Here is a 61369-nt window from a genome sequence, read left to right on the forward strand (position 1 = left end):
CTCACTCACTGGCTCATGTGTTTTGTTTTGGTCGATAAACACAAACAAATCCATCGCAGTAGCGTTACAGTTTAAAAGACCAATAGCATTTACTTGAGGTAAGAAGGTTGTTCTACATTCCACCCTGCCCCGCTCCCCTGTAACTTCAAAAGCTATGGACCCAGGCAACAAGCAACCCCCAAAAGCTTAATGGCTCCAGAAAAATTTGCAACCCACAAGCAAATAGAGGTAACATAGCTCCTACAGTTACTCCTTCTGCTAAAGAAAATAGCTTTAACAATTATGTGCAATCTTTCAGCCCCTACATTTAAACTGCCATTTATTTATTTAAACACGGTTCAGCGTTTTTCTTTATCTAATGGAGTAGAACTTCTAAAAGGATAATTGTTTTTAGCTAAGCATTTCTCTCTCTCTCTCTTTTTCAGCCTTTCCTCAGTGCCTTTTCTAAATAAATAGCCCGCCAGAGTTTTCATTGGCACAATGCAGCCAAATGTATTCAATTTCCTTTAACAATATAAAACAGTCACAGGAGTTCTGGGGTTTCTGAGTTAAAGAGAGAGTGAGAGAGAGAACTATACAAAGGCTTTATTTTTATTTTATTTTTAAAAAATGAAATAAATCTCAGCATGATTAGCTGAAAATCTGCCTTCAATATCCTAGTACATACTAATATAATAAAGCGTTTGCAATATCATTCATACAAAAGAAACTATATACCTTTAAATAAATTAAAGCTACTATGTACATAATACTGTACATGAATGAAAAATGAAATAAACTGGAGTAAGTTGTTTAAGGTCCTCATTTCCTTAAAAAAGGCATTCTATCACCTTTAATATAATTAAGGAAAAAAGATATTGAGGAGAATCTTTTTTATAAACCGATTCTAGTGGCAACCACATGATCGCACCACCATGTTTCTGTACTTTTTCAAAATAACATTTGAACTGTCATCAAAATAGAGCACAGAGATTGCATTCAGTTTCGTTGGGGCACAGCAAGGCTTAGGGACATGATCAGGGAACATCAAATGGACCTGGAAAAGGAAGAGAGACAGGTAGGACTCAGCTACATTCATAAAGATAAAACGCATTATATGGGTTATAACACTGTGACACCAGATGGCGCTGTGGAGTCCCATTTTTCGCCTATGGGATTTCCCTGTATGACATGTACAATGCATTTAACTGAAACGGGTTTTTTGATGCGTCTAGATCCAGCCGTAGTTAACCTAAGGCTTTACTTGTACAGTCATACCTTGAAAGTCGAATGGAATCAATTCTGGAAATCCGCCTGACTTCCAAAACGTTCAGAAACCAAAGGACGGCTTGATTGGCTGCAGGAAGCCAATTGGAAGCCTCGTCTTGGACGTTTTGGTTCCAAAAAAACGATCAAAAACCAGAACAATCACTTCCAGGTTTCGATTGTTTTGGAGCAGATTTATTCGGGAGCCAAGGCATTTGAGATCCAAGGTACGACTGTAGAGTTATATCAACACTTGCGTTGACATACAGTAGGTACATTGGATTGTATCCCATATAGGTTTTCCAGTTGGTCACGGATTTGCACTACAGAATATCCCCTCCCTCTCTTCTCCCCATGAGTCCCCCATGCACCCTCAAATCTGCTCTGGGGCTAGGTGTGGAGAAAAAAGGGATTGGAAGTCCGACTGTGCAAGTGGAGCTCCTTGTGCTAATGGGACAACTTCATTGGATTTGGGTTAGAGCTAGTCTAAGTTAGCTGGACTTAGATTCCGTTGCAATTAATGCAACAAGTCTGCAATGGTTGTACTTAAATTCCACTGATTTCTCCTTCAGCCACAGCGGGCACCAGTGAAGGGAGCTCAACTCAAACGTTCTGCCAGCCAGCAGGAGCAAACTCAGGATTCCAGCCAATGTAAGTATGTTACGGTGCTCCAGTAGCGCTGGCAAGGGTAGGGGGAAACCACAGCGTATGTGATTGCTTTTTGGAAGGAGCAGGGAAGAGACTAGAGGAGGCCATTCCATGAAATGGGCTTGGATAACCGTATGGAAGGCAATGCTGAACAGCTTCCTGAAATGAATGGGAAAGGTAGTGGAAACATTGGAGACTGAGGGGAAATACAGGGTCTTTTGTACTTGAAAGCAAGTTAGGAATAATAATCTGCACATGTTGGGTGAGTTGGGAAGCAAGGAGGCTGTAGAGAAGGGCGTTGTAATAGGAAGGACAAAAAGAGTATTAAAGCCAGGATAAAAACTTCAGCAGTAATAAGTTTCATTTGTTTGGTAAGACTGTTAAAATCTGTTATAGCCATCTGCCCAGCAGTGATATAAGTCCTTAGTCTTTGCCAGAGAACACAGAACAGGCAATCGGGAAACAGCTTTTATATAACTGTTACCATGAAGAGATCGTTTACCAGGGAGAGATCTTTTCGAACAATCATAAATCCTTTAAACACACACACACACACACACAGTGTTTAGTAGAAGTAAAATGCACATGCATTTCCTAAGGTTGTTAAATAAATAAAATGGAAACTATTGGGAATGTGTGTGTCCAGTTTTATTTTGTATGGACTGTGGAACTATCATGGGCTTCCCACTTTTGGAGGCAAGGGGAAGCACAATTTTCATTTTATCATTTCTTGCCTCTTTCTCATTTGAAGATGGAACAGATTAATAAGAATAGTGGTCAGCAGTAATACTGCCAAAGTTAATGAATGCACTTAGGAATGTGAATTCTCCCAGCTTGTAATGCCTGATTGTAACCCCCTTGCCTTGAAATTATTCCTCTGTTTCTAACCTAAATAAATAATATTTCTAGAGTTTGCACATTCTGCAATCATCATACTAGGTGCTCATATTTAATAGCCACTGCTGGCTTAAGGTTAGAAAGAAATTACTTTAATGCCTCACATTTGACATAACGGTGTGTGTGTATATACAGTAATTGACTCAGGAATTTCCAAGTTCAGATAAGCCAAATACATCCCAAAGGCATACATTAACCACGTGCAGCCTGATTCAGCTGTGGTGTGTGAGAAAGTTAAGCTGCTGGTTGTTGTTTTTTTCAAAGTGTGGTTAATTAAACTCTTTCTTGGAAAGCTACAAACCTCATTGGAAACAGCCTGGTTGAAACCTTAACTTAGGTGAAGGCTAGGGAAATGAACAGTAAAGTGTCTTAAAATATTTTTTAAATTGGAAATGCTTATTATCACAAGGCCCTTTTTTGATTGTTTCACAGCAAGTGTCCAGAGGAAAGATACTTATTGGCATTGTCAGCATAGAGGTGTCTGTTTGCTACAATCTTGGAGCCCAACTCCCATGCAGTAAGTATGCTAGAAAACACTTGCTACAATAAGCCAGTCTGCCATATAGGAATCCCAAGGACTAATTGCTGAAAACAAAAGGCTGACCCTTATCGGAGTAATGTGATCACACTGGAAAGGACTTTATTACAAGATGTATGCATGAGCAATTAGTTCCCCAAACTGCACCCTACACTGAATAATTCTAACATTCACAATTTGAAGTAGAACATGCCAGACTTTTGCTGCAATTAATGAAATGTACATATAAATTGGAAGATGACAGCTGGAGGGACAAACAACAGGTGAGACAAGATATTCATGATCAGATCTCAGGACACTTTTTTTCTTGCAAGTTTAAAAGCAAGCTGGGTGACGGGGTTGTGCTGGAACAAGATGCTGTGGAAGAGGGTAATCCTTTCCCTTTGATCCCTCTTTTCTAGTTCTAAATAGATCCACCCACTAAAAGTGTTACCAGCTCTGCAGTTGGGGTGGGAACTGCAGCTACATGTAGTTTGGACCTGAAAATGAATGACTGAGTCAAAATTTTAAAATATCATGGGAATGTTACTGTATAACAGTGCTTCAGGGGTTTCTTACAGAAATATGATTGTGTGTTTTGTTTTAAATATTAATCTGCTTGGAATGAAATGTTAGCACAGTAGAGAGGTTTCTGGATACTGTATTTTCTTGCCTTTGCATTGAAAACTGCTGAAGCAGGATAGACATAAAGAAATAAGGACAAGCCCAGAAAGCCTGTGTGTGTGTGTGTGTGTGTGTGTGTGTGTGTGCGTGTGCGTGTGCGTGTGTGCGTGCGTGTGCGATGCTGTCTCCCAAATAATGAGTACACTTAAGCAAAGCCCCACTGGTATCCAAAGCAATACTCCTTTGGACAGTGTCGGCAGGGGCGGAGGAAGCCGCTTCGCCACCCGGAGCGGCAAACCCGGGGGCAGAGTTGCTACGTTCGACACATGTGTAGCGATACTGCGCATACGCACTACCGAGTGGAGGCGAGCCAGGGAGGGGCGTCAGCAGCCCGAGCAGGAAGGAACGAAGCAAAGCGCCGAGCGGCACCCACTGGGTGCTTTTCTTCGTTCCTTCCCACTCGGGCTGCGGGTGGAGGAGAGGGGCAAGGCTTGGCCCGCAGCTCGCCTCCACCCACAGCCCAAGCAGCAAAGCACGTGCTGACTGCTAACCTGCTTGGCACATGCTTTGCTACTTCCAGCTCGGGCGGAGGCAAGGGGCTTGGCTTGTCACCCCCTCCAGCCTGGAACCTGGAGTACCCCGCCCCCTTCGCCCACCCCTTCCTATGCCACTGAGCATCAGTGAGGATGAGAAAGGGGTCTTGCTGTCTGGGCTGCCAAGGCTTGTGTCCACTTCGGTGCTGCAATTGCAGCAAAAACAGTGCAGGAGGCAGCAGTTGCAAGCAATAAGCCCAACTTGATTGGCATCTACAGCCACAGCAGGCAATGCAACATTACGACAGTTTGACTTTACCCCAAAAGGCACACTCTTTCATTGTCTCCCGAGAAAGACTGATGCAAGCAGCTGATATCTATGAGATAATGCATTTACATTCCATTGGTTCAATTTAGACATAATTCCACCTCTTTTCCTGGATGGCACTCATTACATTTAGGGATGCATACGTACCAGAGTCTGCACTATGGCATGATTTGTTGCATTCATGTGTGCATTGAGAGGAAAGGAGCATTCTCCATCACAATAAAAGGCAGCGTAACCCTCTGGAGCTATAATCCAATCCTAGGCAACAAACGACAGAACTTTTAAGTACAAACTCAGTACTTCCAATCTAAAATGATCTGTACTTTAGTTTGCAGGTAAGAGAGATACGTTAAGGAAGTTGAGGTGTCAAATGAGGAGGGGAAATCAAACACATATGAATATTAAATTCCACCCAGCAGAGATGTCCAACTTCAAAGAGACTGCGATATATTCCCACTATAAAAAAATGGCAGTGATCCAACCATTGTATTGACAAAAGTTGTTGAGCTTTTTGGGGAGCGGAAGACCCAAAGTTGTTGCGGGGGGGGGGGGAATCGATCAGGGATGACCCATGATTGACCGGTGGATCGCAATCAACCTGTTGGACACCCCTGGTATACAGTAATGGTCCCAGCTCTTCCAGGTCCTGGGTAGATGTCAGTGGATTAATATTTGTGAACTTTACAAATATTCCACTGTTGTCTGCAAAGCATTGTACTGCCGATCTTCTTCTCTGTTAGCTGCACATTGCTGTCAATTCCTGAAAGGGGGGGGGGGGGCAAGGTAGCAGACAGCTTGGTCTAGCAACACCACACTGGTGTTGGAAAGCTAGCAGAGCAACACAACTCCACCGGCAGCTACCGACCCTTGCTTTGAAACTATTAGAAATAAACAAGGGACACTGCTGACAGAGTGAGGTGCAGCACTACTTTCCGGTCTCTAAATTGTTGGCATATCAATTTTCCATGAAACAATATTTATTAATCTGGGATAACTAGATTACCTGAAAATTGATCAGGCACTTTCCTTTAGCAGCTCACCAAAACCAGCATAATTACTATGGAATGACTTATAGACTGAATTCCAAGATTTGTTGCAAAGATTCATGTTTAACATCCCTCCTCCTGAATCCTAAGCACCAGTTGCCATTATTATTCTTTTTTGCTGTCTAAAATAGGATTGATCATTGCCCCTACCTGCCAGCCTAGGTCTCTGAAGCTCACGTACAGTTCATGTTTTTTACAGGCTTGTTTCTGCTCACTTGTGTTATAATCTACAGAAAGGAAATAAAATGTATAAATACTTCTATGGTTCAAAGCATTCATTATTTCCTCAGATATTACAAACATCTTGATATGAGTAAATAGCAGGAAACCTGCTTTTGATATATGAAGTGTTTCAGGCAATTGCAAGTCATGCTGACTACTGCTATTACTGACTACCGTAATATTAGCAGAGGAGCTTTAAAAGAATTATATTAACAGCAGACTCCTATACATGTCTACTCAGAAGTACATCTCACTGAGTTCAATGGAGCTTCCTCCCAGGTAAGTAGATGTAAGATTACAGCCTCGTTTTCCCTCAAAACCTGGGGGAGGAAAGAGGCTGAGTTGTAAAGGCATCATTGCGTGGGAGTATAATAGCAGATAAATAAACCTGCCACTAAAGTATGTCAGTTATGGGCATTCACCCTTTTCAGGTGGGTGGCGGTTGCGGCCCCTCACTCTCTGCTGCCATCCCAGCAATTAGCTCGCGGGTGTTTGCCAGCCATTTGGGAATTCCCCCGGTTGGCACTATCTCGGGCAGGGCTTCCCTCCAGAATGCCAGCTTCAAATGGGCCAATCAGAGGCCCCACCTGATGGGCAGTGCCTTATTGGCTTGCTGGTGCCATAACCAGCTATGATATGATAACAATGTAATTGTAATTGTAATTGCATGCCTGTTTTATGTTTATTTTTTAAAAAGTAGCCAATTATCTCCCCTTGCCAAAAAGCAAGCAGCATGATGGATTTTCATCAACCTGCAAAAAGTATCATTGTGATCAAGGCACACAGACATAGGGTAGTTTTCATGATGCAAACGGCAATATAATAGAAAGCGCTATAGGCTCTTCATCAACATGTATCTTTGTTGACAAGCCTCCCTGGCTGCTCATATAGTTGAGTCTATTGGCATTTAATACAGTGAAAACATCATCAAACCCTCCTGGCTGTCCCAGTCTGTTCTGTGTGTCCTACACCATAACTGTAGTGCTAATATTGCTGTAATTTCCCCATATTTACAATGATTTAGTAACTTTGACCGTTAAGAGAAATGGGTATAAAATGTTACATACCTTCCACTTCTATTGATTTCAATTTTCCAGAATGTTCATAGTCAAAAGAGTGTTTCAAGTCTCCAGCTTACTTTTTATAATAAGAAGACAGATCAAGGGAAGACTTTTCCCACTGCCTCAGGAACTGATTTTCTAATAATGCCAATGCATATTTTGTGCCCACTCAGTATCCAACCATGTTAACATCTACTTGGTTACCGATTCTGTTTTGGCATCTTAATGTTCATCATTACAGCATTTCTACCATTATAAGAGTAATTCTGTCTACTTTGAGGGGCTTCCCTTCTTTGATTTCTGCTCAAGTTTTTCCAAAATAGTCCTGTCTATTAATCTTGCACAGAAAATAGGGAGAAAAATGTGCTGTATTTTCTGGCTGCTTTTTTTGGGGGGGGGTGTTAGACCAGAAACACAAAAATGTACTGTGTACTCTGCTTTCTCACCAGCTTTTTGGAAGTCCCCATGAGCTCTGTGTGAATTTTTATTCAACAACAACAAAAAACCCAAACCCAAACCCCTCTAATATATGTAAAAGTATCCTTTCACCTTTCTCCACAGTTATGAAAATGCTAAAAACAATTTTAAAACAGATGAGTGCTGCCCAGATGTGAAAAAAGCCTCAGCACACTTGATGTGAAACTAGGCATTCAATATCCAATCATAGGGGGGAGGCGGGGGAGAATTTGATCACACACTTATTTAGAATGAGAAAAAAAAATCCCTAAATTAAATCCATATTCCTTCCTTACATTTCTGCATGTTAGTAGAGACAAATGTGGGATGCAATATTACATTGCATGGTAAGTGGCTAGGGTGACATTACTATACAGAATCTGGTGCCAAAGGTCCAATTTCACTGACTAGGGATTCAAGGTCCATGTGATTATTCTGCTAGGAATCAAAATCATTGGATATTGTGGCTGAATAAACTTTATATCCAAATAATTTAGGAACTGGAATTAGGTTTAGTAGAAAAATACTTTGAAGGGAGAACAAGGAAATCAGATATAAAATCTCCTAAATGTATCCATTGGCGGGCAGCAAATATTTGAGATGGAATTGAGTTTGTCTATATACTAAGGATTATTGCATGTTTAATTAAGTTATTACACATCTGGGCTGCAGTCATGTGCACATTTACCTATGAGTAAGCACCACATGTCTGACTAGACATGTATAGAATTGCACTATTAAGCATGTCCCACATCAATCAACAGAACAAGTTAGTCTTTTGTTTCTCAATGGAAGTCTGTATTTAGAGTGAAATTTACACTATTAAAATACAGCTTTTGAATGCATATTTGACTCAGTGGAAGAGCTACTTCTGTTCATTTAAAAAGCATGGCTGCAATATTGTAACAGAACAACACCATGGAAGTTGGGGAAACTCATTGCATTGTATGAGGGAGAGAAGAGAAACTCTATTGACTTCTGTGATTAAACCCCACTGGCTTCTATGGGAAGCAATGCACCCCTGGTTTAAAGTAATGGGTTTGACTGCACAACCACTTGTGCCTGAGAGGTCTATATGTCTCCTCCTGGCTTGTACTGGGTGGGTAAAGCCACAACCCTGGCTTACTGTTACATGCAAACCTGGGAATGTCAGCTGTTTCACTCCAACAAGTCATGGTCAGTAAACCAATTACCAATCATGCTACATGCGATCTTGTGTTTGGAGCAAAACAAACTACAAACCCAGGTTCAGGATTGTAGTTTTTCCCTCCAAACATGAACCAGGAGGAGGAAAGCAGGAACAATCCGCTAATCGTGGTAAACCATGGTTTATGGCTTACCATGACATGTGAACATAGCCTTTGTGCTTCCCATTCTTTCTGGGGTGTGTCATTTACATGTTCTGTGTGTTCTGTAGATATTATGCATTTTTTGTCTTACCCCCAACACTCTGTATTCTTGAGGAATCTTGTGGAGAGCTGGATTTGTTACGGTTCTGGTTTTTCTTTTTGTTGTTGGCAGCTCGGACAGATCGAAAAAGGACTTCGCTTGCTTTGAAGAAAGCAACCATGAATGGCTGTTTTGACTGAGGACCATGTCGTCCTATAAGGCCAGCAGATTTCACGTTGATACTCCTACCTGCAAAATAAATCAACATAGCTTATTCTGTGTTTTGGTAAGTATGCTTAAGCCAATTGGTGAAGGAGCAGTGTTAGAATAATAACTCTGGAACATTATTATTATTGTGCTGTATTCAAAGTAAGTGGTACTTTGGTTCTCCAACGCCTTGGTACTCAAACACTGCAAACCCAGAAGTAACTGTTCCGGTTTGTGAACTCTTTTTGGAAGCCAAATGTGCTCCATTTTGAGTGCTACGCTGAGGTCTGCCTGTTTTTGCTATTTATTTTGCGTTTTTGTTCTTGCGGCTCTTTTTTGTTTTTGTGACTGTGTGGAACCCAGTTCAGCTACTGATTGAATGATTGTGTGACTGCAGTACATTGTTTATTGCTTTCATTTTATGGATCGATGGCCTTGTTAGATAGTAAAGTCCATGTTAAATTGCTGTTTTAGGGGTTTTTTAAAGTCTGGAATGGATTAATCAATTTTGCATTACTTTCTATGGGAAAGCGCGCCTTGGTTTTGGAATGCTTTGGTTTTGGAACGGACTTCTGGAACGGATTAATTTTGAGAACCAAGGTACCACTGTAGCACTAAGTAACAGCTATCTGAACTGCCTACACACATTGCCTCCATCTTGCCAGCAACCATAGTCAGTTTATTGGCCCTGATCCAGCTCCCCACTGACTCCAGGCACTGGTCCAGGGCTTACACAGATGTTATCCTGATATATGTTAGAATAGAGTTGTGTATCATTAGTGTACTGATGGCACTTCACCACAAATCTCCCAGAAACCACGCTGGGTGGCTTCATGGAGATGTTAAATGGCATTGGTGACAACATGGTATCCGGCAGCACCTCACAGCACCCCACAGAAACACTCCCCTGAGAGAAGACCAGAAACACTGTAAAACAGTAGTCCCAATGCCCATCTCACAGAGCTGGTTCAAGAGGATACCATAATCAATGGTATCAAAAGCTACTGAGAGACCAAGTAAGAATATGGGCTTGCATTCCCTCTGTCCTTCTCCCAATAAAGGTCACCCAAGATGACCAAGACCTATTGATAACCAGGCCTGAACCTCAATTGGAATGGGTCAAGGCAATCAGTTTCATCCCAAAGTATTTGCAACTGTTGAGCCACAACCTTTCCCCCAAAAGGGACCATTCATGACTGGGTGGTCATTGTCACAAACCAATAGGCCCAGGCTTGATTATTTTTTTCCTCAGGTGTGGTAGCATCATCGTTCCCTCCACAAGGATACATTGACCACAGCTTGGATCCACCTGGTTGTACCACCTCAGCAAGCTTTTAATAAGCCAGGAGGGAGAAGGGAACATGTTGTTATTCACATCATTGCAAACACCTTGTCCACTTCATCACGCTCCATCAACTGAAATGTAATGTGAAAGGCAGATATGCTAGACATACATAGAATAGCCTCATCTATTTTGAAAACGGTGTAGTGCTAGAAGAGATATTACAATCCCACATTGTGATGGCAAAGTAGTCAACTTTTTTTTTTTAAAGCCACTATCCTCTTAATTTAAGAAAACAAGAATGGCAGATGGGGAATCCTGTATACCCAACACAAATCAATACGAAAGAGAAAGGCAGGCATTCTACATATTTATGCTTCGAGTCATAAATAATTTCAAAGCATTACTCAAATTTCACCAAAAGCCTTAAGTATAGGTACAGCTGAGGCTTCAGTCTTTCAAGGAATAATATATAATAGAGGTTGAAATATGTACATGATTGACTCTAGTTTTACTCCCGGGGGATGTACATATTTCTCTATAATATTTGTTCAGTCAGGACTGAGCACTACACTAGATTATAGACTCTGACCCTCTGGGGCAACTAGGGGTGGAGGAGTGTTAGAGGAAGGCGTTGAAAACGAAAAAAAGGGGGGGGAGCTAGTCACTAAAGCTGCATCCATATGAATTTCGAACAAATAAGCCCCCAGCTCTTAACAGAATTTATTTTGGCAGCCCAAACACCTTTGTGTCTCCACGTATTATGCAGAACCCTTCGTTCCGCCAGAAACAGAGACAGTGTCATGTGAAGCTATGCAGCTGTACAGGGGAAAAGCGTACAAAATTCCTTAAAATAGTAAAAAATTCTGAATTGCTAGTCTGGTTGGCAGCAACGTCCCTCTGATCTATAGCATAGTAGGAGATGGGAAATGGTTAAAACCCTCTGAGAAAGCAGCATCTGCCTTGCAAATGTATCATGCCATTAAACTCAATCTCGCTTGAGAAAGAACTTACTAATAGTCATAGGAGTAAGCCTTAAACAAATAAGCATATAGGCTTCCCTTTTAAAGGCAAACTTACAGTGGCTCTCTGCCAGGGTCTATATTTCTTAGAAAAACTTCTATCATTGGCGTAAATGAAAGAGGCAGTTTGATTTGTGGTTAAGGCAGTTTCCATTCTACTTCCACTGTAACAAATGTATTAATTCAGCTCAGACTTCCTCCTCCTGGCAGCCCTTTTGCAGTAAAAAAGAGAAATTAGAAGTCGCAGCCAAATACCGTACCTTGAACTGACCCACTTCAATACATAAACACTTTTACAACATGTTTATTCAGGTGTAGCACTTTAAATTGCTTTAAGATGTTTCCAGTGACAGAGAAACCAGCAAAGGTGAAAAAAGGAGAACTGAGAAAGTTAAGCAGTTCGGGAGCAGAATGGAGTGGCCACATATTATGAAAAAATATATATGAAATAATTGCTGCTTCATGGAGGGGGAGAGTCTGGAAAGGAAAATATGTATTTGTTCAATTTCTAATTTCATTTAAATGATTGTGAAATAATATAGTGCAATTCATTGTTGAATGTGAAAGTCTTTAGCAAGTCGGATCTGGAAAACCTTTTACAGATTATTACAACCTGGACCAAACCACAGCGTTCCACATTTACCTTCCTTTTTCTAGGAGTCCTTCTGACGAGGCTTTCTGTTTTGTTGCAAGGACTTTCAATAATTTTATTTTACCTATAAAAGATTAATACCTTACTGGCAGACATTTCAGGAAATCTATTAGATGTACATGTCCTGAATACTATAAAGATATGTGTGAGACATTGTTTTAAAGGGAGTTCACTTTGGTTTTGAAGGCTCACCCCACCCCCACCAGCACCACACACTTTTGCTGCTCACAACCTAAGTTTTCTGAATTCACAAAAGTGTTTTTTGTGTGAGAAGCAAAAGTGTGTGTGGGGGGGTGAACCTTCAAAACCAAAGTGAACTCCCTTTAAAATAATGTTTAATAATATTAAATTTCCTGTCGGTCTCTATTAGATTTTAGCAGTGAGATGACTATTAAGATGCCACAAGTTAAGGTTTACTTAAATCCTCAAGATATACAGAGATACTCTTAAAAATTAGTCTAAGCCCAAATACCCTTTGAACACAGAGGCAATTTATGTGACTCTCTATCTGCTGTTTACTTGATCTTTTGAACAGCCAAGGTAAGCTGTGAGGAACAGTTTTCCCCACCCCTCACCATAGAATTATGGCTCAGCACTTCTATTTTTCTATATAAAAAAACCAATAAATAATCATTTATATTTCAAAAGGTCTGCTCTGCAGTAAACTCCCAATGGCTACCATTCAACATAGTTCCACGTAAGTAAATTTAGCGTTATACAAGTTGATAATGTTGGAGCAAAAAAAAGCATGTTACAATCATCAAAGCACTTAATTCAGAATTGCCCCATTGGTCTCAAAACTACTACAAAATTAGTGGTTTCATAACTGAAGGCTCAGCTTATTTATTATGGCCAGGATCCAAACAACCATGCAACTAGTTCCATGCACCCAATTTTGTTTTGGGCTTGTGTTTTCTGAGCAGCAGATCCTCATGCCATATAGCAAACCTCTTTCGAACCAGAGAGCCTTTCAAAAACAGTTTGTGATCATGAGCCCGCTATTAAAATGGAAAACGTTAAACCAAATGGGCCTTGCCTGAGGCACTAGGGTGGGTCCTAAAGTAGCCATCAGTGTGTATAAATCAGTCAGTGTGCGTAAGCCATCTGATTATGGAATGCTTGCTAATAATTTTAATCAAATTCAGCTTGCTCAGATAAAAAATAATGTGTGAAACATAGATCTGGGAAGGACATACAGCAATCACATGTACTCCCGTTTTGGGATTCTTATTGACACACAAAAAAAACCCTATGTGTTTCGTTTGTAGATTTCCACTAGACAGTGTCCAAAAAAGCAGATGAGTCATTGCTGCAATCCATCCTTTCCCATGTCTGAAGAGTCCTCCCCACACATGTGAAGGCATATTTGAAGTGTGGAAAACAAGGGCCTTGTGTACAGGGGGTGTGGACAAGTGTCTGGCACACAACTCCATGTGCGTTTTGGTAGTGAAATTCCACAGGTAATGAAAATTCTTTCAAAAGCAACCCTGATCAAATTATCTCTTTTAAGAAACTCACCCCCAAACTACTAGCTGTTTGAAAGATGCCAAGATTAATGTGTTTGGTCACAATGGCAGGAGATGACAGGTTATGCCCAAGGAACTTTAGAGCACAAGTCTATGTGTGTCTAGGCAAAAATAAATTCCCACTGAGTTCAATAGGGTTCATTCTCAGGTAAATGAGTACAGGATTGCCTTATTTAACTAGCTTCTGCACTGATGGCTAAATCATGCGTTCATCACACTCTGAAATCAGTAGTCCTAATTACCCGGTTTTACAATGAGTTTCCATGACCACTGTGGAGAGGGATATTGCAATTAGTCACCCACTACAAAATTACATAAGCTTTTCAAAACTTGTGATCGTGCTGCTAAAGTTAATACTGCTTTGGCTCAGCATAAAAAAACAGCAACTTGTAATGATTACCTTAAATGCAAGGCAGGCTCTTAATTTTGTTTGTTTCCAGTCTAGATGTTAATGTGGAGAACTCATTCACACTCATCCACTTGCTCAGAAAAGTTGCCCACCTCCTTACTTCTTTGGCTGCTGCTCTGACAGTGATCTGTTCTCCTCTTTCTCTCTCCCACCCTGATGCCTGGAATGCTGTGGCCAAGACAGTGGCGTAGCATGGGTTGCCAGCAACCGGGGCCGCACGGTGGCGGTGGATGGGTGGGAAACAGATGGAGTACATATCCACATCACCCAGAAGATCACAGCACAGATATAAGAAAATAAGAGTAGTTCCGTTGTCTAGAGAGGTCACTTCCTGGTTCACATGAAGAAGTCGTTCTCAACAGAGCCCAGTGATGGAAGCACACAGCTGTATTGAGGCAGCACAAGTTGCTGAAGTTTCGCAGCCCTAACAATTTTATGCCCAGGGCAACCACTGCAGTGCCCCCCCCATGCTACACCACTGGGCTGAGATGCACTAAATGCTCTATGTGTTCTGGACAGCAACACATATCTGGGGAGAGGGGGAGAGGCAGTGACATCCTCCCCCAGGCAGTGTTCTGACACTATCCCATCCCCTGCACTGCAAGGTCTGGGATAGTGTCATGCAGTTGTACTTATTTACTTATCCCAATAAGGCCATTTATAAACATGGGGTATTAATTAATTAATTTTCTCTTGATAGGTGCACAATTTTTTTCTAACTGCTGGGTGAAGAATGCCCCCTCAGTTTTGCAGCATCACCAATAAGACCACATTTTTGGCAACATTCTCAGAGGGGTCGGAAGAGGGACCAACAACTTCCCCTTCACAAACAAAGCATCTAGAACGGCACCACTTCATGATGATGTGGCATTTCAACCAAGAGAAAGGATAATGGGAAAGGAACATGGTGCTCTGGCTAGCCACTAACTGCAAGTGCTCTCTGGTTTTAAGAAAAAATGCTGTCCACCCTCATATTTACCTCCCCAAATTTTAAAACTTTCACCAGCCCAAAGGTTAATTTTTCTTCCCACTGTTGTCCACTCAAATCCCACTACAATCAAACCTCGGTTCTTGAACAGCTCCTTTTTTAACATTTTGGCTACCAAACGTCCGACAAGGCTTCTGCTTGAGTGCAAGAAGCTCTTGCAACCAATAGGAATCCGCGCCTTGGTTGTCAAACAGTCTTCCAGAACAGATTATGTTCGACTGTACCTCTGAAAGGCTCGACACAGCTCTAATTATTTTTTAAGCTGTTGGCTTGACAGGCAAAATGAACTTTCTTTATCCATTTGATTCTAAAGAAAACCATAAGCTGCTATAGGGGTTTTTGACTTGCAAATTACAAGTGCATTTGCATGGAAGGAAATTCCTTGTCATTTTTCACCAATACTTGCTACAACTTGAAGGTAGCTATAGCTTTCCAAAATATTTGGCTAGCAAAAAAAGAAAGAAAAAAAGGCCAAGCTGACACTACTAATTTAATTCCACTCCAAACCCAATTTCTTTCATTTAGTCTAGTTACACACTATATTTAATTTTGCCCATTGGTGCGTAAAGAAAATACGTTTCAGGAATTTGCAAGGAAAACTCCCCACCTCAATCTGTAAATCTTTCTTCAGGGATTATAAAAGAGCTCAAACTGACATGCTGCTTAGGCCTTTGTAAGTCTGGTGTTGCCCAAAGAAACCATTTTCATTGATGCATTAGCACAAATAATTATCATGCCAGAATAATCTTTTCATATAATCTTTGTTATGGAGTAATAAGAAACAGGAGGAAGGCAAGCAGTCCAGGGGAAGAGGAAAAGGATATGTCGGTGACCCAGGACCCAACCTTGGAGAGGCAGCAATGCAATTTCAAATGTTTCACATACCCCAACTCAAATGCTGGCTGCAGCAGGAGGGAAGGAAGGAGGCAACACATTTGAGATGTGTATCTCCCCCTTCCTCTCTAGGGACATTGGATTACTGGTGGATTCCAATGCAAGCTGGTCTTATCTGCACTGTTAATAATAATAATAATAATAATAATAATAATTAATTTGTACCCCACCCATCTGGCTGGGTCTCCCCAGCCACCTGCATATGGGTTGGAACTTGGTTATTCAGCACCTTTCACACTCATAGAATCATAGATTAGTAGAGTTGGAAGGAACCACAAGGGGCATCTAGTCCAACCCCCTGAATGTTCCAACACAGTTCTCAACTAAAAGAGAGAGAATTTAACAATTAATTTTAAAATTTTGATAGAAAGACGGTTTAGAATTGCACAACTATGGACTCAAATGCACATTTCAATGCAGAAACAGGTTGATTCTTTCTCCTCAGCCTTCCGCAAGCCAGCTCCTCTACTGTGTGGCAGAGTCCACTTGAAATCTGTTGCCCAGTCCCAAACTGCCCCATCTTTTCCTCCACCTGAAATCTGTTTTGGAGGACAAAGAAATTGCATCACCAGCTGCTCCATCTCACCTTTAGCGGGGGGGGGGGGTTGGGGGGGGAGATGTTGAGAACAAAGGGGCTGAGTGGGGAAGCTGGGAATGTGTGAGTGAAGGACCAGGAGGTGAAGGAAGCCTCCTCCCACCAACACTTTCCACCCCATTTGTTAAATATCACAGGCTATTAACTAGTTAGAAATATGTGTGGCTGCCACTGGGACTTCCATTCTCCTAACTGCTAAACCATGCGGAGAGTTGTTAGGAGACCGCTGTTCCCCTGACAGAGCTCATGTTCGCAGAATGGTTTAACAGCCAAACTCCCTTCTCAGGTGGGAACTCTGGGAATTGTAGCTCTGTGAAGGGACTAGGGACCTCCTAAGAACCCACAGCAACAGATGGGCGCCATGGTGGGCCGTATGTATATGTGTAAGCTGTACCATTCAACCTGTCCACGAAAAAGGGTGGGGGTAGATCATGGTGGGGAATTTATATGGGCCTTTATACCTCATCTCATACTATTTCCTACATGGGATCAGGGTTAGGGGTGCATAAATGAAAGGTTCATTTCTCCTTCCCACCGCTTACCGGTATATTGAATGTGAACCCATCTTTAAAATTCATTTGTTTGGCATTAAAAATGAAAGTTCTTAAGACTGAACTGTAGCCAAATGGTTTTTAAAAATAAAAATCCCTCTCATGGCTAAGGTCAGAATTAGTAGAATTAATTTGACAGAGTTGCTTTGGGGCTTATCTGTACATGCTGAAAATGATATCTGAAAAGCACTTTAAGGCAAACCTCTTGAAAGATTTATGAATATTTCAGGGGAATGTTTTACACATTCTTTCAGTGCGGCCTGACAGATTATTTAAAAAAGAGAAAAATGTTGTAATCATTGTAGAAAATGTGCTCATGAAATACTTGACCTACCATTCCAATTTAATACAGTTCCCGCTCTGAATGGTGTGTAGGAGTGTTGCTTTTTATCCCAGTTTGACTCGTTTGTAATGATCACAAAAAGATGATAGCATGGAAAGTAAACAGGGATCCTTAATAAATGACTTCATTAAAGGAACAAAAAGGACAGTGATTTTTCAAACAAATGTACCTCTTTTTATATCTAAACCACAGTTATCTTCTGTATTAAAGTGCTTCTGTATCAAACCAGTCTCCCATTGATCACACTAACACTTTCTGATGTGTATTAAGCCAGGCCAAAAATGTCCTTGATCATTTGTTAAAGGTAAAGGTAAAGGACCCCTGACAGTTAAGTCCGGTCGTGAACAACTCTGGGGTTGTGTGCTCATCTTGCTTTATAGGCTGAGGGAGCCAGCATTTGTCCGTGACCAGCATGACTAAGCCGCTTCTGGCGAACCAGAGCAGCGCACAGAAATGCCGTTTACCTTCCCGCTGGAGCGGTACCTATTTATCTACTTACACTTTGATGTGCTTTCAAACTGCTAGGTTGCATTGTTACACTGCATAATTAGAGTTGTGTTCTGTGCTATACATCAGTGGAGCCCAGCAGCATCTGAATCATGTCCCAAAATGTTTACAATCTCTTTTATACACCGAATAAGACATACCATATATTCAGCAGGGCTGCAGAGAAAATTTGCTATTTATAATAAATAGGAAATACACAATGCAAACTTGATGGGCTACTGTGAATAGACTCCACAGAGGAAAACACACACACACTGGTATTTAAGAAACTATTGCAAACAAGGGATTAATTAATAGCATTCAGGAAGAGGCTTGCATAAATAGAAAACCCAGAAATAAAACAGAACAAGGCCTAGACGCAAGAATGTACAATGTGCTGTAGCATTTCAATTACTTTGCGTGATAAGCATCAAATGAGTGGGGGCAAACAAAACTCAAAACCCACAACAACAGCATTCCCTTGGGACAATTCTTACACTGTGAAACTCCCAAATTAGATGATTGAAATATGTAGTCAGATCTTCTGTTATTTTAAATGTTTGGAGAGAAAGAGAGGGAGAGAGAGAGAGAGCTATGGAACCAATGGGAAGGAAGATCTGTCCCCACCACCACTTTCCTAGTGAAAAATTCTCCTCTTAAAGTAGTTTTTTGCCCCTGCAGGGAACACCTACAGATATTTTCCTAACAGATCAAACAGCACCTTCAGGAAGGAAAAGTGATTTTCATCAGGAAAATGGTGGGTGGAGGAGAAAAACTAGCGACCTGCCCCAGTGGTCCCACAGTGGCTTTTAACAAGAAATTAAAGAGATGGTGATCCAATCACAGATCTCCATTGACTCATCTACTTTGGCCTTTAGCCTCACCCTTTAAAACCAACCCATTAGCTAACACTTTAATGGATTAATCCAATGGTTCCTAAACTTTTCTTTCCCACTTGAAAATTGCTGAGGATCTTGGCAGACAACTCACTGTTTTTTCTGCCTGTTGCAGGAATTGTAACGCACGGTGCTAAATCCTGTATGATTTTTTATTTCCTTTTTGCAGACATGCCATTAATGAAGGAACATAGTTTGGGAACCCCTGGACTGATCCACATCTTCATAAACCTTACAGCTCCAGACTTAAAAACAAACAAACATAATATTTAGATGACTTTCATCCTACATAGGCTATTGAACCGACCAGGACCCTGTGATCATCATCTAAAGCCCTTCTTCGTGTGCCTTCTTCCTCAAAAGGTCTGGATAGTGGCAAAACTAGAGTGGGCCTTTTCTGTGGTGGCTCCCCACTTGTGTAATGCTCTCCCCAGGGAGGCTCACCTGGCACCTTCATTAAATATGTTCAGGCACCAGGCAAAAAATGTTTCTCTGTAACGTAGCCATGGGCTGATTAAAATTCTATGGACTTTAAAATGTGCCTGTGGGAGAGGGGAAATTGGTTTGTTTTTGTTTTTTTATGTCGTGAACCGCCCTGTGATCTTTGGATGAAGGGCACTATACTGATTTTAATAAATAATAATAATAATAATAATAATAATAATGATATTGCTTTTCAGCAGAAGCATGTTGTTTCCTTACAACCTCAAAAAAACGTAAACCACAAAACAGACCTCAGTTTATTTTGTTATATTTTAAGTGTCAAAACATAGGTGCTGATACACAGGATGTCAAAAATCTTAAAGAATGTTCTGTGTATATGAAAAAGGAGTGCAACATATTCCTCCTCCCGACCCCCCCCCAAAATGGTTTCTGAAGCTACATACATTTTACACTGAAATTCAATAACTTGCCTCTCATGTCAGTGTAAGAGTCATAATTTAAGACCATAAATGTTTTCAGTCACCAAAACCCTAGAATGTAAACTTCAAGGTACCCAGTGGATTATTGGAAAGAGATAGGCAGACATTAAAAGGGAGAATTAAAAACAACAACAACACGATCCTTTCTTAATTTACTGCAGCCCTGGGGAAACTAAATTGTATGTTGACAGATTCCATATGTGTTTTGTTGCTCTTTGGACCTACAATTCAATATAAAATGTGGTTTTAGCAGAAAATCAGCTACATTTCGTTCAGAAATGATGCAAAGTATCATTTTTTAAAAATGGATTCCAATGCCATGTGGCCTTTTGTACTTTTTCAGCCTTATCGGAGCAGAAACATGAACTATAACAACCAGACATTTTCCCATAGAAGAGATGTTCTCAATATATGGTTATTTCATACCACATATTTTCCTTTCCTGCTCCTAGTATAACAAAGGATTTACAGTTAAGAGCCACAATCCCAAAGGAAAGCCATAAGGAATTTGTTTTAATTCAACAAGACTTAAGGACCAAAGCTCACAGCAAAAGTGATGGGGCTAAAATCTGGGTTACACAGACAATGTTGCAACAGGGAGAGGCAGTCCCTGGCTTTTGTCAATAGCATGAGACAGCATCAGAGCAGAGTGCATGCCTATTTGCATACTAGATCATGTCAACCCACGTTTCTCTGTTCTCAAAAGACTGCAAAAACTAGCACCAAAAGCCCTCCAGCGCCACATCAGATATATTTCAGTGGAATCTGCTTCTGTTTCCCTTATGCATGAATGGGCACTTCAATTGCTTGAAATTTCATTTAAAGATTAGATGAAACTGATGGAATGTTGTTGTTTTTCCAAAGGCCCTTGCACAGGACCACTGTGCCTATGGTGGCTCACAAAAATGCCTGTCTGGTTCAGCTTCTTCTCAGTTGCCTGAAGTTACTGGCCACAACATTTCCATATGTGAGTTTTAATTACCTTTTCTGATCATGTTATAAAGCACAATTAACCTGCTCAGAAGTTTTTAAGCAAGCAAGCACAGGCCCAATTGCTGTGTGCATTGGACCAAAGTCAACAGTACATTTTTTCTCTTTACCGAGGTTTTCTTCTGCCTATTAATTTAATTTGAACCACAGGGATTTCCAATGGTAGCACCAAAACAAAAAATAGAGTTTTCAGTTTGTGTTCTGGCAATGCAATCATTTGACTCCTTTGGTAGCATCTATACTGACATATTATACTGACCTTATTCCTAGCTAGCCTATTGGAGTTTATTTGGGCTTTGAGCCATTACCTTTCTTTGTAATTGGTTAATTAGGGTTGCCGTATTTCAATAAGTGAATTTTCTTTTTGGCAAAGAGAAGTTTTTGAGATATTTTTAAAGGAAATTCACCAAATTCTGCACTTCTGACATTTCAGTGATTTCCGCCCGGACACTGTTTCTGACAGCCGAATCCTGGCTATGTCCAGGAAACTCCCGTCGTATGGCAAACCTAAATTAATACTTAGATCATATAGGCAAAGGGTCCCTGTTTACATGAATTCAGTTGCACTGCCATAAAAGGTAAAGGGACCCCTGACCATTATGTCCAGTCGTGTCCGACTCTGGGTTGCGGCGCTCACCTTGCGTTACTGGCTGAGGGAGCCGGCATACAGCTTCCGGGTCATGTGGCCAGCATGACTAAGCCGCTTCTGGTGAATCAGAGCAGCCCACGGAAACGCCGTTTACCTTCCCGCCGGAGCGGTACCTATTTATTTACTTGCACTTTGACGTGCTTTCGAACTGCTAGGTGGGCAGGAGCTGGGACCAAGCAACGGGAGCTCACCCCGTCGCGGGGATTCGAACCGCCGACCTTCTGATCAGCAAGCCTTAGGCTCTGTGGTTTAACCCACAGCACCACCCGCGTCCCGTAGGACGCCATAATCCTGCACTAATCAAAGCCACTGCCCAGACATGAGACTTACGCAAGTGCATGTATGAATTGCAGCAAAAGTAGGGCATTCTGCATGTGTTCCCTGCATCAGTGAAAATGCCACAACTTGCCATGTTGTACTCAGTGCTATTTTTCTATTTTTAAAAAAGAGGTGCTAGAGCTCACTATGAACGCCTCCCTTATAATGGCAATGGTGTCCACCTGAGAGGTGGTGGAACTGAGCTCCATCGAGTTCAGGCTTTAAAAAGCCGTGGTTGTACTGGTGAAAGAGTCACTGCATTTTGTTCGCTTTCTGCCTCCAAGGCTACTGTAATCTCTTTTATCCAATATATTATGTGCCAACGAACTGCTGGGTTAGACAACAAAACTACCACCAGGGTGGGCAAATCAGTCATTTTGTTTTCTCTCTATTTCCCATTTTTTCCAGCCTTAAGTTCAGTTCTCCAAGGTTCCACATCAGTTTATGATTTTTAAAAAAAGGTCTTCGCAAAAATTGATGAGCATTTTTTCTGCATTTCTAATATACACATTTTCTATCCAATTTTGTCATACAGTTACAGTATATAGATTGCAACAATCTCTGATACTCTGTCTCCCTAACCCCAATGCCGAGGGTGTTCTCAGGTCATTTCTTCTAATTCATTGCCTCTTTAATTATATGTTTAATTTTTATTCCACCCTTTCGCCCAATGGAGTCCAGGGTGGCAAATTGTAGGCAAATTTTAAACAATGCTTGCAGACCTTGCATAAGTAATGAAATAAATGCAGTATTTCCCCAAGACCGGAAGAATCAGACCAGCTCACTTCAGCTTTTAAGAACTCTGTGTGCATTTCCGATATTCCCAATAAGCCCTCCCTTCTTGCACATTGCAAGTTGCTCATGATCTGGACCAAGAGGAAGAGAGAGAGAGAGAGAGAGAGAGAGAGAGAGAGAGAGAGAGAGAGAGAAAGGTGCTGTTAAGCCCAGTATGGTTCCCATGTCATGTGGCCATTGGACCTTCACATGGAAGATTGTAATAAAATCACAGGGCAGGAGGGTATACAGTCCATATGGACCTTATGCAGCATAGATATCCATTCTGCCCAGGTAAATATACAGTAGTACAGTTCATAAGGGAGTCAGCAACTGGAAGCCCCAGTATAAAACCTGGCCTTTAATAGTTGCAGTCTTCCTCATCCCCTGCCCCAAGAAAGAGAGCAAAGAGATCTGTGGAAGGAGGCCAGATTATAGAAATGAAACTTGCTAGCTGGCTGCTGTGCAGGAGTAGAGGTTCAAAGATAGGTCTTGTCCCTCCATCACCTCAGAGTGGCCACCCAACAAAATCAGTTGCTGGCTTGAGATCTAAATTATGCTACATATAACACCAGCTTCATAACACCACTGTCAGTCATCACCAGAAAAGTGCTGCTTTTGCACATGATGCAAAGGATCTGTATGGTAAGGGGTTACACACATGTCAGTCAGATTCCCACGTGGAGTCACTATGGCATGAACTATGTTTACAGAGTCTTCCACACATTCTAAAATGTAGAGCATCCCACAAGTGTGTAAACGACAGGAAAACCACCAAAAAATGAAAGAAAAATATCTATTTTGGAATGAGGTATGTAAATGTAGCTTACCATCCATCATTTCTGCACAGAGCTGCAATCCTAAATTATTCTGCGGATTAATCACCCAGTGATTGCTGGTCACGGTGATGTCAAACACAAGCCAGCCCACGTCAAATGCTTGAGCCCGTCTTGTATCTAACAGAAACAGGTCTGCATCCCTAGTTTAGAAAATAAAGAGATGACATTTAGAAATTAAAAGTAAATTATGTCTTGGATTTAGATTTTGCTTCTGCCAGTAAAACACTTGTCCTGGCGTTACAACAGCATGGCATCACTGACATTTCTTTTGGAAACAAAAGGCTGTGGTCCACAAACCAGAGAACGTCAATCTTAGTTGTCATCGGTGATTCATAAACACTCTTCCTTTCTCTTAAGGGAAAACATTTCTGTATTGTGTCTGTTAGCTCCATTCCGCTAGTTCCATGTAATATATATGCAACGAAGAATTCCAGTGTGTACATGAAACATATATCTTTAATCGAGCAGAGGCTTCTATCAGTGAAATGGAGGCAATTTTCTCACTCATTTTGCATTTCCATACGTGTCCCCTCCCTCATCAGTTCCATGATTGTTAGGGGACCCATCAGAACCATATGCAGGTGGAGGGATGAATCAATCAGTCAAACTTGCCTCCTTCCCTGTTACACTGCTGGAAACCTCTGCTGGATCAAAGAGTCTTCTGTTGGTGTGCAAAGGATGTCATTGGACACAACCCATAGAAAATAACAGAAAAGCCCTGCACGCATCAGGCTTTTGAACATGCCAATGGTATTTTGAGTGGAGTTTCCCCCTCCCCCCCATGATTATTAGGAGAAAAGTTATATATTTATTTGGTTTACTGTGGGGTCCCATGAAAACCACACTGAAAATCAGGTCGATTAATCTAGATAGGACTTGTAGAGGTTAGAGCCTCAAGAGCAAAACCTTTTCAAAACTCGGTCAGTAGTTTTAGCTCTATAGCTCACAGATATTTCTGGAAACACCAAACCTAAAGATCATCACTTCGCCCACTTCTTACTAATAGAATATTTGCATTAAAAATTACTTATGGTGAGGAGCGTGGATGTGGCAAATCTAATCTTAAAAGTTCATTCATGGCTTAACATGCCCAACAAGCTATTCCACTCACACACACAAAAGTCTTATACAGTGTATAGATTAAGAAAGTAAATGTAGCTCTTGGTTCTGTAAAAATAAATAAGAGTTGAGCCATATAGTATATCCCTTGTTGCAGTTAAATTAAACTTGGCTTGTCGTATCCATATTTCAGGGCAATGTGTGTTTTTCAAAACTAGCCATTTAAATTGTGCATGTAATTCCTACATTTGCTCATCCATAACGGTTAACTTAACTAATCATTTACATGATGAAATTGGAAAATTGGATACCTGTGAATTTTCCTTCTGGCACCCTCCCTGGGTAGCAGTACAACAGATGGGTTGTTCAAGCTTCCAACCACTAGGAGAAAAAGACTCCAGGTAGAAGCTGAAAACAGACATGCTGGTATTAGGAACCACGGCTCTGTTTTGAATCCAGATCTATATAACCTATTTTTCCAAACTTGCCAGGCTGTGTGGGTATGATGTAAAAGGCACTTGCTGGGCTCACATGGACTTTGCCCAGGGCTTAAATGAAACTATTGTACACACTGTGCAGAGGTACAAAAGAATAAGTGTTAAGAGCAGGGTTGAACTTTCCCCTTCATACTTCACAGAAAGCCTAGCATCCCCTTCTAAAGGGCAAATGAAATGCCGTAACACCGGCTTCTATTTATTCCCACGATTACGCACAGAAGCTTTAACTTCTGAGCACACACCCCTGGGAGAAAGATGCAAAGTTGTGTGGTGATTTAGGCCTAATTTTTTTTTAATGAGGTGAGAAACCTGTGCTTGGGCTATACCACCTCAGGCTGCAGGTTGGAAGAGGGGTGTCACATGCTCCTCAAACGCCTAGCTTCTCAAGCTTCTAGCCTAGCCATCCCATAAACATGCTTGTTTTCTAAGTGCAGGGAGCGTTTCTGTGTGAAGCATTAAATAATGTGTGCCCTCCCTCAACTGCTGTTGGAAGCGGTACAGTTCAGTTACCACCTCAGCGAGGGCTCAAGTTCCACATGACGCCACAATCTCCTGACTGATTTTGTTTTATGTATGCACGTATTTTTACTTGATTTCTGGCTGCACGGGGTGAAGAGTGCTTAGTCCTTTCTCATGCATAGTCATTTCTGGAGGTAGTTCTGGTGATCAGACTCACCTTTCTAAAGTTGTATTGCCATCCATACTATGGGGATGGATCATTTGGGGTACGTGCATTCACATGCATGCACACACACATAAACACACACACACACTTGGGAAAGTATAGCTTGATTTATTCTTCACCCAGTGCACTCCTACTCCGAGTTTAGGAACTGGTGTCCACACAAGCTTAGCTATGATCCATATCTATCCTGTAGTGTCCTGTAGAATGACCTAGCTGTGTTTTAAGCCAGTAATGTATACAAATCCCATGTTGGGGGTAATTATGATTTTTTTTAGGGCATATGAGGAAAGAGATCCTCCTTCCTCCAGTGCCACTCCTGGAATAAAATTTGCCACTCCCAACAAGCATGCTGAGTTGCTGACCCCAACATACTACAACAAATATGAAAATGCTGAGGAGAATCATAAAGAGCTGAGGAAAAGATTACTTCATTAACGTCAAAACACTGCCATGATCCAAGAAATGCCAGTGACAGGTTGGATGGAAATCTGTCCAGGTAAGGGATCTTAAAGGAAAATTCACAGGTAATACCTTTTTTAATTTTTTTCCATTCCTAAGTACCTTTACTGTTCCAGATGAACATGAAGAATGGCATGGCCCCATGGCAGACAAGAGTCAGAGTGTGACTTACAGGGCAGAACTGAATATTTATGTTGAGTCACTGATGTTGACAGTTCCAGTTAATATGATAAGGTATGCTCAGATATGTTGCGAATAGGTTGCATAGCCACTGTACCCATAAGCAGGATTCTGTAAACTGAAGTTTCCTGAGATAGTCTGCACCAGCAAGGATCAAAATGTGACAAATGTGTTATCTGATTTGCCTTTGAATCAAATTGCCAGCAGCTATCTCCTAGCAATGAAACGAGCCTTGTCAGTCGTTTATGTTGAAATGATGCCAGGTCATGATCTAGGGTCCTGATGTCTTACAGAGGTCGGTCACATACCACTATGAAATTCTAAAGCAAAACATGCTTCAGGAGGAAAGGGCAACCCGTAATTTCCACCCTGGTTTACTTGCCTCATGCAGCACAATCCTATGCATGTTTAGTTAGAATTAAGTCCCACTGTGTTTGGTGGAATGTAATCCCTAGTTTGTGTGCTTAGGATTTAAGGAATGGAAGTATTCCTCTGCTGGAATGTGTGCAGATAAATAAACGCAACCAAAATTCTGACACTTAGGCTGCAATTCTATCCGCACTTACCTGTGAGTAAGCACCACTAAGCATAGCAGAACTTGCACTGGAGTAAACATAAATATTAGGGATGGGGAATGAATTGGATTCAGTTCGCATTGAAAGGCAAACCTAACTAATTTTCACTTTCTGAACCAATACAGAAACTGAAATACAGTCAATGCTCTAAATTCACACTTCTCTGAATTTTGCAATGCCAAATAATGTGCATTTAATAAAGCATGCATAAGAATGCATATAGTGGTCAAAACAGCATATAAAAAGAATTATGTTAGATAAAATGATAAAAATGTGTATATTATATTAGGCAAAATTACATATAAAATGAGGGGAGAGGTTCACCATGAGCCAGGGTTTAGATGGTATGCTAAACCAAACCTTGGCTTGGATCAGTGCATCGCAGGCACAAAATAGCCACTGGACTCCCTGTACTGCTTATCAGGAAATTTTGTGTTTGAGATAATTAAAAGCAGATCATTAGACAACAAATTTCAAGAACTTAGTAGCCAAATGAGGAATAGTGTCTTTGTAAGTTTGGAGACGGTGTGGTGTGGATAGCCAATGGCGATTATCTCTACCACCTGAACAACCCGAATCAATACAGGGCGTACATCCTAGTGAGATGGAATGTGCTACCCACAGCAACACCACAGGGCAGATTCCAGAAAATACCAATCTTAAAAAGACTATTGCCCCTTTGGACAGAATCATATAGATAGAATCAGTTGTGTGTATTCTTTTGCATTGCCCCTGGTATCAGACAAGTGATTTTATTGTACTGAATGCTTTGGAACTTTGTCTATATGCCAATAAAGATTTAAGATTAAAGGGGGGGAGTCACACTCCTCTTCAGGAGCTCACACATTCATGTGGTCCTCATAAGCCATAGTTTGGCTTTCCATGTCATGTGAAGCAGGTCACTGCCTCACATACATCCCAGGTGTTAGGGAAGAGATTCAGCTCTCTTGTTGCTGCAAATGGAAAAATAAATTGAAAAAGGCGGCACCTGTTTGGATACTCCTTGATTATCTGATAAATGCTAATCTTAATGGTCTCATTTTCATATCGACTGTAACTTCGATCCTTGTAAATCCGGAATTCAGCTGCCGTCACTGCCTCTCCGTGAGGGATCTGAGTCAAGTCAAATCGAAATTCTTTGTAATGCCTTCGTTGGTGGGAAAAGTCCTTGTCCCTTTCAACTGTGAAAATAAAGCAATGAAAGGGTTAAAAAATCATATCCCATAGTTAATTCAGGATTCATTGTCCATTCTTTAAAACATAAACAAGGAGGTCAACGGGGAATTAGACTAACAGCCAAACCACAACTCCTGAGTTATACAAGTCAAGTGTCATTAGGTCAAAGAGGAAAGCCCATGGTGATTGCATTCAACATTTCAGAAGGCAGAAAGCTGAAGGGAGATCGAGAAATATGACAAAAATATATGGCCTAAAAATATGGGGGAAACAAAAAGTTACCGAAGAACTAAGGCATTGGGTTTGGTTTTGCTCTATATACCGGTACATGTAGGAATTATTTGCTGATTATCTTGGTGTGTATTACTGAAGGCTGCATCTGAGAATGAAGAAAAGAAGAAGCAGGCTAAGTCATAATTCGATAACAGGGCAAAAGACTAATTTACACCCAGATGTGCATTTGCATTGGCTGAGTGTGTAGAAGAAATATGCTCTCATGGGGATTTGCTTGGCTGGACCAGGATGCCTGACTCCAGATTAGCAGAGCAATCCAAAGGGTATGAAGCCAGTGGAACTTAATGCTGGTTTTAAATTAAGCTGGTGTAAGTTCCCCCTATTCCAGACACCATTCAGAAGTGTGACTACTGCCACCTGAGCTAACCCAAGCCTGGTAAAGGGGAAACAAACCTTTAAAATAAGAGTTTTATTGTACCCTCTTTTTACCAACATATATTTCGCCAGGTTCCCAGGTCATGTGACTGAGATGAAAGAGGTTTGGAATAGGTGCAAGACTCTTCTTGTCCCATCCCATCCCTGCCATGTCCCTGGAATGCCTTTGGGGGAACTTACACCGGAGTAGGTGCCGCCAGCTGAGCTCCAACTGAGCCAGCATAGCTTCGGCAAAAGCAGGTTGAGTGACTTACATTGGCATAGCCCAGCTGATCCTTGGGAAAGCCAAAGTTCTGCCTATTCCAAACTTGCTCATCCTGGTGGATCTTGGATTTGGGCTGGGCTGTTAAGTTTCATTAAAGACACACTTGGAAGTCAAAAGGAACTAATGCACACAACACTATGTTTAGCAGTAAAATAACACACACCCCAAAGCATAAACACCTTCAAATATCTTCCTAATACTCTAATAATAATAATAATGAACCACTCCTTGATGTTTTAGTTTATTTTGTCATTACTATGCAAGTCAGGCAATAATTTTGGCTTTATGCTGTTCAGAATAGGACCATAATAGGGCACTTGGGTTGAAATATTTTTTTTAAAAGGGTTTGATTTTATTGCTAACAAGAAACTTCAACAGATATGTATAAATAGGTCATCCTGCTGTCATAAGATAGGGAATGTGAGAGAAAAGAAGCAGGAAACACCTGATTTGGGAGCTCTATTTCAGGCTGAAGGGGGGGGATGTACCGAGATTAACTTGCCCTCTTTACAAAGACGCAACCACACTTAAATGCCTCTTAAGAAGCTGCAGAACTGTCTTAGTGAAATTAAAACATTGTTACATTAGCACTGAAATGTTTTTCAATGTGTTCAAGGAAACGGAGCACATCATGTTTTATGAGTATACATATTTTGGGGAATATGTGCTGTTCAAAGGGAAGCCTCCTGGTGTGGCAATCAATCCTTGATTCTTTTCAAGTTTTCAGGGGACGTCAGGGAGAGATAACCATGTTCAGACAAGTGCAACGGAGCCCAAGTCAGATGCTCCCTTCTCTTTAACCCTGTGTAGTGGTTAGTAGCGGTAGTCTCGTAATCTGGGGGACCGGGTTCGTGTCTCTGCTCCTCCACATGCAGCTACTGGGTGACCTTGGGCTAGTCACACTTCTCTGAAGTCTCTCAGCCCCCACTGTTTGTTGTGGGGGAGGAAGGGAAGGGAAAGGAGAATGTTAGCCGCTTTGAGACTCCTTCAGGTAGTGATAAAGCGGGATATCAAACCCAAACTCTTCTTCTTCTTCAGTTATTGGAGCTGAACAGGAACTATTAACATGTGTAGGGGGCACAGAGCTTTGTGCGCCAGCCTCATCCGCAAAATTTTTGTGTGCAAGTCCTGTCCTGTGTCTCCAACTTTCCTATATCTTGAGCCGGGTAGGGCTGAAGAGGACTCCTTGCATGCATTTGCTGGAACACAAGCATGCAGAATCAGAAAATCTGAGAAAGCACGTTTCCCAATCACACAGATTTTCTACTTGCATTCAACTGAAATTTGGTAGGAGCCCCTTTCAGATCTTCCCTTTCAACACAGGAATGTATGGGACTGACCAGGTGTGGGTGTTGGGAGTTGTGTGCAGAGCTACCTGCCTCCCACTCATAACAATGTTTCCTGTCCAAATGTTGCCTTGTGATGGCGGAATGGGGAAGGAGGCAGATGGGAACAATAGGTTCCTGCCTATTTATTTTATTCCAGTCAACAATATTCAAATGCCACTTACTAGAACAAAAGGCCTCTAAGCAGGTTTACCAGAGTCTCGAATATTAATTTAAAATGCCAATAGAACAAACAAACATGAAAAACAAGATACTGGGGGGAAATTAAAGTAGGAAATAAAACCAGGAATTTTAAAACACTTATAAGCTTTAGAAGACATCTGAAGGCAGCCCTGTATAGGGAAGCTTTAAATGTGTCCTATATTATTAATGTTGTTATATATGTGTTTTTTTAAAATCTGAAAATGCAATTGTGAGCAAGACCTGATATTAATTCACATGCATAATAGCTCTAACACTTTACAAATGTCCCCTTGCTTTCTGTTAGGACAGCTTTATATGACTCTTAAGTCTATTAAATATTATGTGATAGCGGATGGCTGAACCTGACTCACTATATTCTCTGCAGAAGCAGAAAAGTAAACCAGTCTGTACCAACCACCTCTGGGTGACGGAGGTTACTGTAAGCTGACACAGAACAAAGTGCACATGTTTACATCTTGAACCCAATGAAATGATAGTTTATCTTCAGTGAATACTTTTGGTTATCTGACAAGCTCAGGTCAAAGGTCTCAAGAGTTTCCTCTTGAAATTACTGAGTGCTCTTTCTGATGAATGATAATTAAAAGCAGAGGCTGGAGATATCAAATGTGGTAAGTGACAGATAAGTCCCAGATAAATGCAAGGACTCTGGTTCCTACACACTCAAAGGGCAGAGGCCCCAGGAATTAGCTATTGTGTTACTGGGAACAGGCAGAAACATCAAACAGCTCTCTGTCCCTTTCTCTATCTCCCACCTTCAACCTGCTCTCACCCACACGTCTTTGGTTCTTCTTCTTCAGGAATCCTAAGTGACGCATGGGAAAGAACAAACTTCCACAAAGTAGAAAAGGGAAATAGATTGGAATGAAGGATTACATGTATTTTTCTTCTTCTTCAGGCACTTTAAATCAAAAATATATGAGCTGTGATTGCTTGAATATATTATGCACCATGCTGCCAATATTTAAACTCATTGAATTACAAAGCTAAGAGCGGAGCAAGAGGCCACCAAATCTAATCCCTTGTCCAAGGTGGAAGTATTCACATATTAGCCCCCTAGGAATAACCCACATAATCCAAGCCATAAACTTGGGGCTGTGTGTGTGCCACAATCCCATAACAGCGTTGCCTCCAGCTGCAGGTGGTTCTAGTGTGGGTCAGCCAGAGTCCATAGGGGTCAGTTTCCTGATCTGCCACAAGAGAGGTTCTGCTTACATGCCCCTCCGCCTGCCAGCAAGACAATTTGGCTGCAACCTGGATCAGTTGAACGTGGATTACTCTGAAAGCAAGGTCACACTAGTTCCAGAAATGCAGCGCCAAGAGCTAAGTCAATGTTGAACAAATCATACCGAATTGTCAGAGCTAGGACAAATGGTAAAAACGTGATCTCCATCTCGTTCTGGTTGGACCACAACTTCTAAAATGCACGTACTGTATGTAGGAATCGGTGTCTGGTGGTCAGCTTGTTTTTGTTCGCATCCCTATGCTCCAAACAGAAATTAGAAACAAACATGGCAATTGAGAACTGGCTTAAAAAGACTTTACATGTTGCACAAGTTATCATCTGTGTGTGCTATGGGGAACTGCAGATCCTGAGGACTATGTGGGTATTTGGTGGACCTTCATAACATATCTTAATAATCACCTTCTTTCAATATACTGCCCACAAAATATGGCTTCATCTGGAAGTAGCTTTAAGTAGTATTTTTCCCTAGTTTTGCACACCTGTTACTTTCCTTGTTTGCCTATTTCAGTGTTTTTCAACCACTGTTCCGCGGCACACTAGTGTGCCGCGAGATGTTGCCTGGTGTGCCGTGGGGAAAATTGAAAAATTACTTTATATATAGTCAATATAGGCACAGAGTTAATTTTTTTTTAACATTTTCTAATGGTGGTGTGCCTCGTGATTTTTTTCATGAAACAAGTGTGCCTTTGCCCAAAAAAGGTTGAAAAACACTGGCCTATTTCCCCCCTGACTCTTTTCCTTACAATTAGATGTTAATCTTTCATTGGGCTTTTAAAAATATAAATGTCTAATATATATATTCAGTATCTGGAAAAGTGTACAGCTAAAGCTTTTACTGTGTTATCTTTTTTAAAAAAGATTACGTAATATTTTAGATTTCTTTTAGAGCCTAAGGCTAAATTGGTTCATAGAGTTTTAAAATATTCAGACACATTATAGATGCATCCGGCTGGTGCTGCTGCTCGAGCGGCAGGTCGTGGGGCTGCCCGACCCGCCATTCGCTTGCTGGCTCACAGCAGCGCCAGCCAGATCCACTACGCATGCCCGGAAATTTCGGGCATGCACAGTGCATCCAACACATCGTAGCATCACAATGCATGCGCCATGATGCCCCGCCCCCAGGGGGGTGCCTCCACGACAATGCCCCAGCCGGCGAAGAGGCTTCCTACGCCACTGCAAGCAGCTGCATGTCACATGGCTGGCAGGCAGCAAAATGAGCAACAGATGATTATCACAATTTCAGTTCCCACCCCAACACACATACATTTTTTTTAAAGAGTTCCTGCCTACCTACTGTTCCATGTGGCTGACAGGCAGCAAAACAGATAGAGCAGGAAATGGGTGGATCCTGCACTTCTTCCTCCACTGTTACACAAATGCACACACTTCCCCCTGAAGAGCTGCTACCTGCTGCTTCTTCCACAAGGCCCGTGGGCAGCAAAGCAAAGTGAAGACTAACAGCCCATGCCACTTATCCCCCCCCCTTTTCACAAAGCTCCTCATGGACAAGAAAGCTTCCCCTCCTCTTCAATAAGCCTTTGGCCCTGCACTGGCAACCCCATCCTAATGGAGCAGCCTCCAGTGACTTTAATCTGGGAATAGGAGAAATGGAGAGGAAACAGTGCAACAAACTAAAAAACTAGAATTCAACCATGGTAAATCATTTGCCAACAAAGGTCCGTATAGTTAAAGCTATGGTTTTCCCAATAGTGATGTATGGAAGTGACAGCAGGACCATAAAGAAGGCTGATCACCGAAGAATTGATGCTTTTGAATTATGGTGCTGGAGGAGACTCTTGAGAGTCCCATGGACTGCAAGAAGATCAAACCTATCCATTCTGAAGGAAATCAGACCTGAGTGCTCACTGGAAGGACAGATCCTGAAGCTGAGGCCACCTCATGAGAAGAGAAGACTCCCTGGAAAAGACCCTGATGTTGGGAAAGATGGAGGGCACAAGGAGAAGGGGACGACAGAGGACAAGATGGTTGGACAGTGTTCTCGAAGCTACCAACATGAGTCTGACCAAATTACGGGAGGCAGCGAAAGACAGGAGTGCCTGGCATGCTCTGGTCCATGGGGTCACAAAGAGTCGGACACAACTAAACGACTAAACAACAACAAAATCATTGTAGCCAAAGGTATCCTCTCAATGAGCAATGTATACTAATAACTGGGGGGGGGGGCTGTCAGATGCAGAGGGCCCTAATTTTGCACATAATGTGCATATCTATATATCTGCCAGTACAGACTCCAACTAGCATATGATTTAGGCCTGTACTTCTGTAAACCCACTAACCCTAAACCTGCCTTTATTAAAGAGTGCTCTCGGTCTCTTTACTTTTCGCAATTTTTAAAGTCCCCATTTAAATCACCCTTGTGAAAACAACAACGTATCTCAATTAAGGAAACCATATCACCCCATAAAGCAATGTTTCGATGAAAAGTTAATTTGTAAACATGTGTTATTCATTCCATTTATAATTTCCTTTCACTTTCCAAGTCATATGTAGCTGTTTTGCAAGTCAAAACAAGCGCTACGTTGCAGCTGCCTCCCTAATTATTAAATTCTGGAAGGCATTACAGTTGTTGATTTTAAGTGGGGGAAATGACACCTTGTCTTTCCTTACACTAGTCTGATCCTTACCAGCATCAGAACGTTTAAAATGAATGAATGAATTGGCTTGATAAGATGTCTGGAAGCCAGAAATCAAGGAAAATATTAGTACTGTAACACAGATAGTACAAAGCTAGATATTTATAGATATTTCTTAGAGCCTGCTGAACTCTGTCCATTCCTTTGTAGACTAATTAATATATTTTAGCTGCTGTATTATGACATTATGTGTCTCAAGATCAAAAAGCGTCCATATCACAGAATCATACAGCATTAGTCAGTGGTTCCTAAATGTTTCTCCCCATGGACCACTTAAGTGCTGTTATCATATTTGCAGACATGCCACAGACGCTTGCAAACCACTTGGTGGTCCATGGATTGCAGTTTGGGGATCTTTGCCCTAGAGTACTAATCTACAAAGACTCTCAAGTGCTCCCAGCATGGAGCCCTCCTGATGTTGTTGGCCTACAGCTTCTATCAGCCCCAGCCACTATGGCCAAAGATAAGCAACAGCAGGAGTTGCAGTCCAGGAATCCACTGGGTCCATCTATTCTAGAATGTAGCTGACCCATAGCAATACAGCAGTGTGCTTTATTTCAGAATATTTCACATTCATAAAATTTGACAGAGCAGGCCCCATCACTTCGGTGGCTGGCTTTGGTTTCATTTCATTTTTTCATATGACTACTTTATTCAGTATGATATAGGCACAAAGATTTTTTTGACCTCCTAGATGAATAATCCTGGACTACCCTAACACCTGCCCACTCTGCATATGCTCCTGTGTATGGTGATCTGCAAAAAAAGGAGGCGTCTTAGTAACCTCCCCCTCATCCAAGTTTCCCTATTTTCCAGGGACAGCCCTGGATTTACAGAAGCCATCCCAGTTTCTGATTTGATCCCAGAACGTCCTGCTTTTCCTTAGGATGCCCCTATTTTCATTGGATAATGCTGGAGGGCGTGGAGTTATGCAACCCCCCCAAGCCAAGGAGATAAGTACTTATACAATATTTAGAAGACATCTAAGGGAAGTTTTTAAATGTTTAATGTTTTATTATGTTTTCATATATGTTAGAAGCTGCCCAGAGTGGCTGGGGCAACCCAGACAGATGGGCGGGGTATTATTATTATTATTATTATTATTATTATTATTATTATTATTATTATATAGGACGTCCGTATTTTAATCGGAGAAATGTTGGAGGCTATGCATCCTCTAGACCAGGAAGTAAAATGATTCACCCTGTTACATGTAACAGGATTAGCAATCACATTGTAGGTTCTTAAAATATTTAAATACCTGGTTGTGGGGTGGAGTGTCCTCAGGAATGAAGCATGAGAGGGGAAAGGTTTAATCCTTCTCAGCAGGACAGAGTGAGATTTTTAAATCAATACCGCAAGGGGGGGGGGGCTTAAACCTTGCTTCCCTGGATGCTGTGCTTCCAAAGACAATCATCTTCATCTGATGCACCTCTTTCCTTCCTGATTGCTACTTACATTAACACCGTGTGTAGTTTCTTCTTATAAATCTTCCCAGTCAGCAAAATTCAGCTTAAATAGGGGCCTTTCGTGAAGCATTGCTGTGCTCTGGGGTGGGAATGCATTTGAGGGTGTAATTCTGGATCACACTCTGTCACAAAAACCCAGATCCGTCAAAACTTCAATTCTCAGAAGATAGCCAGTTTTCAGACTAATCCCACTTGCTCCCGTGCTGAAATCTGAGGGGTCATGTTAGCTTTGTACTGTTCTGTTTCTCCATAAAAAAACAACACCATTGGCAATTATTATAAGCATTTTAGGTGCTGATTTGCCAGATCTTAGCAACATACTTCCAAGACAGCTCCAGCTCATTTGCTAACTTTGCAAGAAGACTTACTTCACAAATTTAAATAGATCTAAAAATACTAGCTTCTAGATAGTTCAGACCAAAAGTCTTGCAAACAGATCTTGCCAGTCCTTAGACCTGAATTGCTGTGGGATCCCAGTCAATTTTACTTTTGGAATTTAATTAAATAAAAGCCTTTAGATCACAAACTAGTTCCCTAGGTCATAAATACACAAAGTATGGTACACTCAGGCTGTAATACCAATTTCCCTCTTTCAAAACAGAGAGCCCTCTAAAGAATGATGCTAACACTACCTTTTCAGTAAGGAAAACTTAGAGAAATTAATATCATTCAGGTATGGATCAGAATACACTAAAGCTCCTGTTTCAAGTTGGGAAGTCACATTTTCCACATTTACTTAATGTCCTGTTAGGGAGCCAGCTTCTGCTATACTGTTCCTGATTAGTAAAAGGGTAAGGTGAGTCTATAATTGCCTATAAGTCAAATAAATTATTCAGCCTGCTAAGGTTGAAAAATAAGAGGAAAATCAAGTTCACGTTATGTTGCTTTGGTTACAGTCTACTGTTTTCTACTTGACTTTACTTTTGTTCAGTAGCAAAAAAGAAAGACCCATTAATAGCAGAGTCTTCAAAAAACCTACAAGTGAGCATGTCAGTTCAAATCAGCCTGGAGATTAGTGAAATACACACACAAAAATATAAATCTGCTTGACACCTCCCACCCAGATACAATGAAGGTTCAGAAATCTTCACTGCTATTGAATGTGTCAGGTTCTTTGCAAAGCACTGATTCCAATAATACTCATAACTCATTTTCCTTGAATTTTTTCATAGCCAGGGTCTGCTCTTACTTACGCACCACCTCACCATAGCATTTGACTTCCATTCAGCTAGAGAAAAAAACAGTCATACAATTTCTGAATCAGGTATGCGTCAATTTGAAAATTTGCGTGGACCAGTTGTGAAAAGAATATAGCTCAGTGGCTGAGCATCTGCACAAGGTCCCATGTTCAATCCCTGGTAGGCCTGTGCAAGGCTGGAAGAGAACTTTTGAAATTCTGGAGAGCCACAGCAAGTCAGTAGAGACAATGCACTGGTTGATCTGCATTGATCTGTAATGATCTGACTCCGTATAAGGTGCCCTCCAGTGACCCAGTGTTCACTGGTTTTGAAGCTAATAGAATATGTCAGGGCATATTCATTTTAAGAAGCACTTCTTGTTCTCAAGGACTTTTGCCTCCTTCAGAAGATCAGCATAAAACAGAGATGGGAAACCTGTGGTCCCTTCAGATACTGGACTAAGACTCCCAGGGCTGGATTAACCATTAAGCAAAATAAGCACATGCTTAGGGCATCAAGGGGGCACCGCCGAAATTTTCCATTGCCAGATTTACCATGGACACACCAAAGTCTTTCAAGTGCTGAGCATACATGCCAACTCTAGGAACCGGGGCACTTTTGCTCCCAATTTATTTTTAAAGGGGGGCATCGTCCCCTCATTTTTCAGAGGGTATTTAGCTCCACCCCCTGGCTTCTCGCAATGTCCTGTCAGGCCCTCTCAATCCTCAGCAGAAGCTGGTGCCTGGAGTGCTTAGGGCGTCTAAAGCTTTCCAGCCCTGACAACTCCACCATCCCTGACCATTTGTTGTGTTGGCTGGTGCTGCTGGGAATTGGATTTACAGCCGCAGGTGCCCCCATATCCCTGATAATAAAGTATCATAAAAGTAGGCATCCCTTTCTGCGCAATACTTCAGTTCTAAGGGAAGTGCCATCATATTTTAAGAATGGCAGCAGTCGTTTGATCATCCCACCATTGTTACAAAACAATAAACCATCTAGAAAACAGTCCCTTGATCATCAGAATTAAGGGAAATTCCCCACCCCCCATACACATTCTTGCAATCTACAGCTAATTAACTATACATTTGAATTAGTGAACACTAATCCTCAGATGACTATAATTGTGTGATGTTGCTCAGGAGTCTTGCCTGCTTCTATAACAAACAGCTTTTTAAAAGTGAAGAATGTGCACAGATTTTGAATGAAAATGTGTGACCCTTTTGTATCACTCTTAAGAGCTCCCCTTCATCCCCATACAAAGTACAAAGTAACATACGTACTAATCCCTTGTTTTAAATGCTATGGATGCTTTAATTTTACAAAAGGACATGGATATCTTTGCGACTGATCTTGAGCATGCTTAAAACTCCTTCCCCCCCCACACACACCTGAAGCCATGTGTTTGCTGCTGCTTCCATGACTACGGCTACATTGGGAAGGCTTGAACATTTCCACCACGTGGTTTCACTTTACACTGTGTTTATATAACATGCAAGAGACACTTGCCCCCTTGAGAGAAGCATCACTTGCATATTATGTAAACAGACTGTAAACCAAAAACACATGGGACTGACATTTTTAGATCTTCCTAGACTAGCATGCACATTGTTTCAGGTATGTGAAATGGATATACAGTATAAGAAATAATTTATATTGAAATGAGCAGAGCTTGTTTTAAAGTAAACGTATTTACCAGCATCCAGGTCTTAGAGGTGCACAACATTACCATTTTTATTCATTTGGTCAAAGCGCTAACGACTTGAAGCCAAAGAGCTTTCAGCATTTGGAATATACACAGAGGCTGGAAAGGCCATTGAGGACTTCCTGGAGGTACTGTATTAAAAGGTAAAGGGACCCCTGACCATTAGGTCCAGTCGCAGACGACTCTGGGGTTGCGGTGCTCATCTCGCTTTACTGGCTGAGGGAGCCGGCGTACAGCTTCCGGGTCATGTGGCCAGCATGACAAATCCGCTTCTGGCAAACCAGAGCAGCGCACGGAAACGCTGGAACGTACCTATTTATCTACTTGCACTTTGACTTGCTTTCGAACTGCTAGGTGGGCAGGAGCAGAGACCAAGCAATGCACACAAAGACACACACATAAGTCCTTATCTCCAGACAGACAATACATCCTGGACTTACTTAGAATCAGAGAGTTGTGCCATTGTTTTGTGGCAGAACACACATGTTGCATGTACTGGAGCCCAGGTTTGGTTCCTGGCATCTCCAGTTACAGTTGTACCTTGGAAGTCAAATTGAATCTGTTCTGGAAGTCCATTCAACTTCCAAAACATTTGGATGTTTGGCTTCCCAAAATAGTTTGCAAACCAGAACAGTCACTTCCAGGTTTGTGGCGTTCGGGAGCCAAAACATTCAAGCAATAAGCTGTGTGAAAACCAAGGTACGACTGTATTTTAAAATTTAAAAGGATCAAAGAGCACATAATAACAACTACAATAATAATAATTTTATTATTTGTACCCCACCCATCTGACATGATGTGAAAAGACCTCAGCCTGAAACCCTAAAGAACTGCTGCCAGTCAGAGTGGACAGCACTGGACTAGGTGATCAGATAGTTTGACCTGATGTAAACAGCTTGCTATGTTCCAGATGGATTCTCCTTGTGACATCTACATGCCTCAGATCAACCCTATCTGCACTCAAGTGCAGTTGCTGATTATTCAAAGGGGCTACATCCCAAATAATGCTCTCGGAGAGCATTCCAACTCCAAAACAAACAAACAAAAAGGAAAGCCTTTTATCACAATAGGAAGACAATCTCCCTCTTCAAAAAGAACTTGATCCAGAGTTTCTCTAAGATTTTGAAACTACTATGCCACCCATCAGACTAAAGAAATAACCTCATGAGACTGGGCTTCATTACAACATTCGCTAATATTAGCCTTCATATCCTCTCCGTAAGGCTTTAAGAACTTTCATCCACATTGCAAAACATTAAGACAGGATGCAATTAAGTAAAATTAACAACAGGGGTCAGATGGTCAGCAGATAAAAATTGGAATCACGGAAAATGAATCCACAGTATTGGTTTTTGCTTTTGCTTTGTTTTTGTTTTTAAACCAAGCAACTAAAAAAACAAAACAAAGCAATTTCAATTTAGGCAATTCAGTTTTCCTAAATTTAGTATGCTGTATTTTGCCTTCCTGATTAAATACATAAAGGTTGCAATCCTTAGACACATATCCTAGAGATGAAGCCACGTTTAACACAATGGGACTTGCTTCCAAGTAACCAGGCATATGATTGCACTTTAAAGCCGCATACACACCCGATCTTTAAAGCACATTAAAAGTACAAACCGTAGTTTGCTAAGGATGTTGAGAATTGTAGGTATGTGAGAGGTAAACTACAGTTCCCATAATTCTTGGGAGGGGGCAGGAATGTACTTTAAAGGTCTAGTGTGTAACAAAATAAAAAATTAAAAATTCCTTCCAGTAGCACCTTAGAGACCAACTAAGTTTGTTCTTGGTATGAGCTTTCGTGTGCATGCACACTAAATCTGTGATTTGTGTGTCTGTGTATCTGAAGAAGTGTGCATGCACACGAAAGCTCATACCAAGAACAAACTTAGTTGGTCTCTAAGGTGCTACTGGAAGGAATTTTTAATTTTTTTATTTTGTTTTGACTATGGCAGACCAACACGGCTACCTACCTGTAACTAGTGTGTAACAGATAGCAATATTGCATTATAACTTTTGCATTCTCTGTATTCACTTGTAGTAGCACTAACTTTGTCCACCACAAACATGACACTTGCGCAATACTTAGAAACCCAGGAATCATTTTTTTTTTAGCACTGTTGAGCAGACTCTTATATTAATTTAAGCAGTTAAAACACATATATAGGCTGAAGTCAGTAAATTCATTCAGACAATGGACTGATGTGTTCCCATTTCCAATTTAGCACTAACCATGAACCACAGAGCCTAGGGCTTGCCAATCGGAAGGTCGGCGGTTCAAATCCCCATGACAGGGGGAGCTCCTGTTGTTTGGTCCCAGCTCCTGCCTACCTAGCAGTTCGAAAGCACATCAAAGTGCAAGTAGATAAATAGGTACCGCTCCGGCGGGAAGGTAAACGGCATTTCCGTGTGCTGCTCTGGTTCGCCAGAAGCTGCTTATTCATGCTGGCCACATGACCTGGAAGCTGTACGCCGGCTCCCTCAGCCTATAGAGTGAGATGAGCGTGCAACCCCAGAGTCATCTGCGACTGGACCTAACAGTCAGGGGTACCTTTATAGTATGCCATGACATCCAACTTGGCAAATTCTGCTAAGTGATTCCTTCCAAACCACAAGCAGAATCCATGGTTGGAATTGGGAGTGCAATCTTTAATTTGGAGTGAATTGTGTCATCTGCAGAGTCAGGTGTCATGAGAAACTAGGGTTAGTGCTGAAAAGGCATGAGTTCAAACCTATTCAGGAGGGAGGGGAGGAGGACATATGGCAGCCCATGGCTAAAACCTGATTCTCGTAACCAGGGACAGGGAACCTGAAGCCCTCCCTATGTTTTTGGGCTACAACAACTCTCATCATTCTTGACCATTGGTCATGCTGGCTGGGGCTGTTGGGAGTTGAAACCCAACAACGTATGGAAGGCCATAGGGTCTGCTACTGTACTCTGAAATATGGTATGCAGAGTGCTGTGAATCAAGTCAATGAATTAAAACAATACATCAAAATCCCCTTTTAAAGATGCTTTGCAAGGATGTATAATTGAAACATAAGCAAGAAATTTTAACTATTGAAGGATACATCCCAGTTCAGTTGCTCATAAGCAGAAACAGGTTACTCTTGGAGATTTTATAGACACTGAATCCAGTCCAGGCATTCCCAAACTCGGCCCTCCAGATGTTTTGGGACTACAATTCCCATCAACCCTGACCACTGGTCCTGTTAGCTAGGGATAATGGGAGTTGTAGTCCCAAAACATCTGGAGGGCTGAGTTTGGTGATGCCTGATCTAGTCTTTCTGTTTGGGGAACAGGGTCTCCAAAATGTGTTGCCTCCTCCAATAAGAAAGGCACTTAACTCCTAACATTGTCCAGCTGGACAGGAGGAGGAGGATATATTTTGTTTATAAATAAGAAGTCAGGTTTGGGCAGAAATGGAGTGTTGTACAGATTATTTGGGTGAAATTTCTTGGCAAGGCTGAGACAAAACTTAAACGTTTTGTCTTATTATGTTGAAATGCAGCTCCCAGTTTTCCATATTGTTTCACTGCAACTCTTCTCATTGCCCTTTTTCTATTTTACCTTTGCCACCACAGTACAGCTCCTTGGCCATGTTTGTCCAGTCTACTGTTTTAATTCTATTGGCCGGGATGACCTATGTAGATATTTGGTATGTCCAACGTGAAGACTTCACAGATGCATGGAAACAGAACAACCGTGTGTTGTGAGTGACAGTGAGAAAATAGGATTTGGCACTATAGGGACAAAGAAGGAAATGGAAAAAAGAACCAGCACAGTATAGGAAAATAGGGAGCTGCTGTATCCTTTGTTCCATCTAGCTCGGTATTGTCTATACCAGTGCCATTTTTCTTGAAAGAAAGGTGCTGGAATTCACCTCTTTCTCTTAGAATGGCAATGGCATCCACCTGAGAGGTGCTGGAACTGAGTTCCAGTGAGTTCCCCCTGAAAAAAGCCCTGGCTTACATTAACTGGCAGTGCTACCTGGAGATGCTGGCAACTGAAGCAGGGACCTTCTGCAGAAAAAGCAGACCCTTCACCACTGAGCTATGACCTGCCTTTAGCCTCAGCCAAGAGAACAGAAGCGTTCTAAACACCATATAAACAGCATGAATATTTGCCGGGGGGGTTGGTAGCATCTTTTCATAATGGAGGAATAGTGGGGGGTTCCCCCCATGGGTTGTTTATTACATGCCACACTTTCTTCAAACTACAAGGTAGGTTACCAAACAGATCAATTAAATGTAGCCTAATAGCCTGCAAACAAACAATGATGTTTAAGAAATATGTGTCTCAAAACAAAGAACTTAACATGAAACACCCTACCGTCAACTTTGCACAGAAAACATCTCAATCTTCAGGGCAAAAATTGAAAGTCCCTCCAACACCACTCCACCAAAACAAACTAACTGGTTGTCAGGACTGACAGGTTTTGCCTGCTATAGCACTCATGTGTTTTATAGGAATCTTTAGCCAGGGGTGTTATTTTAAGAGATGAGCAAATGGGGAAACCCCATGGCCCAGCCAATAAAATATGAACTTTAGGTGCAATGAAGCACTCATAAATATGACTCTGAACAAGGGGATTCATTGTTTTGACTGACCTCCTTTTTTGTTTCTCTTCTGATCTCAGCCTCTCTGTGTGCGTCATGGCAGCCCTCATCCTTTAACCTGTGGTTTTTAGAAAGCTAGCTACTATGTTATTTATGGCCAGAAGCATTAGTAGCTGCTCTGTGTACTCCCTGCATGCACACATACTGAGGTGGGATGGGGTCTTTTGGTGTGTGTGTTTAACTTTGCTGGGATGAAAGGATTTGCCTCTGGTACTGAGGTGGTTGCTGTACTTTAAAGAGGTCTCAGTAATTCGGATCCCTCCCTCCAGTACTAAAGCTGTGATCTCTTCCCCCCCCCCCCCCGGCTGCTCTCTTTTTAACATACTGTCATATTTTATTGTTTATTTCACTTTTCCTAGAATATTTTTTTCCAATGTACCACCCTCATGTTATCCCACTACCCACCAGTTTTCTGAAGGCAGCTCTGTATGGGAAGTTTTTAATGTTTTATTGTGCTTTAGTATTCTGTTGGGAGCTACCCAGAGTGGCTGAGGCAACCCAGTCAGATGGGCAGCATACAAAATTATTATTATTATATTATTATTATTATTATTATTATTATTATTATTATTATTATTATTATTATTGCTGCTGCTACTACTTTTAGGTAAGGGAGTCAGAGAATTCCAACAAAAATGGGAAATGAAGCACAGTAGAAATTGCCGTAGTTCATGTGCTTCTCTGTAGGCAGGAAAGGAAATCACTTACGTGAATATAATCAAGTTACCATACATTGTTTTTAAGTCTGCAAAAATCAGCTACTATGTTTTTAGTCTGCAAGCAACATGTAAATAAGAACTATTTCCTTTATACTGAAATGAATGTAAGGTGAAAGTTACATAAGTTATGTAACTTGCATTAAATGATGGACAGAGAAAATAATATTTGGTGGTAATAAAACTGTAGCACTACAGAAACAGTGCTGGCTGTGATGAATACAGGTTGAAATGGATATCATTGCTTCCCTGCATCCCTGCTTTTAGGTCAAACTTTGCAAGCATTGCTGCAAGCTAAAGGCAAGTTCACATGATCGCTAGTTACACAGAAACATTACCATAGCCTATGTTGTTTCGCCCGTTGCATAATGCAAGTAAAACACACACCATGAAATTCAATTACTGAAAGCTAATTTCCTGTGGTGGTATCTTGGTTCTGTCACTTGGGAGCACATTTGTAAGAATGAGTAACCACAGAAGGATTACAGAAAAATAACACAATTGCAGGGGTTTATCCAAATTGTATCCCAATCAGTGCTTATGTGGTAGAAATATAGCTACTATAGATGTGTGATTTGCACATTCATAACTCCACCCTCATGTAGTCACTGCAGAACACCACAGATTTCACTTTCAAATAGATCCTCTATAGTATTATGGGCTTTGATCTTGTTAAACACTACTTCAGCTCTGTTGTGTTAATGTTTTATATTTACAGAATCCTGGGAACTGTAGTTTGTTATGGATGCTGAGAGTTGCTAGGGGAGCCATTTCAGTCACAGAGCTACAAATCTCAGAGTGGTTTAACAGAGTAAATCTCTCTTCCCAAGGAACTGTAGATCTGTGACAACTCCCAGAACCCTTAACAAACCACACTTCCCAGGGGTCTTTGGGGGAAGACATGACTGCATTAAATACATAGTGCTAATGGAGCCATATACAGCGGTACCTCGGGTTACAGACGCTTTAGGTTACAGAATCCGCTAACCCAGAAATAGTACCTCGGGTTAAGAACTTTGCTTCAGGATGAGAACAGAAATTGTGCGGCGGCAGCGAGAGGCCCCATTAGCTAAAGTGGTACCTTACGTTAAGAACAGTTTCAGGTTAAGAATGGACCTCCAGAACGAATTAAGTTCTTAACCTGAGGTACCACTGTAGTTAACACGGCCTATCTATCAACCAACCAACCAACCAACCAACCAACCAAAGGTTTCTTTGGAAGAGTTTGCAAGAAGAGCCTGAGAAGCAGGGAAAGAATCACCACCTCACCGCTAGAGAGTCATTCTTCATGCAAGCACTTTCCTCACACAGCAAATACCTAATAGCCTGCCTTATTATTTATCATAGCCAGGGATAGCTGTCACAGAGGTCTTTGTGTAGGAACAGGCATGCTGGTTAGGAATATTACGCACCACATGGTTTTCCAGGAAACAAAAGGTTGCATCAACAATCACGAGGTGTTATTATGGATGACTTTAATTGCTATTCACGGTTGCTATGAGGTTTTCTATGTGCATGAGTATGTTTTAGTAAGTAAGACATCCATTGTACCTAACCCACAGCTTCCCGCCCAAGGTCTGTGTTTAGTCTGAAAAAGCAACTGATACTGAAAAAACAAGCGGAACTGTATCAGCCTCTTTCCTAATGGCAAAACTATTAATAACAGTACATATTTTTACACATATGTATGTCCCTTCACCATACACTCCCAGCCATCTGCTATATCAGTTTCTCTAGGGTTATTGGTGATTTCTTTCATATTTTTCTGGCAAACCAAGATGCTGAGTCTCTTTCAAATCCACGAGGAAAAACAAAATAAAATATGTTTTCAAAACACTGCTGGGTCAATTACTTCAGAACAGAGTAAATGTCCTAACTGTACACATAACTCTCACACATATATCTATCTATCTCAAAACTCATTCATTAATGTGCATTGCCTGTTTTCTATACCAAATTTTCAAAATCATTCATGACCTTTCTGACTGACCTGTTTATGTGAATATAATACTTAACCAGTAAATGGAGACGAGGGGCAAAATCAGAAATGTGGGAGAACACTGCCAGGTAAGAGAAACATGCTATTTAACTTGGTTTCGTTTCAAATAAAGAGAATACAATTTTTACAGGTTTTCCAAGGTTACTATGACAATACTTCCCACCTTCACAACCTGAGTTGACCAAGTTTGTGGCAAACATGTTTTCGTGAAAAACTGAATGAGAGGCAACAGGTGTTATGCTACCATGAGCATAAATCAGAATGTTATGAGTACTGGAGAAAACAAAGGTTTGTTTGCTTGCTTGCGGAAATGCTTGCTTTCAAAAAGGAAAAAAAAATCCCACACCTAGCAGTAGCTGCCAATTTTACTGGCAGTTGCAGTGGTATATAAAACTGGCTGTTTCCATGCATAGCCCAAAAGTCACTTTTTTTCCTCATTAGGATAAGAAAGCCCTGCTAATCTGAAGTGGGGCACCACAACCTCAAAACCCTGTCAATTGGCCCTCAGTTTGTACAAGATGTGTAAATCCTAGCATTTGTGCAATGCTTTTCAGGATCCTGGTCTTTCCTTAGTGATATATACATGTGTGTAACTCTTTCAGAAATTTCTTTGAACTATGGAGAGGTATATAAACAATAGTAGTTGGTAAGATGAAAAAGATGAATTAAAAACTCGCATTATTCAGCTTATTCCTGCTGCTTGTAATTGGGGGGGGGAATCCTTCAGGAATTTGATACAGCAAATCTACAGTGGAATCTAACTAAGGGTGGTATTCAACATATTTCTAATCAGAGTAGATCTATTAAAATTAATGGATATTAATTTCAGCAGGTGTACTCTGAATAAAACTTAGTGGAACACTACCCTAATAAATTACTTCCTTGCTTTTCACCCTCAAGCCTACAACTTGACAGTATTGGCAAATAAAAAAAAATTGGGGTTAAGTGCAATCATAGTGTCTACTGAATCTGGAATTATCCATGGGAACAATATGACAAGCATCAATCATCCACTTCCTGTATTTATTTCACTCTCGTAGGAGTCCCATTGAAAGTAATATACAGAATGTAAAGAGCGTTCCACTATTCAACAACTCATTTGTAAAATAAAAAGGTAGCCTAGTTCGCCAACCCCAGTGATCCTTTGAGTTCTATCTGAGTAGATAGTTTTATGTCAGCAATTCACTTAGACCAGGCATGTCCAACAGGTAGATTGTGATCTACCAGTAGATCACTGGACGTCTGCGGTAGATCACTGGTAGATCATTGGCTCCCCCCAAAAAGCTGAATAACTGTGGCTCCCCTAAAAAAAAGTTCAACATTTTGCCTCTTCCCTGAAAAAAACTCAACAACTTTGACCTGAACCCCCCAAAAGGGGGTAGATCACTGCCAGTTTTTAACTCAGAGTAGATTGCAGTCTCTTGGGAGTTGGCCACCCTGACTTAGACACAGCTCCAATGATCACCTGGGAGTGGGGCATTAGACAACCTTTATTTCATTGAATAGAACAGAGCTTATGTACAATTATTATTATTATTATTATTATTATTATTATTATTATTATTATTATTATCATCATCATCAATATTTCCAACCAGGATTGAATCACACATTAGTACAGATTTTGAAAACTCCTTCCACAATGCTGTGTCTCCCCTCCCTGTCTGACAGTGGGGGGGGGGGGCTTATCAAAATCACATGCCAGTTATACAGTTCAGCTTTTAAAGACAGTTCTTTAAAAACCAGTGTACACAACAGAAAAAGTGGTGGGGTGCTAAAACAACCAGATTCAGTGACTGACATGAATTTTAATGAATAAATGTAAGTTAAAAATGGAAATAAATCCCCATATGTTGGCCAGTTTTTACTTCAATCTAGGAGATCCTTTTAGAGGAGAAGCTGGGCACTATGTGGTAAAACTATTCTTGGCTTTTGACTGCCATAATCAGTTAACGGCAATAGTAACAAAGGCATGGATTTACCTATCTTTGTTAAGTGAGGTGTCCTGGTTGTCTCTGAGTACTAGAATACTGAAGTTAATTATTTCTCAATAAATATAAAGGGATTTTGGTGACAATTTCAGTGTTACAAACGACAGCTGAAAGGGAAGAGCAGAATGAGAGGTTTACATTATTATAAACATAAATGAGAATACTACTAGCAGAAAAGAAAACACAATTTAAAAAAAAAGAAAGTATACATTTGCTCTTCTTGAGAAGAAATCAGGATTCAGAGATGAAAAGGCAGAAATAATCTTAATTGCAGATTACTTCGTTTTCCCCTCTAGCTTGATTTAAAAATTAGCATTTCAATAACCTCTCAGGCACTTCTAAATTTCATTAGCAAAGCATGCAAACATTATCAGAAATTATTCTGTCAGAATAATTATTATGACCACCTTTTGTTCCTCAAGGGGGGGATGCCTCATAGTATACACGTCCCTCAAGACTAATTTTATTACCTCAAGCCCACAGAAAACAGCATTTCTAAGACTTAACACTTCACGATTGTTATTTTTAGCATATGGGTTTTTTAACAGTTACAGTTGGCAACGCAGTGATTTATGCAAATTCTTTTATCGCCTCATGGGAGATTAATGTACTGTAATTTGATAATAGCCCTCCACTTAAACACAGTCAGCTCCTTCCAAAACAGAGCAATTTGATTGCAAACTGACTGATAGCTCGAATCACAAAGAACTTCAGTGATACTTCCCATCACAAAGAGCTTCAATTATTTTGTAAAACAAATCTTGCGGAGTTAAAATAAGGACTGCCCATTTCTCGCTCCCATCTTTTCTCTTTTGCACCTTAACCCAGATTGCCTGGTGGTTTTCAGATAAATAATAGAAGGTAGTTGCCTACATGAAGGATTAACCCTGCAATTCTATACAGTACCTTATATGTCTTCTTAGAAGTAAAGACCCACGGCATTCCATGCTGCCAGGTAGGTGAGTATAGGATTGCAGCATAATTTAATTGTATGGCTATGTTTAAAATTAAAATGTTTAGTTAGCTTACATTATGCACGGATATTTTGAAATAAATGTTGCAAAGTGGGAAATGCTTTACAAGCTACCGGTACATAACGCACAACTACAGAGGGGTTAAGAACTGTAGCATATTTTGGGCCAGCTCATAGAAACCTAATAAAGCTTGAAATTTCAATAATGTCTGCACCTATTAACCACAAGGAAAAGGAAAAGCCTTCCATTCCGGATTCCATAAAAAGACTCTGATATGCAGCTGCTTCTTAAAGTGCTTCCAAAGTAGTAGGATATAAGCAATAGCGATTTAGGGAGTGGGTCGGTGGGCATCTAACTCATATAAGAAAAACATTAGTCCGTAAGGCAAACCTTGTAACAGTTTTGTCTGTGCTCTGCATAAACTCTAACCCCCGAAGATCTATGAAGGATTCGGGAGTGGGGGATGTAGGTACAGTACTGTATTTCCTTAATAGCACATTCATTTGCTGAATGATCCTGTTTGAACCAGTGGAGCTCAGTCCTGACACAAGTTAGAGCAAACGAATGTGAAGTGATACATCAATCTACCCCCATCAAGGATCTCTGTTAAAAAGCGCAAATTTAAACACTTGCTTGGTACTTTTCGGAACCCTTGGCTTCCCTTAGCAAATGTGTGTGGGTGTATATAGCCATTTCAACTTTACTTTGGGCACAGGAGTTAAATCAAGGTACAGATAAGGGCAAAGCAAAGGTAACAGTAGTAGGACAACATTTGAAAGGAATGCGAGAAAGGAAACTCCTGAGGAATAGTTATAGGCTACTTACAAAAACAAACAAACAAAAATCCGGGCTGCAATTGCCTTAAAAAGCACACAACAGTACATTCTCAAAGAGATTTGAAATCAGCTTTCTGCTACCAAAGAACTGGCAAAATATTGTTATTCTTACAGCAGATGAACTTTGTCATTTGGTGCTTTCTAGGACATAAGGTATTAGCAACTGAGGACTGGAGTAACTTCACTACAATGAATGGAAAATCAGAAGATGCTGTTTAGAAGACAGAGTAATTGCAAGATATTTCAGGTCATATGCTGGAAAGAATGGCTGTATACTAGGGGAAATATTGTGATTTTTATTTTGAGGAGCTGAACATACACTCCTTACCAGAGAACAACATATGCAAGATATTTCCCCCCCTTGAACTGAAAACTGGCAAACTGGTAAACAACTGCTTAGTAACAACATTCTTAAACTGACCTTTTCCACTACAAGGTGGGCATATGGATCATTATTTCATTATGCAGTGTATTGTAATTATATTCCTCCCTGAATCATATGCTCAAAAACTGAAGACTCTAAAATATGCTTCATTCATTATGTTTCTGATTCTAAATATTTAGAAATAGAATTCAAGTATGCATGTGTGGGGGCTCCCAGACTAGACAAATATGAGAACTTTGGGTATAAACTAACAACAAAGGAAAGGCAGTGCATCCCACAATACAAGAATATTCACCACAGATCTTCCTCTTAGATAGGAAAAGCAACAAAAAATATCACGAGATATGAAATCTATTTAAGGCTGCAATCTTATGCACAATTACTAGAGAACAATAATAACCCACACTACTTATGTCCACAGTAGTTATGTCCAAGTAAAGCTGCACAAGGTAAGGCTGAATCACTATCTATAATCTCTGAAACAACTAAGTTATCTCCCAAACTGTCTGTCCTTTTGCTTCTTCTCCCACACAATTCTGTAACTTTTAAATAACACACTTCAACTTCCTATTCCTTAAAGTTTTGTTTTAAAGTGCATAATCCACCAACTCACGTGCTTATTTTTTAAAAAAGATTTTACAAAAAAAAACACCAAATAAAAACTCTTGCTACTAGCCTAAGGCTACACAACTCCATTACATCAAGGAAAGAAGTCGAGAGAGAGGAGAATTATAAAAACTGACTTTAACATAAACAGTGAGGGAAACCAACACACAGCATGACCACCTACAATGTAACCTGTTTTAAAATTTGCTCAACTTCAGCTTGTATTATTAATACACCTTCCAGGGACCAATTTGGCCATGACAGAAGCCAGCTTCTAGGTCCTGGCTCCTAGCTTGTCAAACACAGAGGAACGTATTTAAAAGGAAGAGAGAAAGAGAGAAAGAGAGAAAGAGAGAGAGAAAGAAAGAAAGAAAGAAAGAAAGAAAGAAAGAAAGAAAAGAGCAACATACCTAAATTGACAAAGCTCATGACCATATCTGCATCATTCAAAAAGTTGGTATCATGCAGGCTAGCTAAGGGAGGGCTCCGTGTAGTCAGTGGAGTTGCGCGAGAGATGTGTATTCTCCGAGAGTATCCATTGGGAGATGCCGGGTACCCCTTCCTCAGCCCTTTGCTCTCTCCGCCTAGTGATCCCCTGAGCGAATACTCCAGTTCTTCAGTATCTTCTTCATTTGTCATGGCATTGTAGAGGTCGAGCATGAAGAGGGGTGCTGAGGAAGCTTGCTTTCCAGGTGAAAATGGCCTGGGTCTGTGAGGCAAGCCCAGGATGGAGAGAATTTCTCTCTGGATCTCTCTTCTTTCATGGTTCCGCAATCTCCTGTAAATGAAACTGGAGTGGACGTGATTGTCTCCTATGCCTCCCTTCACAGAACCCATTAGAATCCAACAATTCCAGAGTAAGCTCACCAGAGCTTTGAGCATAGTTTGGTCCATATTTATATATATATCTCAATATGCAAAATAAATAAAAACAAAAAGTAATCCCTTTCTTCCACCTTCTACTTTTTCATATGAGGTCTGCTTTCCTGGTGGCTGGGGGGTAGGGGGCAAAAAAATAAAAAGGTGAACTGTAAATTACCTATTCTTCATGTCAACGTTGTCATTTCTGAGCACAACATCTTGCTGGTTTTATTTCTCCGCTTATTTAAATATTACAGGATGTGTCAGGGCGCAGTTCTTTCTAAGAAAGCTGAAATTCGGACTTCCAATTTTCCACTGTTGTTACTGTTTTTTCTGCATTGATGGAGCAGAGGACCAGAACTTGGTTAGTTGATGCAGGCATTCCTGTAAAGAACCGTAAAGAACCAGTTTTTGGGGATGTGGTTCTATTAAGCGACAGACCATCTTCAGTCACACAGGCATTCTCAGAGCGGTCTTCTCCTGCAATGTTTTCAACTCAATTAATTAACTGCTTAAGACTCTTCTCCCACCTTTCATTCTTTCCTGGTCTGAGCTGCAGCTTGGTGGTGTAACATCTGATTTCCCCCCCAATAATCAGCTGAGACCATTAACATCCTAAGTTCTCTCCTTAATGTCCAGCAAATCTGAAACATATACCAAACATTTAAAGGCCTTTCCCTGAATTCATTCAGGGAAGGGGGGAAGAGAGAGACGCTGCTGAAAATCCACCCAACCCCTTTGAGTTCCTTAACTGTTATTTCCACCTCTAGCAGGCAAAAACATAGCAGCTCCCTTCAAGAGAGATCTAAAAGCTAATGTAAGCACAACCCTGCTGGGAGAGAAGAGGCTTCTCATTGTAATTTGAAACGGGCAAAGTGAGGGGGGAAATGGCTTAACCCTTCTGTTACCAGACAAAGCTATTTCCACCACCACCACCACCCCTTCAGATTACAGTCCTGCCTCTAAGAGGGCGAGATAATGACCTCTTCAAAAGGAATGTGGCACCAAATATCAATGGAAATAATAATGTGTATGGCACATGTAAAATGTTTTCAAAATCCTTCATCCACAGGATTATATTTTTTATCATATTGATTAGCATAAAATATATTTTTTTAAAAACTTTTAAAAAAACACACAAAAAAAAACCAACCACCTCTCTCCTTGCAATAATTACGGCATGATGCACCAGAAGTGAAGTACTTTAAAATTCCGTTGATATTGTTGGGCAAGGACTTTGAGTGCTGGATGTGTGTTTGTTAATTTGGAAGAGCACGATTCAACAAAGTCAAGCACTCTAAAAACAATCTGAGATTGTGGGGACTGAAAAACATGTTGAAACCACACAGAAAGTAGGTGAAATTAATATGCTTAATAAATGTGCTTAACTTTGGTCAGGTTGTACCCCTTTCAAATAAAGAAAGTTGCATTCTTTTCTACTTAGCCGAAACTCATTTTAGAATGATAAATTAGAAATTATTTACCAGGTGTTGGAAGCAATTTGCTGGACATTTAGCCAATACTCAGTTTCTCTGTCATTACATATTATTAATAGCATCTTGAATTTGTAAAGGTTTGCCCATGGCTGGATCTTGTCAATGTCAAGTCAAATAAATGCAAATGTGTAAATACGTTAAGTTTGCCAAATTATTTGTTTCATTTTTCTGCTTCACAAATTTCAAAAGAAAGGAAGGTATCTCATCAATACAATGAACTTGCCTCTGGAGACGTATGCAGACCTCTGGGTTATACAGAATACTTCATTTGGCAGAATTGATAGGTTTAGGGCTAATTCACACCCACATCTATGTCATTCAGTGTTTCTCCAGTCAGTAGCTCAATCATTGCTAAGTCACAGCTGACTGTGTGAGCTTCTTCTATTGAAGTTAATTATTTTCTGTTTGTAGTGTTTGACCTGTCATTACTATTGCATGCGTGGAAGTCATCACAAAGTGTTGCAGTCCTCAGACGATGAGTCTGCTTGTGTCAGTTCAGCCTTTGCTCCTGCCGGAATAGGTCTGCCCTTTCACTTCAGCAGAAGAAGATATTGGAAGTATGCATCTGTTTCCATCCACCAAATTACACACTTCATTTAACTGAACGGAAAAACACATGGGCGCTTCAGTTATCAGCTGATAAAAGGAAGAAATCTCTGGATTTGGCCAATATAGTATAAAGTATCCAAAATAAAAAATAAGAGGTTGGAGTCATAAGAGGCTGCAGGCAGTTCTAAGGAACCAAGAATGTACCATCTCTGTATTAATAAAAATCGACCCAAGAAATAACATCACCTCATCATTTCTAATCCCCACAAAACCCTTGAAGACCAAGGCCCCCCAAAGAAGAGCTCTACGGAGCAATCTTCCCCAACCTGATCTCCTCCAGATATGGCTGGACTCCAAGTCCCATCAGCCACAGCCAGCATGGTCAGGGATGATGAGAGTTGGGAGTTGAAAACATCTGGTGATCACCAGCTCCATGTTCCTACAAAGGAATGCGAAGTGGCAAGGCTGTTCAAATGGGGGCAGACATTTGTTGAGGAGCATGAGAGTTTAGCAAACTGCTTAGGATCCCTGGGAGCATTGCTGCAGTTTGTGATGTGGCATGGGGTCTTCTGCTCAAAGGCAGGCGGGGGGGGCGAGCAGAGGTCCCATGGAGAACACGCAAGCCCTAGGATCATTTAAAAGGAACTACTGGCCTCAGTTTACAGTATAAACATAAGTGTGACCTGACCTCCTAGCAGCAGCTGATCAGCTTGGCTGGTCTAACTAACAACAGTAACTTGTTTTAAAACATCTGAGTTACATATGATTATGCCGCGTGTCTTCTTAGAAGTCAGAAGCTGAGATTTTAATCTTATAAATAAAAACACTAAGCTTAAAAAAAAACAGAAATGAGGCAAAATCGAGATGCTTTCCTTGAAATGAAAGTTACGTTCTGACTTCAATGGGCACATGAAAGACCTGTGATGTAAACCAAACTCCTTTTGAATTTATGGCTGTGTTCTATATTCAGTTTCTTTGGGGGCGGGGTTTGGCTTATCGTATTTTATTATGCTTATTTGTTGCCTTTAAATGTCTGTATATGCTTTGTGAATTAATTTTATTCCTGCTTCTGCAAACCGCCCTGTAATCTTTTGATGAAAAGCTTCTAAGAAATATTCTCAATAAGTAAGAATGGGATCTTTCCCAGCCCAGCAGAACTTTATGGAGCAGCCTAGCCAGCTGGGACAGATAGCTGGGACAGGAGGTTGAGGCAGGCAGCAAACAGGCCTGGACTGGGCGCAATGCCATCTCATGTGAAGGCAATGGGGTTGGTTCAAGGGCCAGCGGATCCTAACTAGATCAGCCCTGCCCTATCTCTGGCAAGCGCCATTCCATGGGATTTCTCTAGCTGCCACCACTAGCACCAGCAACCTCCCCCCTGCCCCCCACAAAAGCTTTGCACCAACGAAGGACCACTGGGACCTGTCTGCAGGTGGTGGCTTGTGAAAGGCGGGCAGAGGTGGCCAGGCTGAGCACAGGAACACCTTTGCCCTATCCACCCCTGTTCACAAGGGGCTTGGAGTTCCCTGTTCATATTTATTGCTGTCTGTTTTGGATTTGTTCACGTCGTGGATTGTATTATGGTTTGTTGTTCACAGACCGGCACTGGTGTTTATAAGCTAACGTGCAATGAAAGTTCCCCCAAATGGCGGAATATAAAAGCATAAGAATAAAACTACTGTAAAAGTGTTTACCCCCCTTTTCCAGCTTCTTCAAAGAACATGATCTGCTGCCTTAAATTTCAATGGTGTCGCATTAGACTTCCTCCAAGTAGACCTATTAAAATCAATGGTCTTAAAGTTGTTCCTGTCTGCTGATTTCAGTGGGTCTCCCACAAGCACAATCCCAAACATGTCTACTGAACGAGGGGAAGAAGACCTATGGAATTCATTGGGGATTACTCCCAGCTAAGTGAGGTTAACAATGCAGCCTAGGTCTAATACAACCCACTAATAACCACATAAGCAAAGTCTTGCTGCTTCACACCAGCAGCCTATTGCCCACAGTAGTCTAGTGGGAAGTCCACATGCAGGGTATGTATGTGCTAACCCTCCTTTTGGCCCATCAAAATTGATATTCAGAGTTGTGCTGCCTCTAAACATGGATGCTCCATTTGGTTATTGTGGCAAAGAAAGAAAAGGGAAGGAAAAGGCAAAGGAAAAAATATTGCAAGAAATATTGCCTTTCTTGAAAGATACTGAACTATCTGATGTCTAGCAAAAAAGAAGGAAAATTCTTATTTAATCTAATTAGCTTCTTCGCGTTCGTTTCACAGAGACACAGATGCAACACACACACACAAAAACCCTGTTTCGAACACCACCCACTTCGCTGCTAAGCATCTCACAGCATCTGGATTTCATTCGTACCAAGCCGATCAGCTCCTTAATGGAAGAAGAACAATACTGGAAGCTGCTCTTGCTTCTCCAAGAAAAAGCACGTGAAAATGATACAACAAATCTACACAGCAAGTAAAGACCCAAGATGCATTAACATGCATGGAAAGCCTGACCAGTTCAGATCTAACCATGTTTACTTGAAGGTCCATCCCTTCTTTTTCAATACTTAATTATTAATACAACTTTCATGACAGATGTTTATCAAATCTATTTCCACAGGGTAAGGCAGAGGAATAAAAGAGATGATGATGATGATATTTATACCCCACCCATGTGCCCCAGCCACTCTGGACAGCTTCCAACACATAACATGGCAAAACACCAAACATCAAAAGCCTCCCAATACAGGACTGCCTTTATAGGTCTTCTAAAAGCTGTATAGTTATTTATCTCCTTGACATCTGATGGGAGGGCATTCCACAGGCAGGGCGCCACTACCAAGAAGGTCCTCTTCCTGCCTCCCTGTAACTTCACTTCTCGCAGTGTGGGAACCACCAGAAGGCCCTTGGAGCTGGACCTCAATGTCTGGACTGAACAATGGGATGGAGACACTCCTTTAGGTATACTGGGCCAGGGCCATTTAGGGCTTTAAAGGTTAGCACCAACACTTTCAGTTGTGCTTGGAAATGTATTCGGAGTCAGTGTAGATCCTTTAGTGTAGATTCATACAGGCATGTATCCTACCAAGCTTCTATCATGTCCAAATTTGCAGGACAGAAGCAATCAAGTGTCAGATAAGGACTGCCACATATGAGCAACTGTGTCCTCCTGAGAAGATTAAAAAAAAAGTTCTGTTAATGAACACATCTCTTGGTTTCAGTAAAGGCTTGTAAAGTGGAAGTACTTTTTGCAGAGAAATGACAATGAAGGCACAAAAAAAGAGCACAGGGAGAGAGTAAACATTCCTAGAAACTGAGGCATAGCATCCTAAGGTGTTTTGCTGAGGTAGGAATCAACATTGCTCTGCGGAGGAACTATTTCTAAAGCTATTCTCTGGGACAACTGATCTAATAAGGAAGAATGCCTCAGAGAACATGCAATAAATACATAGCACTTTAAGATTAACAGATTTACAGCAGAATACGTTTTGTGTGTTACACAGCACCTGACGAAGTAGGCTAGAGGCTGGATCTAGACACAAAAAAACGTTTCAGGTAAACGCATTGTAAAGCTCATAACGGGGAAAAAACGTTGCTTAAGGATCGAACTCTACAGCCCATATGGTGTCAGTGTTATGACACATTTAAAACTTTTTTTTTTTTTTTTTTACTAATGTAGCCGAGTCCAGAGTCTACGTTAGCCTATAAAGGGTACTACAAAACACATTTTTCTCTGCGACAGACTGACATAGGTACCCTTCTGGAACATGAGAATGTGCAGATTATCTTTCCCCCACCAGTGAATATGTAAATTCCCGTCTTCTAGGACAGGAAAGCGGAATTTGTAGGTCCATAAATGAGGCATGCAGGTCTGCAATCCTAAACATCTTTATCTTTTAGAAAGTGATCACTGACTGCATGAAATTGGTGACTTACAATGAGACAAGAACTGGTCAGATGCAATATTCCATGATTTGATAAGGAGATGTAAACGTGGATTATAATATATTCTTATCCATGGGTTTAACTAGCTTTGTTGAAGACACACATTGATTTAGGGAACACATTTTTAATTTGCATGTGTTACATTCGAAACTTACTTTCGCAGAACATTTTCAAAGGTACTGAAAGAGTAGGATCAGGTCAGAAGCACTTACGTTGCATTTACACAGCAGTTTATTCCATTTTCCTGAAGTTTCCCTAACCATTAATTTCCACATTATATTTGAGCTTTCACATGATGCAAAGGCCACTTCTGGAAATATAGTGGAGTATAGTGTAAGTTTAGCATTCATTTCTGTATGATTTGCAAACAAATCCCCCCCCCCCCCGAAAGCAAATAACAGAGAAATGAGTACTAAACTTGTAGTACATTCTGCTATATTTCTGGAAGTGGATTTTATATCATGTGAAAGTTCAAATATAATGTGGACATTAACGTGTCGTTCAAGCTAAAAGAGTCCTAACCAGAGACAGTAGAAACAAGTGTGTATATAACATATAAATATGATGCCTCTATAAAATCTAGCTGGAGCTGAAGTGCTCAGGTGTGCATTTTTCTATGCTAGGAGAAAGAAGCAAAATCAACTTGCCTCCTTCTACCTGGAGTGACATAGACCCCTCTTTCTGCCACAAAAGATCATTATTCTAGCTAAACTGCCCAGTCATTTGGGACCCTCTTCTCCTTCACTGTTGAAGCTGTATAAATATCACTAGAACACATGCTTACTCTCTCCCATGATAAAGCAGAATATTTTTAAATGCTGGGAAACCTAATGCAGGGAGGAGGGACACCCACATTTGTTTACAGTGGACATGGTTTTCTGAAATTTGATGATTCATGGGAAAAATCGTTGTGCTCTGTCTTTAGTGTTCATTACTACCATTTGACCCTCCATCTCACACAATTAATGACACAATCCATCATCATACCACTGTGGTTTGTAAGTTTGGATACCAAAAGACTCCAGAAATCCTCTTTGGTTTATATTAAGGCTATGATTAGTGCAAGAATTGCACAGTGGCAAATGTAAAACATTTGGCTGCAGAAAGCATTTGCAAGTAGCAGCAAAGAGCACTCCTTTAAATTTTGATATTTGGCTTACCTACTAAAGTGTTTTATTGAGCTCCAGCTGCAGAGTAGTACCTGTTAAACTCATTGTTCCTTGGCTATACAATTTCCTCAAGCACATCTGTTTTGCTCCACTGCTGTCCTTATTTCTCTCTCTCAACGAGTCACTCCCTAGTTTTTCAGATCTGCTTGGGGTTCCGTCATGATTTACGGGAGAAGGAAAATGAGACACGGAGCAAATGCCCCGATCATATTATTGACTTTCCCCTTAAATAAACTTGATTCTCTTACAAATTGAAAATGCTAGCATTCATAGGGACATAGGAATCTGCCTTGTACTGAATCAGACCACTGATCTATCTAGCTCAGTATTGTCTACACTGATTTCCAGGGTGCCTGACAGGAATCTCATCTCTCCCAAACCTATTTGCAGATGCTGGGGAATGAACCTAGGACCTTCTGCATATGAAGGAGACGCTCTGCTGCCGACAGCCTTTCCCCTCTTCACACATGCACACAGCCTACCGGTTTCCTTTACTGAGAACTACATGCCTTTATGTAGTAGCATCTGTGCTGCTGCGCTTTAAAGAAATGATTCCCTCCCATGTTAGGTAGACTAATATACACACATTTCCGGTGCAACGATTGAGAGATCAGAAGCATGCCTCAGGCTCATGCAGTCCTCTTCCCTTCTGACATGGCAAGATCGGATTGCTAACTCTTGATGCAAACAGCCAACAAGTTCCATGTTGCATGGCCTTCACCTTTTGCCAATCTTATATTCGAAGCTGAAGTTAGTATCTCTGCCGTGGCTCTATGCCAGGGGTGAGCAAACTTTTTAAGCAGGGGGCCGGTCCAAGGTCCCTCAGACCATGGGGGGGGCCAGACTATATTTTGAAAAAAAGTATGAACGAATTCCTATGCCCCACAAATAACTCAGAGATGCATTTTAAATAAAAGGACACATTCTACTCATGTAAAAACACGCTGATTCCCATATATAAGTTTGGAAGTGAGTTTGGAAAAATTAACGAATATGATGTAGAGGGGGAATTTAATGTGTGGAAGTGAATTTGAATATGCGAAGTATAAATGTAAGATATAAGGAAGACATAATATGAAAGAAGGGAAGTTTATGGATTTAAGATTTAAAGGTTTGGTGGGACATAATTTTTACTTTATTTTCACTTGTAAAGTTATTGTAATAATCTTTTGTGTTTGTATTTGGAAAACTCAATAAAAACTATTTACAAAAAAAAAAAACACACACTGATTCCCAGACCGTCCGTGGGCCACATTTAGAAGGCGATTGGGCCGCATCCAGCCCCCCAGCCTTAGTTTGGGGACCCCTGCTCTATGCCTTATCGTTTGCAACCAGCTCTCTAATCTCAGGAAAATCTCAGACATTCTCCAGGTTGTTGGTTTTGTTTTTGTTTTTTGCCACTGCCATCCAGGGTGCAATTAACATAAATGCTATCAAGGGCTTAAGCAGCTCCTTTTCAATCTTCCAGTAAAAACATTTAAGAAGGAAACAAATGCAAATGGGAACCCCTATGCAAATTCAAACACAAGCAGGTGTACAATAGTCTGATCTAATGTGAACCAAGGGAAAGTGATTTGAGAGCAAAACAGTCAAATGTGAACAAGCCCACTGAATGCTTGTTGTTGACATTTGTAAGCTGCCCTATGACAAATAAAAGTTCATAGGCTGGCTTAGCAAAAAGAAAAAAGATACTATATAACTAATCAGCACGGGTGGCACTGTGGGTTAAACCACTGAGTCTAGGGCTTGCTGATCAGAAAGTTGGCGGTTCGAATCCCCGTGACAGGGTGAGCTCCTGTTGCTCGGTCCCAGCTCCTGCCAACCTAGCAGTTCGAAAGCACATCAAAGTGCAAGTAGATAAATAGGTACCGCTATGGCGGGAAGGTAAACAGCGTTTCCGTGCGCTGCTCTGGTTCGTCAGAAGCGGCTTAGTCATGCTGTCCACATAACCCGGAAGCTGTACGCTGGCTCCCTCGGCCAATAAAGCGAGATGAGTGCTGCAATCCTAGAGTCGTTGACAACTGGACCTAATGGTCAGGGGTCCCTTTACCTTTACTTTTATAAAACTAATCATACAAGCCAATGCAGTAACAAATAAAACTCAAGAGCAGAAGGTTTTTTGGGGGGTGTTTTTGTTTTTTAGTGTACTAAAAGGTCTGGGGAAATAAAAAGGGTACCTATGTTGTCCCCTCAGCACCAGGCAGGTCTGCCTGGGGATGGCATCTTGCAGGGCGCCACCACTGAGAACCTGTGGCCACCTGTCACACCTCACGTGGCAGTGGCACTCAGAGAAGGCCCTCTTGGGAACAGCTTAAAGTCTAGACAGGTACATGAGAGAAAAGGCAACCCTTCAACATGAAGCCAAGTCTGAGACAACATGCAAAGGAGCCACATCAAAGGAACCACACAGAGAATGGCTACAATGAGTGGGTAGCTAATTCGGGAGATGCGCCCCAGACTGGCAGTGAAGCTAATCCAGGCCTCACTGGACTGTCTGCCTGTTCCTCTCGATGGGCACCCCCTGCCCTAAAGCTATTCGTTATTACATGCAAT

The 61369-nt window shown here is 41.1% G+C and overlaps 1 protein-coding gene across 2 annotated transcripts; it reads right to left on the bottom strand.

The window, feature by feature from the left end:
* Window positions 1–415: 415 nt before the first annotated feature.
* On the bottom strand, window positions 416–52480 carry BMP5 (bone morphogenetic protein 5). 2 transcript variants are annotated; one of them, XM_033143172.1, is made up of 8 exons: window positions 51838–52480; window positions 51209–51576; window positions 27754–27946; window positions 23302–23450; window positions 9018–9215; window positions 5989–6065; window positions 4940–5050; window positions 416–1036 (listed from the first exon to the last, which is right to left on the bottom strand). In XM_033143172.1, exons 1-8 carry the CDS (start codon window positions 51846–51848, stop codon window positions 887–889), a joined length of 1257 nt encoding a protein of 418 aa, XP_032999063.1. In that variant the 5' UTR covers window positions 51849–52480; the 3' UTR covers window positions 416–886. The 2 variants fall into 2 exon arrangements, with proteins under 2 accessions (XP_032999063.1, XP_032999062.1); XM_033143171.1 differs by having other exon boundaries at window positions 51209–52480.
* Window positions 52481–61369: the final 8889 nt, after the last annotated feature.

Source organism: Lacerta agilis, chromosome 3 (assembly GCF_009819535.1).
Source record: "Lacerta agilis isolate rLacAgi1 chromosome 3, rLacAgi1.pri, whole genome shotgun sequence".
NCBI classification, from domain to species: domain Eukaryota; kingdom Metazoa; phylum Chordata; class Lepidosauria; order Squamata; family Lacertidae; genus Lacerta; species Lacerta agilis.

Excerpts from the sequence above, each read along its gene's own strand:
- BMP5 (XM_033143171.1), bottom strand. The coding sequence starts at position 51,692 with ATGGACCAAACTATGCTCAAAGCTCTGGTGAGCTTACTCTGGAATTGT. Across the intron at positions 23,451-27,753 it reads ATCAAGGAGTATCCAAACAG|GGATGCAGACCTGTTTCTGT; the intron begins GTGCCGCCTTTT and ends TTTCTAAACTAG. Across the intron at positions 6,066-9,017 it reads AAGAATACAGAGTGTTGGGG|ATTATAACACAAGTGAGCAG; the intron begins GTAAGACAAAAA and ends TCCTTTCTGTAG.